The sequence below is a fragment of the Eucalyptus grandis genome, chromosome 4 (genome assembly GCF_016545825.1).
Source record: "Eucalyptus grandis isolate ANBG69807.140 chromosome 4, ASM1654582v1, whole genome shotgun sequence".
In the NCBI taxonomy this organism is placed as follows: Eukaryota; Viridiplantae; Streptophyta; class Magnoliopsida; order Myrtales; family Myrtaceae; genus Eucalyptus; species Eucalyptus grandis.
Window position 1 is genome coordinate 29,197,362 of NC_052615.1, and position 53,931 is coordinate 29,251,292.

The 53,931-nt window shown below is 39.3% G+C and overlaps 3 protein-coding genes, 2 long non-coding RNA genes and 1 pseudogene across 23 annotated transcripts; 3 read left to right on the forward strand and 3 right to left on the reverse strand.

Annotated features, from left to right (window-relative positions):
* The first annotated feature begins 2,163 nt into the window (after window positions 1-2,163).
* Window positions 2,164-2,718, forward strand: LOC104443113 (dirigent protein 5). The gene has a single exon (XM_010056466.2). The coding sequence runs from the start codon at window positions 2,164-2,166 to the stop codon at window positions 2,716-2,718; it is 555 nt and encodes a 184-aa protein (XP_010054768.2).
* A 2,349-nt stretch (window positions 2,719-5,067) lies between these two features.
* LOC120292792 (protein PAM71, chloroplastic-like) lies at window positions 5,068-10,068 on the forward strand. Its single transcript, XM_039311220.1, is given in 12 exon segments — window positions 5,068-5,342; window positions 6,083-6,382; window positions 6,864-6,917; window positions 7,595-7,656; window positions 8,172-8,240; window positions 8,368-8,419; window positions 8,554-8,628; window positions 8,751-8,880; window positions 9,185-9,255; window positions 9,638-9,659; window positions 9,662-9,684; window positions 9,815-10,068. Coding segments are annotated over 11 exon segments (873 nt in total). The 5' UTR covers window positions 5,068-5,342; window positions 6,083-6,139; the 3' UTR covers window positions 9,887-10,068.
* Window positions 10,069-15,122: 5,054 nt separating this feature from the next.
* On the forward strand, window positions 15,123-18,727 carry LOC120292604 (annotated as a pseudogene).
* A 358-nt stretch (window positions 18,728-19,085) lies between these two features.
* LOC108957399 lies at window positions 19,086-22,060 on the reverse strand. 2 transcript variants are annotated; one of them, XR_005550675.1, is made up of 5 exons: window positions 21,492-22,060; window positions 20,613-20,718; window positions 20,056-20,256; window positions 19,515-19,579; window positions 19,086-19,390 (listed from the first exon to the last, which is right to left on the reverse strand). It is a non-coding gene; the product is annotated as an uncharacterized LOC108957399 (long non-coding RNA). The 2 variants fall into 2 exon arrangements; XR_005550674.1 differs by having other exon boundaries at window positions 19,515-20,256.
* A 108-nt stretch (window positions 22,061-22,168) lies between these two features.
* LOC104424051 (putative disease resistance RPP13-like protein 1) lies at window positions 22,169-47,531 on the reverse strand. Of its 4 annotated transcripts, none has more exons than XM_039310590.1 (3): window positions 47,466-47,531; window positions 44,644-44,686; window positions 22,169-25,569 (listed from the first exon to the last, which is right to left on the reverse strand). In XM_039310590.1, exons 2-3 carry the CDS (start codon window positions 44,670-44,672, stop codon window positions 23,487-23,489), a joined length of 2,112 nt encoding a protein of 703 aa, XP_039166524.1. In that variant the 5' UTR covers window positions 44,673-44,686; window positions 47,466-47,531; the 3' UTR covers window positions 22,169-23,486. The 4 variants fall into 4 exon arrangements, with proteins under 4 accessions (XP_039166524.1, XP_039166526.1, XP_039166525.1 ...); XM_039310592.1 differs by lacking the exons at window positions 44,644-44,686; window positions 47,466-47,531 and adding exons at window positions 27,860-30,770; window positions 30,868-30,990 and having other exon boundaries at window positions 22,169-25,559; XM_039310589.1 differs by lacking the exon at window positions 22,169-25,569 and adding an exon at window positions 40,073-40,263 and having other exon boundaries at window positions 40,349-44,686.
* Window positions 32,716-39,515, reverse strand: LOC104422888. 15 transcript variants are annotated; one of them, XR_005550229.1, is made up of 9 exons: window positions 39,137-39,515; window positions 37,871-38,094; window positions 36,215-36,604; window positions 35,587-35,650; window positions 35,051-35,195; window positions 34,479-34,531; window positions 34,151-34,355; window positions 33,530-33,594; window positions 32,716-33,127 (listed from the first exon to the last, which is right to left on the reverse strand). It is a non-coding gene; the product is annotated as an uncharacterized LOC104422888 (long non-coding RNA). The 15 variants fall into 15 exon arrangements; XR_005550223.1 differs by having other exon boundaries at window positions 34,981-35,195; XR_721281.3 differs by lacking the exon at window positions 35,051-35,195.
* Window positions 47,532-53,931: the final 6,400 nt, after the last annotated feature.

Genomic DNA, 53,931 nt, shown 5'->3' on the forward strand with positions numbered 1-53,931 from the left:
GAGGTGCTAATGCTTGCCATCACCAAGACTTTAAGCTAAAGCAATATGAAGATATCCGTAGTGATTTTACCAAAAAAAAAAAAAGATATCCGTAGTGAAATACCCCATCTTCTTCCTTGTCCTAGTTATATTTTCACCTGTTTTGCTGCGAGAACACCATTCAAAAAGAGTGAACGCTGCAAGAGACTGTCCTCTACTACCATGACATCTACGTGGGCGACCAACGGGACCAGGCTAGGCCAATTCGTGCTAGGCATGTTGGTCGTGTTCGATGACCCAATCACGAAAGACCAGCACCTACTCGCGACCCAGGTGGCGTGGGCTCAGGGTTTCTATTTCTACAACATGAAGATTGATTATAATGTCTGGTTCGCATACAAATTGGTTTTCAATTCGACCGAGTATAAGGGCACGATAAATATTATTATGGGGGCAGACCTGATGATGGAAAAGACTTGAGATCTCTCCGACATCAGAGGGATGGGCGATTTTTTCATGGCTAGAGAAATCATGACATTTCATACCGATACAGTTGAAGGGTTCAAGTATTTTAATTTGAAGATGGATGTCAAGTTACAGGAACGTTACTAGAAGGAAAATAGTCCATCCTCATGCGTCTAGTTGTGCGAATCTTATTTCTACTTAGTACTTGCTTTTCTTGTCCCTTAGGCGTCTTTACCGGTGACACCGCAACTTTTGTCTTGGGTTAAGATCGTCAGAACTTCTGAAGTAGCACTTCTGTGATACTTGAACGCCCCCTCTTTTATCTCAACAGCTCTTTTATCACGATATGGTCCTCGAATTCGTAAAAAGGAATCGATTGGTCAGGCCACAACACCCTTTTTCTTATCACAACATTCCCCTTTTTTATACTGGCAGTAGATTTAAATTAATCCTTTGTATCTAGCAAAAAAAAAAGCCTTTGTAAAAGAGAGGATGCAAAGTGGCATGAGCTTTAAAAGTGACATGCTTTTAGAGTACTGTCGTAGAAAGCTTATATAGTTCAGAACATATACTAGTGTCCGCTAAAAAATCTGAAACAGGTCTCGAGGATGAGTTGTTAAGGGTATTTAACATTGTCGCTTTACCTTATCAGGTGCTAAATGCAAGTGGGATTTAATTCAGAGGGAGCATCCCGTTCCTCCCTAGGAATAGGGGTACTCCATGGATCCTTGGCTGTTCCAGGGTTTCTCACCACAGAACAGAGTCCGAAGACTTCGATTGAGGGCCGCCTCACCTTTCCAGTAAATATATCATTGATGGACCGACAAGACTGCGTTCCTTATTTTAATGTGTCGGTACGTACATGCTTCAGCCTCTTGTCTCCCTTCGTATCTTTGTCTTCCCTAGGGGAGGAAATACCCTCTATGTGTTTTACTTCCAGGGATGCCGAGGTCCGCGAGAGGCCTGAAATGAAGCAGTTTAAGTACTTACTTAGGTCCATCCTGAGTATTTATTATAACAAAGAAATATAAATTAAATTTGTGATATCATGCATTGTAAGTTCTATATAAATTAATCATTGATTAAAGTATTTCTTCTTGTAACAATTATTGTTACCTTCCTCACAAAATTACCTTTCTCATAAAAAAGAATAGAAAAAAGGGAGTTATGAAAGTGTAATTGAATTCTAAAACTTTCAAAAGTACAATCAAATCCTAAAATTTATTGCAAAAGTGCAATTGATTCATAAAATTATCAAAAAATGCAATTAAGTTCTAAAATTTGTCAAGTTAATACTATCGAGTCTCAAAACTTGTTAGCATTTTTCATTTATCAAGTTAGATAGAGTTAATGAAAGGACTTGACTGCATCAACTTTTCAAATTTTAGGATTTTGTTGTACTTTTTGAAAATTTGAGAATTCAATTACATTTTAATGACAAGTTTAGGACTTCCAGTATATTTAAAGAAAAAATTGACAGCCTCTAATAAAGCCAAAAGCGAAACAAGCCACAAGCGGGAATGGTTGTGGAAATTTAGAATATTTAGCTAATATGCTATAATAAAGTCCCTAGATATGTGCGATATTATTGGGTTGTAGCAAAATATGCAACCTGACATGATTCACGTGAGCTATATTTGCACGTTAAGTTCCTTATAAGCTGATCACTGAGCAATTGTATTCACCACGATCCTCATTACCTTGTAAAAGAAACGCAAGATGGTAGAGCTTCCGAAAAACCACGGTATCTACTTCTTCCTCATCTTTCTCTTGCTCTCACTTGCCTCACAACTTCCATTAGCTAGGCCTTCCAAAGAACTCAAACCATGCAAGCACATTGTGCTCCACATGCATCAAGTGATCTTCAATGGCAGTAACTCGGCCAACACGACCGGGGCTGCTGTAACGAGTCCAGTTGGGCTTGGGCATTTTGCCTTTGGCCAGGTATTCATCTTCGACAATCCCATGACCAAAGACCAGAACCTGCTATCTCCACCGGCAGCACGAGCTCAGGGATTCTATTTTTACCATATGAAAACTGTTCCAAGCGCCTGGATGGCCTTTACCTTGGTTTTCAATTCGACGGAGCATAAGGGCACCATAAACGTCATGGGGTCCAATTTTATCCCGGCAAAGACTAGGTATCTATCGGTTGTCGGTGGAACCGGGGATTTTTTCATGACGAGAGGGATTCTAGAGATTGAGGAAGATGGTGTCGTCCCATTTGTGTATTTTAGACTGAAGATGGATATTAAGTTGTACGAGTGCTATTAGGAGCTAAAAGAGTCCTCAGTCACATATGCTACGTGAATTTAGGACTTAGGAGGAAGTGCGCGGCTAGGGTTTCGGATTAGGGGGCGATGTCTCTTCATGTTGCAATGTTGGTCAGTAGCTTTCCAAATAATGCTTGTCAAATTGTGTATCTTCAGATATATGATGAGATAAAGATGCTTCAAATGGTCAGGCCTTTCAGTCGGTGTCAATGTTTCATCACCGTCCATTTTACATGCTGCTATAGATACGAAAATCCTTTACAAGGTTGATTAATTTACGAAGAGATGTGGCAGTGTATTGTCCGGTGTTTCAGTACTACGTATCGGTTTAAAATGCCGCCCAGCCTATTTCAAAATGTCTCTTCAAAAACTATTTGAGTTAGTCTGAACCTAAATCGATTAGAATGACAAAAATAATACATATGTTTTATATCTTTTGAGACAATCTAATATAAGTCCTAAAACTTGTCGTGATAATACACTCAAATCCTTAAACTTTCACTTTTGGCATTTAAATCCTAGAACTTACAACTTTCGATGTACTTGAATCTTTCCATTGACTTAATAAGTTCTAAGTAGACGCTAAGTGCCACGTGGCTTTCTATTATTCTTTTCAATCTTACACGGCCATTCCATTGGAAATGACATGTAGATGGGCCGTTTGTTAAAGTCTAACAGAGTTAACGGATGGATTAAAGTGGACGTCGTACGCAACAAGTTTCAAATTTAAGTGCACGAAATAAAAATGTTTTAACATGCATCATTAAGACAAGTTTAAGAATAAAATGCATCAATCAAGTCTGAAACATTCTTTATTATCAATTCCTCAATATGCTCAAATATCAGAAACGAAAGAGTTTCTTTTGAGTCCTCCGAGATTGACTCCACCTTACCAACATCTTCTTTCCCCGATAATGATTTTACTAATTTTAGTAAAGTTCCATCCTTACTCAGTTAGGAATAATCCACCAGAAATAGATACTTTATTACGCTGCATATGCCTCCATCTGATCCCCTCATTGGCTCATGGTTGCGATTGATTTAATCCCGTTCTTAGATCTTACAAACTAAATAAAAGTTAGGGAAAATACTAGATACCCTCCTCACGTTTGGCCTAAACATCACTTTATATCCTCTAGTTTTCAAAATACCCCTTCATGTCCTCCCACAATATTTCACATTGAAAAACTAAACTGTCCTTGTTTCACTCAACACAAACCTTTGTTCATCTTGATGTCTGTTACTATTCCGAAACACCAACAAGGCTTAGTTTCTTCCGCCCTCCACCACCCCTGCGGATGGACGCTACCCCACCACCTTCAATCGCCATATTTGGTATTGAGTCCTCGACATCACTTGCATGCTGCCTCAACAATGAACTCTCTCTCTCTCTGAGCTCGGCACTGGCGTTAAGCTCATTGCCAATGGTAGAGGCATTGCCTTCGAATCTAGAGGGTGGACCTCTAGCAATAGAATTGATGCGAATGGAGATAGAGACAAAGAGAGGTTGACAAAGAGGCCTTAGGGTATGGATGACAAATTCGAAGAAGAAGAAGAAGCAATGGTAGAGACATCGCCTTCGAACCTAGAGAGTGGACCTCTAGCAATAGAATTGATGCAAACAGAGATAGAGACAAAGAGAGGTTGACAAAGGGGCCTTAGGGTCTGGACGACAAATTCAAAGAAGAAAGAGAAGAAATAGAAGCGAGAAGAAAAAGAAGACAAAGAAGAAAGAGAAGAAGAAGAAGAAGGAGAAGAAGGAGAAAGAGGAGGAGGAGGAAGCAGCAAGAAGAAGGAGAAGGAGGAGGAAGGAGAAGAAGGAGGAGAAGAAGCAACAAGATGAAGGAGGAGGAGGAGGAGAAGAAGAGGAAGAAGGAGGAGACAGATGCAAAGGAGAAGAAAGAATGAATAATCAAATGAAAATTTGAGATGGTCAATCAAACATGACCAAGGACCGATCGACAATGATTGATAATTGATAGAAGGTAATTAATGATTGATTAACATTTTCAATAGTGATCACAACAACTTGAGAATCTAAACTTAATGTAGAAATTAGTCATAATGGGGACTAATGACTAGTCATTAAGGTCATTAAGTACACTTTTAACACATCCACGCAGAAAAATGAGGCGAAAAGTGTTTTGGCGAGAGATTTTAATCCTCGAAATATCTCCCAAAGAATAAGAGGCATTTTAAAATTTCCAGCTCTTTGCTTCCGAAATTTGAAACGAAAGAATCTTCAGGGGCCATTTTGATCTAAAGCCCAAAATATAAGGGCCACATTGTAATTTCCTCAAAGACAAAATCCCCCGACAGTTGAAACCGAAGCAGATAGGGGCAGAGCACGTATTGGCGCTACATTCGGATTACTTATCTCCTTCCTTTTAACTTCATCAACTAACTTCTCTCTGGCCACAGAGACCAGGCGGGCAGCAACAACGAACAAGAGCGAGAGAGAATGCGAAGCATCACGCTCTCCGAGAGCGTCCTCAAGTCGCACTCGCTGCCTCCATCTCCAAAACATCCGAAACTCGCGCCCTGTCACCTCCTCTCCCTCAGTTGTCGCTTCAAGAACCGAGCTTTCAACCGCCCTGCTTGGGACCCAGTACCCATTTTCTGCAGGTAATCTAAGAAACATGTGTTTTGTATGGTTTCGAATGACTCTCTTCAGGGTTGTGCTTCATTCGGCGTGGGTGGCATCTTGGAATTCTTGCTAAGTCATTGTGGTCTTTCTGCTTTATTGAGCTCCGAGGAAAAATGGATTAGCTTCTTTTTGTATCTTCAGAGTGACGGAGCGAAATCTGTTCAATTTGATGTTGGCTATGCTAAGTTGTAGGGATTTTGAGATGTTTGTTTGTTCTTTCGTAATTGTTGAGGTGGGGTTTGATTTTTACGCTGGCATTCCAATTTGATGAAGGAAATGCAAAGCTGGGAAGAGGTGTGGAAGCTTTTGAAATGGACTGATTGGCATGCCTTTTGTAGGTACAGGAGAGGGTGGAATGTGAAAATTGCGAAGACCGGTCTGGTCACTTTCGGCTTAGAACTTCTGAGAACTGTGATGACTTTGTAAGAATCTTTGAGACCTGAAGTGTGTGATCCTATTTTTTTTCTTTGCTGCATTTGATTGGATCAGTCATTGAGGGTAATATGCAGTAAATCATGCTAGCAAGTTCTTGCTTGCTCATTCATCTTGTGTCGGATTTCTCTGCATCGGAACAATGTGTTTCGTGCTATTGGCATAACTGCTTACTTTGGAGTCGAACTTTCAGCTGATTTTTCTCAGTGGACATACTTAACAAATGAAAATGTGTTTTCTTGTCTCTTACTTGAAATTTTAATCCAAATTTTTCTTGTCAATACAGACCACGGGGTACATCAGTGATGAGAATAGCAGTGCATCAGAAGAGTCATTGCATAACATGGACAATTCTGGTGTTGCGCCTATATTTTCGGGGATGAGTAACTTGAACAGACAAGATAATACAGCTGGAGAGATTCTGTTGAGTAGTGCATCATTTGGTAATTTGGGAAAGTTTGTGTTTCTCTTCGGATTGCTCACGCTTCAAGGCTCTCAACCAGCAATTGCCGGAGACATTGCCAGTGGTTTGCAGTCGCTTCCTTACTTTCAGGACCTTGGTGATATTAGCACAGGTTTTGCCTCAGTTAGGGAAATCTCCCTTTAACTTTTGAATTTCAATATAAAAAGGCTCAATCTTTATGCATAGTTATTAATAAGCAGATGCTTTGGTGGCTCCAAAAGGTTTAGAAAATAAATTGTATCTCGGGATCCCTAAGCATACAAACTGATTCAGAGCCTTATCAGATTTCAGATCAGTTATATAAGTGACATCACAACTGCTGCAACAAGAATGACTGTCACTTTTCAGGACATGTTCCTATTCGACAGTTTTGTTGGACATTGTACTACTAACTAAAAGATACACAGTAATCATGCCCTTTAGACACGCACAGATTTCCCTTTAATCTAGTGATCTGATTGGTTATTGGATCAATCATCTCAACCTACCATCCAATAAGCTCATATTTGGCATTACCTACTATGTTTTACTAGAGTTAATTCTTTGGATAAAATTATGTCATCTACATTAATGGAGAGCTCTTATACATTTTCCCTTCATGCAGGCATTCTTGCTCATCTTTTTCTCAGAGCTGGGAGATAAAACCTTCTTTATTGCGGTGAGACCAAAAATCTTATCTCTTGACTGGCTGAGTTAAACTTACGAATGGTATTAATTTGCTTGTCATAGTCTGATGCCAAATCTTATCATCAGTAAAGCACTTCTTTCTCGGGATTTAGGAAGAGAAGGGACCTGATTAAGGTGCTCGTTAAATAAGCGAATGAAAACATCTTATATGTCCAGCACTGTGGGAATTCCCACAAGGGGGCGTTCTTATATGTCTTTCTTCAGTCTGTGAACCTGAGAAAGAAGTTTGACTAAAACAAACCAGAGATTTCAAGGTTTCCCTGTTATGCCTGTTGAGGCCTTACATGTTTTTCTTGGATTAGAAATCAATTAAGTAGCTTTGTTAGGATGTAGTTTCAGCTGAAAAGAATTCTTTCCCAGACATGTGATACCTTTAATTAGAAATCAATTAAGTATGGCTTTGTTAAGAACAAAATGGATTGATATATTCCAGAACTGAAAAAATCTGCCAATTTCAGGTGTTGTCTAGGTTAGCTTCTCTCTCTCTCTCTCGCATGCATGCACATGCACATGCACACACAGCATCTCTTCCATCTCTCTTTCGGTTCATAATCTGTTCTTCTTCCACTCATCTCTTTGTAAGTGTTTAGTCCTGCATAGCTTTGATGAAGTGCAATAACTCTTAATTTGTCTTCTTCCTTTTTGTAGGCTCTTTTAGCAGCTAGGAACTCTGCAGGCATTGTCTTCACTGGGACATTCGGTGCACTTGCGTATGTTACTGTGCCTTTGCATGGTGATTTAGATGTCCTTTTGCATTTTCTTTTGCTCTTTGTGAATCTTATTTGAGATATGAAGAGTAAAATCAAGAAACAGCAAGTAAGAAAAGCAACTGCCTCTAACTAAATAGTTATTCTCTCATCTGCACAAGACCTAAATCAGCCAGTCTCTATCCAACCCATTTGGAGTTGGTGATATTCTCATTTTCCATCTCTTATTTGTCTTATAGGTATAGTACTTGTAGAAACTTAGCTTGTTCATGCCCTTAGTGTCATTGGCAAAGCAGAAGTGTAATTGTTGATCCATGTTGCTAATTGGCATTAAACAGACCAAGTATCTTGGGATAAATAGCCATGAATTACACTAGAAGGCGACAGCTATATCTTATTTATTTAAAATAGTTGATTGCCATCACTACTGAAGTCCATGTCAATTGTGCTTTATTTCAAGGAGACCATAGAAATTCTCTGCTGTTGGGATTAAAAGAAGTGCTTATTCTTCTGGACAGGATAATGACTGTTATATCTGTTGTTCTTGGAAGAACCTTTCACTATGTTGATGAAATCCTTCCATTCAGGTACTTTTGTTTCTGCTTCTCAATGCATTTCCACTGCACATGATCACTCATCTCTTATCCATTTAGCTATTGAGTGATGTTGACTATGTTGCTGGAGAAGTATAATAGTGTACTAATGACATCACAGGTTTGGTGAGAATGATTTGCCTGTTGATGACATTGCTGCAGTTTGTCTCTTGGTGAGTTTTGGATTGCTGCTGATACCACGAAGTATACACAATGTTCTTGCTAGTTTGAATGACTTCTGTCAATAACAAGGAACTGTTTTTGTTGAGATATGAGCAGCATTGTTTCCCTAATTTCTGCTTATCAGGTCTATTTTGGCATCTCCACACTTGTTGATGCCTCCTCCGATGATGGTCTTAAGGCAGACGATGAGCAGAAAGAGGTGAATTAAATGCTTGTTTCGCAGTTTGTCGAGCCTTTTTCCGATGCGGCACCTATAAATATGATATTTTTCTGGGTGTTATGTTCTCTGAAGGTAATATCACTTTGTTCTTTTTGAACCAGGCTGAATTAGCAGTTTCGAAATTTTCAGGAAATGGTGCTGGGATAGTAGCAGCTGCTAGTACCGTTGTTAGTACTTTTGTTTTAGTCTTTGTTGCTGAATGGGGCGATAAGTCGTTTTTCTCCACAATAGGTGAGTGCAAAGTTTGAATCGTACATCTTCGACCGGTCAGTCTCGTCGACCCAACACACGTATGCATGCTTCGAGGCTTTATAGCTCCCAATGAATAACATGTATTAGGCCAGTCCAGTTCATCTTTTTCTTGTCTCTCTTACTATTCATTTGTAGCTTCCCATGTTCTGATACTTACATAACATTGGGAAGTTTTCTGCACGCAACCTCTGGCCTTTCCAACTCATTCTATTGTCTAATGCTCAAAATCTAGTTTAAATCTTGACTTTCTCTTTAGTGATTGGACATTTTTCTTGCAATACAGCCCTTGCTGCAGCTTCTTCGCCTCTTGGAGTCATTGGGGGAGCTTTGGCTGGACACGGTGTGGCAACTTTGGTAATTTGCTTCCTGATGAAATTATTTCTTCTACTTGCTAGCTTCAGGGTCGACGCGATTTCTTGTGTAAGAAATGGGAAGAAATATCCTTCTCCAATGTGACTATAAAGAATTTTGAGCAGTGAAAATTCTAGTAGTTCACTAGTAAGAAGTTGGCGAAACTTGTCAACGGGTTGTTCATTCTGATAGATCTCAATACAATTCTTGCAAATCAAAGGCACAATGCATGTTTGTGGTCAGATGTAACTTCGAAGCCCAGTTGGATGAACGTATGGAGACAATTTCGATTCTCGTATGTTTGCGAAATGTCTTCAACTGTGTGCAAGATTATCGTGAATCTAAGGATGCTAATCGGTGAATTGTTACTCGAAACTTTGTGCAGATTGCCGTGCTCGGAGGTTCATTGCTGGAACATTCTTGTCTGAGAAGGTATGATAATCAAAATCACTTCTCACTCAATTTACTCGTTCACCATGCTGCTATAGCAATATTTTCTTAACGAAGGTTCGTCGAGCATATATTCTTTTAGTTGATTTGCCGTCCTCTCTTTACTGTACAGGCCATCGCCTACATCGGAGGTACTCTTTTCCTGGTCTTCGCTGCCGTGACATTGTTCGAGATCGTGACTTAGAGAGATTTCCACGTGTTCTGCACAAGCAAATCGGCGAGCAGTCATCGGCTCGAGAATTCGTCACGAAACATCCATGCCTTGCAATTAGTAGGGCAAATTGCTTAGTGAAAGGATCAACCGCCATTTCTTTGTTAGACACCACTTTCTGTTGGGACAAGGATTTTCATCATTCTTTTGTTAGTATAGCTTGACATGATTTCCTGCCGCGCCATATTCACGTCGAAATTCAAGTACTTCAAACAAACATACGGCAGAAGGAAAAGTTTTGGGTTCCTGTTCATCTTAGTGTTGATAGGAATGTGCATAATAATTGAGAACCGTCCGAACTACCCAGATCAGTCCAAAATTAGTGATTACCAAGGAAACCGATCAAGTTCCCGTTTTCAATTGATTTTGGTACTTGATTCTTGGTATGGAACCGCCCATCTAGATCGGACCGGTATATATATATTTTAAAATTTTTAAGTTTTAACTTTTCAAGTACACAATCCTAGTTTCCTCATCTTGTACCCTCATCTCCCTTCCTCACTCTTTCCTCTCTCACTCCCACTCTCGGTCGCCTCTGGCCTCCAACCTCGTTGCTCGCTCTCAAGTCTCACGTTTTTTCTAATGTGAGGACATTTTGACCGTTTCATGAATTCACCCAAGAACTGAATCAACGAATATTTTTTAGTTTTTATTTTTAGAAATCAGTCTTTAGTGAGCAATTCTAATTACAAGATTTCTATGTTAGAACTAGTTGTCCCACTGTCGATAAAGTGCATAAACATTCGCATCACACTCAATCTCATCTTTCTTACTAAGGAATGAAAACCAAAGGAATAATCCAAGACGCGGAACAAAAAAATCTGGGAGGCTGGCAAAGATCGAATCGACGTGGGGCAACTCCCCCACCATCGACACCGGTCTTTGGCACATCGGAAGGAATAACAAAGAATGGACTCGATGAGAAAGGAAAAATTCAAAGGGAGAATATAATTAGAGATCGGAATTTTTTGGACCGCCTCACATTGTTATTCTCCCTTTCGTCTTTCGAGGGGGTCTTCTTCTCCCCACCGCCATCCAATTTGGGTCCGTACATTCCTCATCGGTCCCCCAATAAAAGAGAGAAAAATGCTCCATTTTAGGTCTCTTCTCCCCACCTCTCTCTTGCCCCCAATCATGCCAAAATCGCATCATGTGTTAGCAAAAAGTCAATTGGCTTTCGGCATCGACCCCAAATCAATCATAACTATAGCCAATGGAAAGAAATGCCACCCAAATCTCGCGATGAAGCTACGTGGGTTTGAGTTGATTTTCTATTTTCAGAAAGAGACTCGAAGCGGGATAGAAACCGGTCTTTTTATCTCAGTTGTCATTTTTGGCATCTTGATGGCAATGCCGACCTGGAAATCGATAGTATGTGATTGTACCAGGATTTAGAAATCTACACCTCAAAAGATTATGCCTGGAGATCTAGAGTTGAGTCCATGTGCTCCCACGAAGAAAAGCCAAAAACGTTAGTTCGATTTGATCATTGAATCGAAATCAATTAGTTTGACGTTGTACGGTATATAGCATAATTTAAAGTTTGTCGGCTCTCTTCATATTCGATTGAGGAGGACATGTGCCCCCTGAAAAATAGTACACTCGCCAGACGAGGCTGTCTCGCGTTGACCCACGTGGTTCAAGTCTAAAGCTCATTAATGCTGCTAATAAGCCAGTGCTAAGCCAGCTAATTAGATTAAATAATTAGTATTTAGTGGGCAGCCTCGAGTTCATGCATTTAGACACGATTGAGCCGACACTCTACTGTTCTAGATGCGGCTCGGAGTCGAACATTCTAATATCTCTACACTTTAACTCGAGCCTGATTTTAAAAATCCAACTTAGTAAGCGTCTCATAGAATTAAACCGATCAACTCTACTCGATTCAATTCAACCCGAGAGTTGAAAATACGGGAAAATAGGATTACTAGGCAACGACCAAGTTCGCGAGCTGCTTGATTTCCATACTCAAGCTAGCCGGACTCAAGTCAGACTCTAAAAAGGCTCGATCAAGAGCTTTCTTCACGAAAAAGCTTGATTTAGGTACAATTTCATATGTGGGGGCATGCTGTGATTAATAATAACTAATTCAGGGGCTCACCTAACCCAAGACAAAACGAGATGACACGGGCAAAATCGCTCCAGGACGACGCATCGCACGTGCGATCCGAAGGGGAGGTGAATATTACAAGGCATATTCCTTCTCAGGAAGTACAAGGAAAGCACACGGTCCTTGTCCCCGCCCCGCTTTTCGACAGCCCCAAAAGTCGACCTTACGTTAATGGGACAGCGATGCGATAATGGCAAAATATTGTTAGAAAGCGAATGGGCAGAGGGGGAAAAATAACACAAAATATGGCGCCGAGAATACCGAAGTTAGGCAGCACGAAGCCTTGTCCGATCCCGCATGAAATCGACACATCTTTGTGGCCACGCCCGCCTAAGTCTATGCCTATACAAATCTCCCCTTTCGACGCCGTCGACCACGTCGATCGAAATCGAGCTCCCGACAGAACGAATCGAGTCGAGAAAATAACCGCCGTGTGGCCGCGTCCGTCCTCCTCTGCCACGAGCGAATCGACGTGCTGAGCCCCGAGATTACTCCGAGCGAAAGATGTTTTATTCTTTTTTGATCTGGTCAATAATTCTCGTACTAAAATTGTCCGAGGGCATCGAAATTCAGTGGTAGGAGACCAAACGATAAGAGGGTACTTATTCTTTAATCCTTCTTTTCTTTCTTTTTTTTTCATTTTTTTCCTGTGATTTGGAAATGTGCAAGAAAGTCCAAGTTCAGGTTCGGCTTTGGGTTATGCACCACTCTTTTTCTGTCAAGTGGATGACCCCTGAAATCATTTTCTTTTTCCTTTTTCTGGGGGGTAAAAGGACGCCGCGTTGAATTTCGGAAAATTCGTGTATCTTATCTTCCAAGGCCATATTCCTCACTTTATAATATATCTGCTTCAAACAAGGCGGAGAACCTCCTCCGATTGCCAAACTCAAAAACCTTGAACTAATAAATCAAAAGAGAACGAATTTATGTTTAATATTATAAAAATTCCAAATCAGTAATGACAAATTTATCTTGAACTAGTATACCCATGACAAATTTTTTATATATTAATTTTTATTTAATTTTACCATCAAATCATGTTGAATAATACATACCTAGGTTAAAGTGTATCGATTTTTTATTTAAGAATTGTAAAGAAAATATTGACATGGCCAAGGACAAGGAAAGCGGGCTATTTCGATAAAATTGACAATTATGCGTGCGTTTTTCCCTGAAAAAAGAAGAAGCCGCTGTCATGTCACGTCCAGAGATTATACGAAGCGTTGCATGCGGGGTTTAGCTAAATATACGCGCACGGCATAGATTTCGGCATCGAAAATTCTCGAACGAACGACAGCGGATCCGATCGGCCGGTCCTAGAAATCCACGAAACCTTATCATGTCGTCTTCAGTCTGACGAGGAATTTCCAACGTGGGGACGGCGTCGGGGTTGGTTGGGGAGGGGCCCCACGTAAGGGGTGTGGGGTGGGGACAGCGCAGCACCACGGACGGTGGCGAGCCGCGCTGCCTGCCCGCAGAGCCGAACCTAAAGAAAAGTCGGCGTTGACGATGACGAAGACGATGACGTGTCGGGGGAGGGAGGGAGGGAGGGAGGGAGGGGCCGTTTTGGGGCTTCTCGCCATCGTTTCGCCACGCCACCGAACTTGGCCTCCCGATGCCGACGAAGCTGCCTACTCGAATATCTCTTCCTTTTATTTTATTTTATTTTTTTTCTTTTCCCCCTTCTTTTTGTTTAGTTTAATTTAATTTAATTTGGGCTTTCTGCTTTGTTAGGTAAATTGTTCTTTCTTTTTTTTTCTCTCTTGGCTCTCGGACCACTTCTTCGTGCTCCCGGGCATCTTGTCATGTGCACGATGCGAGATCACGCGTACTTCTCCCAAAATGACATTCGATTCCCCCGGCTTCGGACATAGTTGTTAATCACAGATAATTCACATCACAAGAACCAGGAAAAAAAAAAACAGATAGCCGGGATCACCAAACACGACTTGCTCGGGTGAAAGGCACAATGATTGTCGTGCTTCTCTTGGTAATGGAAGGAGTGAATCGGATCGAAGTAGTTTAGGTTTAGAGTCAGCGTAATTTTTTATATGAACAAACTCAACGATGATGTCTCATTGCGTGTCTAGTACATAATAAGTTACTTGTGATGTTAAGATTTTAATATCTACTATTTTAGTACTATTCTATAGAGAACAAAAAAGTACCATGTGTCACTAAATGAGAAAAGAAGAAGCAAATGCCTATTTTACTTACCCATATTTTAATGTAGTCACCATCGCATCAAGTGCTAAATGTACATTATTTTTTTTTTTCTTGAATGAACAGTTGACTTGGCATTATACCTAAATATCCATAAGGACCACATTCCCAATTTACTTAATCATCCACCTTTGGGGCTTTATTTTTTGTCTCGCACTAACACGTCCAAAGAATATAGCATCGACACAATCTTAAGTTTATTTTACATTTTTGGTTATAATAAACACCGATTTATATTGTGGCGAAAATAAAAGATCGCTCTAATATTTGTATTCTTGTAGTGTGATTTAGCTCTTAATAATTTTTTCATTTAGACCAAAAAAACTCTCAATATATATATTTTTTCATTTAGACCAAAAGAACCTTTGATATTTTTACACAAGAAATATATAATTTATTGATGAATTACTGAGATAAATCGAGTCAATTTTGAGTAAAAGCTAAGTAGGGAAGATCTCTGTCCTTATCACATGTCATGCGAATCCTCGTTTCCTGCTCATCGCAAGAACGCCCGCCGTTCTGCCTCTCTCTCTCTCTCTCTCTCTATATCCGCCTTTGGTGCCGGCGCGCCATAAAAATCGCAGCGACCTGATTTTTCTTGGGCTACGCGAAGCATATCTCGGTCATCAATTCGGTCTGCCCTGTTTTCTGCGGGAGGGGGCCGGCTTCAATCCGCGGCAAAATCCGTTCTTGCGAGGTCCTTCTCAAGCTGAAACTCTCTGTCGTCTCTTAGTTTTGATGCATCGCATCGCGACCCAGTATTGTTCTGAATTCGCTAGCTATCAATCCGTTTTGCTTTTCCGTTTCTTTTGAATTTTCGGGTGGAATTCTGGGTTCTCTTTGGGGAAAGGAGGGAATTCAGAATTCCCAACTCCGATGGAGCTTGTGGAACGGCTTGGTTTTCAGCTTATAGCCGCGAGTCTCGACGAAAGTTCCTGCTTTAGCATTTCTTCGTGGGTTGGTCGAGTTGTGGGTTGGTAGCTGATCATTTTGTCTGTGTAGTTTTGGGTATGTGTTTGTTCTTGAGATACTTCTGTTAGAGCCTTTTTTATGTACGTGTGTGCTTGGGCAATCCAATGATCATTGCTTTTGCTTCTCTTCTCTTTCCCTGTTTTCTGAGGATTCTGAAGAAAGATAATTGTTTTGCTCACTCGTGGGTTACGACCAAGAAAGATTTATGTCTCTAAGAGAAGTTTGATAAATTTAATGCTGAATTGTTGGCTATTGGTTGCTTGATAAATTTGACTCTATTGCACTCTTCATCTTGAATTGCTCTGTATTGGTGCATTACCTGAACAAAGAGATCTCAATCTAGCGGTCATGTTTCCATCTGATTTGTTTCTGTTTTTGTTGTGCCAGTCAGCTCATGTGGTAGAAAAGATCTCTTTTTCTCCTCTTTATTGCTTGCTTTATCGTGCTTTCTGGTGGTCATCACAAAAGCGTTCCTGTCCATGACTGGTGGCAATTCGCATGTTTGTAGACATAATCGTAGAAATCAGTTTGGAACTTTATGAGAGATCTCTGAGTTTATATGATTTACTAGTAAGGTCATCTTTTTCCATCTTTGAAGATCTTTGGATCACTACCTTTTTCTGTTATTAGTTGGCCATGTGGATTTGAGATCTTAAACTGGAAGACTATAGAAAGGCTGTCACAATTTATTATTTCCATCTCAAGCTATGTAAGAGAGTTCTTTTAGTTGAGGCAGTGAACTATTCACTCCAATGTGGGTTATGGATTTCATGGCTTGAGATAAATGTTTAATTTGTAAGATGCCCTTCCTTTCCTTATTCTAAAAGGCTTTGGTTCTTATTTTTAATTTTAGATTGATTGAATTAGCTCTGCTGTATTGCAATCTCTCATCCTGATGCTTTCTTTAATTGGCTAGGGAAAATCATTAGAGAGTTTGTGGCTTGATCTTGTTATAATGACTCCAGAATTAGATGGCGGATCGGTTGGTTTGATCTTTGTTTGAAACTCCTTGCATTTCCTTGCCTTGCCTTGCCTTGTTTCCTTGCGTGTATTCTGTGCCATGATGCAGTTGAAGTTCCTTAGGCTGTACCATGGATGCTCGTGGTTGGTAGTATATTTGAGATTTTAAAAGGGATTCCATTTCATCTGGCAACATAATCATATTTCTTCTTTTGCTTTTATGAGTCAATCCCTTATCGTTGAAACATGGCTTCTCTTTTTTTTTCTTTGATATACTGAATGCTCGACAGCGGCCTGCCCATTTTCTTCGGCACATGGAGTTTCTTCAAATCCACTGGTGGGATTTGGATACTGTATAAGATTTGCTGAGGAGTTGGGGTCTGCTTTTTAATCCATAACACGTTACCTTGGTTCTCATTAATGCTTTTAGTTCCTCTAGAGTGATTCCAAACGCTGAACTTCTTAAATTTGCTAGTTGGTGTGAGCAAGAAAGCCTTCCAATATTCTGCCTATCAATGTGTCAAGAACTCAAGAAGTTGAACAACATTGTGCTTGGTTCTTTGTTACTTAATGTCTCAATTTGGTAACCATCCTAATGTCACCTTACCAATCTTGCTCTATCTCTCAACTTTTTGCTTATAGGATGATCTACGGATTCGGTTTCATCTCGCAACCTCAGCTCGTCCTTTGAAGGGTCCTAGCTGGTCTGAAGTGCTCATCAATAGTGTAGATTATTATCTGAGGAAATGGATCGCTGTGATACTTCAGGTTTTGTTAGCGGAGGAGCAATACACTGTTTGATGGACATGTAATGTAGATATATTTTGTTTTTTTGCTAATTTAGACACATCAGAAATCAGGCAGGCTGCCACACACTGCTGTTTAGATCAGACACATCAATAGTCATCTCATGGACCCTAGATTTCAGAACTTGGGTTTCGCTGCCAATTCTTCTTCAAAGGCCTCCAAGACATTGGGCAATTCTTCTTCAAAGGCCTTCAAGACATTGGGCAGTTTACCTCCTGCCAAGGAACGGGTGTTAAATATATTGCTGACCCCATTTTACAACTTGATTCCCCTGCTTCACTTCGTCTCTTGTCTGCCTCGAAGGGAGTCAAACGCAAGAGGAAAATGATGGACTCCATCAACTGGCAAGTTGGCTCTTCCCTGTATCTTGGGCTAGGTCGGCCTTCAAGCTCCTCAGACAGCAAGGGAAGTTCAGGAACTGCCTGCACCACAACATCTTCAGCTAAGGAAACTGACGAGGAGTCATCAATGGATCTTGATCTGGATTTCACTCTGAGTATTGGCAATGACAAAGCACCTTCCAGGAAGAAAGTTGCTAGTCCTGATCCGCAACCTAAGGTTGACCTGGAGTTAAGTCTCTACTGGGCCTTCTGAGTCTGGTTTAACCTGCATTCATCCAAATTCCTCTCAAATATGTTCTGGCCTGGAGATTCCCTTATGCATTGGTAGGTACACAAATGTGGACGAAAGATCAACATCGAGTTGCTGGAAATCAGGGATATACTTGGATCCTTTCCACAAGGTGAACAAAGAAAATAGCTTCTTTCAGAACCAGGTTTCTGAAAAGACAGATTTGGTTGCTGCTGTTCCAGACCTGTCTTCAAGCGTACTATCTACTCCAAGGAGCTCAATCACCTGTACCTCTAGCCAGCGGAGTAGTGCTTCAAAACTGTGCCAGGTTGAGGGATGTGGGAAGGGGGCAAGAGGTGCCTCCGGGCGTTGTATATCCCATGGAGGTGGCAGAAGGTGTCAAAAACCTGGCTGTCACAAGGGGGCTGAGGGCCGAACTGTGTATTGCAAGGCCCATGGAGGTGGTCGGCGTTGTGAGTTTCTGGGATGCAGAGTGCAGAAGGGCACAGATTTGTGCATTGCCCACGGCGGTGCGATTACTGCGATGGTTGCACTCGAGCTGCGAGGAAGTCAGGCTTGTGTATCCGGCATGGTGGAGGCAAAAGATGCCAGAAAGAGAACTGCACAAAGAGTGCCGAAGGCCTGTCAGGTCTCTGCATCTGCATGGAGGCGGCCGCCGCTGCCATTATACAGGGTGCACGAAAGGGGCACAAGGGAGCACTATGTTTTGTAAGGCTCATGGTGGGGGTAAGCGGTGCACGTTCGTGGGTTGCAACAAGGGTGCTGAAGGGAGCACCCCCTTTTGCAAAGGTCATGGTGGGGGCAAGAGGTGCGCCTTCCAGGCGGGGATTTGTTCCAAGAGTGTGCATGGTGGCACCAATTTCTGCGTGGCCCATGGGGGTGGAAAACGTTGCGCTATGCCTGAGTGCACAAGAAGTGCGAGGGTAGGACCAATTTTTGTGTACGTCATGGTGGGGGCAAAAGATGTAAATCTCATGGGTGCAGCAAGAGTGCTCAAGGCACGGATTATTGCAAGGCCCATGGTGGTGGGAAGAGGTGCTCTTGGGACAGCCAGGGTCAGTTCGGGGATCAAAATACTGGTTCATGCAACTCTTTGCTAGGGAAAGACGGGTCTCTGTGCACTCCACATTTCCTTCAGATGTTTTTCTTAGAGCGGTTTATTGGTAAGAGGCATTTAGGTATTCTCGAAACATGCATGTTCAAGTCAATTATTGCATGTAAAAATGAAACTGTTTTGATGATTTTGCTAATCCTAAATAGACTTCATGATTTTGTTAACGCAGAACTATAGGGGACCACTGAACACCAGCGACGGTGGCCTGACGGTACGAACTGATATTCCACAAACGCGAGGTCACGATGTCAATCCATCAGTGCCTATATCTTGCCTTCCCGTGATGGGAGCTCTGGCAGCTTGGTGTTGGATGAAGAGACTTGGCTACCCGAGATAACTAGGTTGCGAGTGGTATTGGACGATGACCTTCTCGCGATCTGAAATATTTCAAGGCAGACGTGAAACTTTTACAATTACTCAAAATGGTAACAGAGCATAGTCTCCTTGATTGCTCCTCTCGGTCTTTCCTTTGCGACAAAGAAAAAGAAAATGTTCTCTGAGATGGCGTGGGAAGTTAAATAGAATAAAGATGAACTGTTAACTTCAACAAGGAAATCAGATTGAAATGGATTGTAATCTGCCAACTCGAAAACCCCAATTTCTGCATCTCTTCAGTCGCTGCTGTTGTTGGAGGTACGAAAGCTGCTTCGTTTGACTTTGAATGTAGACCTCGATAATTGACATCGTGATACAGATAAATCTTTTAGAGCATGTCACCAAAAAAAAAAGTATAGAGCATATTAGTACAACTACCAAAATTAGTAGCTTTTTGTTTTTCTTTTGTCAAGTTGCAAAAGATGAACGTAAGCACATCAGTTGCCTACCTCAACAATGTTTGCATTTGATCACCGGGAGAGATTTTGCCAAATGCAGAAGACGGTGGGATATTCTACAAAGCAAGCATAGTTGAGAGACATCAGGTCAATGAGCTAGGGCCTAAGAAAAAGATATTTGGAAGAGAAAATACAACAAACGCCAATATTGCAGAAAAATATCAATACAAGAGCAACAATTCATGATTCTCACGCAAAGCATAGTGCATTTCCATAAGTGGAAAGATAAGCAATTTTTGGGCATGAAACAAAGTTCAAGATATATCATCAATAAAGATAGGCACATCCATGCATCACAATTCCTGCACTGAAAGCAAGTCCATGTACGTATTATTTGTTTTGAGAACAAAGATTAGACATTGGAGAGACATCTTCTTATTGAATCCGAACTCAATCAATTACGATGAGTGGGATTTCTTGGATGAGGTGCCAACAGTCGCCGCAGAGTTTTGAGCACCGATCTTTCAGAATCTCTCATTGAATTATGCGGAATACATGGAGGGAGGGATGGAAGCTGTCCTCTGTCAAGTACCTCAACATCCAGCAACTATAAAATATATGACCGTTTGAGGGAGGAGAGATGCCTGCGAAGCCCACTTGATAGTCTCTTCACGTTCCTCATATTTTTCATCCAAGGAGAGGTTAGAGAGGAAGGAAATAGGAGGCTCCACGCATCTTATGTCCTCCGCTATTGATGGTTCTTCCACATTTTTCATATTTCTTATCCAAAATCCTAGAAGAGGACAATTAATTAGTCCTGAATAAAAATTACTTCCATGCATAATGAACAACTTTGAGAGTGATCAGACAAAAAGAATTATATGCATATCCACCCGACAGCAACAAAAAATGAACAGACAAGATAAGAACCAGGATCCTTCGCTTTCCTTTTCTCAGCAATTAGTGACCCTTTGGATGATTTTTTTTTTCGCTGAATAATTCTTACAATTATGTTAGCACACACGTATGGGAGACACTAATCACCAGTGATGGTGACTTATCAGTTCAGGCATGATATTCTACGAATGTGAGGTCATGAGATCAAATGATTAGTGCAGGTTGATAACTCTTAAGAATGATTGCCGTCACCTGGCGTAACTAGAAAGCTCCGAATGCAGCAACTTTTAACCATAAATCACCAGATCCTGAGACCATCAGTAATACAGATAAGAAAAACAATTTTGCAGTGTGTTGCCTGCAAGAATATAAGAGAGCTATGTCATCGGTGGATGAAAGGCAAGGCGTGTAGTAAAACCTAAGCTAGGTTACGTGAATATCAACTGCGATGGGTCTGACATTAAAGAAACGAAACATGCTGTTGCTGGGATTGTTGGGAAGATGGAATTGGAATTTGAGGCATGAATACACTGTCTTTAAGAAACAAACTATTTACTAAAGCACTTTTTCTATGTTTTATGAACAAACTAACAACAGGCATTGTGGCCACAAATTAGGCAGGGGACATGGTTACCCGCAGGGATGTGGTGGTGCTAGTTAGATTTGCAGAGGAGGCTGAATTACTTTTTGTTGGAAAGAGCATTGCAGTGGCAAAAGAGAAGCTGGCCCAAGGTTGTAGTGGAGATAGATGCAGCTGTGGTATCCAAGGATATTATCAACTTTCGCAAGCAGTACAACTAAAGACTAAAGGAAGCTCCTGCTGGAATTCAAGCAGCTAAAGATCAATTTTCAGCTCTAAATTGTAGTCGTATTTCGTGAAAAGCAAATGTTTATGCCCATTGGGTAGCTTTGCATACTAGGAAGAGGACGTGTTATCAAAATTGGAAGTAATGGATGAGTACCGAGTTTGTTTGCTAGACAAAAAAACCCAACGAATTGTCATTCGTTGACCTTAGAGGGTTGTTTTTGGAAATTCATGGGAATTATCTTTATGACAAAATATCAATTTGTATTACGCATCGAATAGAGGAGGCAGAATCAAAATTTATGCCTTCAAAACCAAAAACTTACCCTTAATCCGAGAAAACTGGCGGTGCATGGAAGAATCAATTCATTGGATCCACACCCAATCTATCTCGATGAGAGGGATTTCTTGGATGAGGGGCCAATAGTCACCAGTGAGTTTTGAGCATCTATCTTTCAGAATCTCACATTTCTCTATGTACAATTCTTGGAGGGAGGGAGGGAGGCCATCCTCTAGCAAGTACCTCAGCTTTGGGCAAGAGTCGATCCATAAATGTTTGAGAGAGGATAGATGGTTGAGAAGACTGCTTGATAGTCTTTCAACATTCCACATATTGCAAATGTGAAGATACAATAGAGAGGAAGGAAAGAGAAGACTCCATGCATCCCTGTCCTCCGAAGGAAACCATACCTTCTCTCCCTCCCCTCCCATGCAAAAGTCAATTAACATACACCAGAGGGATGTGAGTAGGTGTAAGCCCCATTCTCTCATTGGCTGCTTTAGATTCTCGCACCCTCTTATTAAAAGGCGATGCAAATTGGGAGGCAAACCTCCTTTGGGGAAGCATTTGATATTTTGGCAATCCTCGATAAATAGCGTCTCGAGGGATGTAAGATGATGCCACGATTTGGTAGAGACTTTATCTTCGACAATTACTAATTATAAGACACACGGGGTGACGGGAAGAGAAGGAATTCCTCTATCTCCAATGCTGGACAATTACTTATATCCAAATGAGCGAGATGGGAGAGCGTGTGAAGGCACTGTGGTAGGCTTCCTAGATTTGGATAGCCATCAATTGTCATTTCTTTGAGTGATTCTATGGTGATCATTGCCACCGACTCCACTCCCTCGCACTCACAAATACAAAGTTTCTTCAAAGCAGTAAGTCTATCATTGGCAAACAAAAAAGATATTAGAGAATCACAATTTACAATCCGCAGATACTCAAGTTGAGATATCAGGTTATTGTTGTTAGGGTCATCTAGAGGAATGGTTGGTCCCAAGATTTTTGGACACCTCCTAATGATCAAATGTTTGAATGTGTGCATCTTGCTTGGAAGCTTTTCTAAACTTATGCAATTACTCAATTCCATCCTTTCAAAGTCACATGGCAGATCTACTTCTCCTTCTCCTGCCACAAAAGATGTGAATCGAGGGCATCTTTCAATGGCTAATTCTTGAAGGCAAGTAAGATTAAGCATTATACTTTCATCTTGCCACAAGTATGTAAGCTTGTCACACCGTCCTATATGAAGCTGCTTTAGCTTGACCAAGCACCTCATAAACACATGATCAAAGCAAACAAGCTTGGCAAGATTTTCAATTTTGAGAATGGTCAAAGAAGTTAGGTTGACCAAACTCTTTAAGATTTCCTTGTTACAATCCTCAAGGTATAACTCACGGAGAGATGGAAAACAAACCTCATTCGTTGAATTATTCAAATGCGGACATGAATGGATTTCAAGTTTTATGAGACAATCAAGTTGACGAGGTAATGTCCTAATCAATGAAGGACAACTCCGGACAACAAGATGTTGAAGACAGGAGAATGAGACTTCTTCTTTTGGGCCCCCAACATAAGGAGACCAATTCTTCCATGACAACATCTCTTTCAACTTCAAAGTTGTTAAGGATGAGAAAGGCCTTTTATCTCCTTAAAATTTAGAGCCTATCATTCTTATTGTGTGTAGACCTTCGAGAGATAATTCCTTTAGTGAAGGTAGTTGTCCAAGCGGGGGAAGTGATATAACATTAGGACAGCCCCGCAAGCACAAAGACACTATCTTAGAATAGGATGGACCACCTAACCATGACGGGAATTTTGCACCACCATAGTTCAAAATATTGAGATTTTCAAGATCAATGTGAGGTCGTAGGAAGTCAAGCACTTGTGCTTCCTGCTCATGATTCTAGAGATTTTCCAAATTTTCATCCCAATGCAAGGATAAGTTGGTAAGGCCTTGCTTTTGATGCAAATTAGCATCAATTGCATCTCTAACTTTTTCCACCTTTTGCAATTCTGATATGAATAATTCTCCTTAAAGATGTGGCAAATTCTTTAACTCCTCTAACCGTGATCCTTTCTCTGGTCGTACCACAAACTTGGACAAGATAATAAGATCTTTTAAATTACCGATACCCAACGGCATCTCTTTAAGACTCCTCATATCTCTAACATCAAGAAACTGTAAATTGACCAATTTTGTGATGCCTTGAGGCAACTTTGAAAGTTTTTGACAACCTCTTAAAATCAAAACTTGTAATTTGCACGAGTTGACAATTGATTCAGGTAGCCTTTTGATATCAGTGTACGAGAAATTGAGATATTGAAGATGTTTTAAATCACCAACACAATTCGGTACCTCTACAATGTCACAACGACTTAATGGGAATACTCTCAAGTACTTCAAGTTTGTTAGCAAGTCATGTAGCACCTTATTGGAAATAGAGAAAGAGCCCCCACTAGATCCATCACGGACTAGAATTAAACTTCTTAGTGTCTTCATTCCTTGATATTGTTTCAGGCATTTTGATGTAACATATTGCGATGGGATGAATGATGCATAACAAGTTTTTTCAAGAGATGATACATCATGTTCATTACTTGCCATCTGAGACCCCCACGAGCTAAAGCAAGTCCCACCCAAAATTGACTTTGCCAGATCATTCAAAAGATCATGCATTGAAAACTTAGATGCGTCGATACTTGATTGTTGAAGAAATGACATGGATACTAACTCATCAAAGTGCTTTCGTCCCAATTTCAAGATATTCTCATTTCCTTTTTGCCCATCTAAAAGTCCCTCTGCTATCCATAAGAGTACCAACTCATCCCTCTCAATTTCGTAATCCTTGGGAAATACCGCACAATAAGCAAAACATCTCTTCAAATAGGAAGGAAGATGGACATAACTCAATTTTAAAACTGGGAGAACCTCATCATTCTGTGCAGTCAGAAGATCCCATATTTTGTTATTTAAGGTATCTTCCCATTCATTAAGATTACTTTTAGTACGTAGGACACCGCCCAACATCTTTGCCGCCAAAGGTAAACCTTTACATCTTTCAGCTATTTTCTTCCCTATTATTTTAAAAGCCCGGTGGCTCTCAAAATTTGTTGCTCCAAGAGCATGAAAGGCTAATAAGCTTACACAATTATCAAAGGACAATTCCCTCAAAGGATAAGGCGAAGCTCTTGTTATGGAAGCAACATTAAGGTTGCGAGTCGTGATGATGATCTTGCTTCCCTTAGTCCCCACTTCAAATGGCTTTAAGAGAGCAGTCCATTTTTCGTATTTCTCATTCCAAATATCGTCTAAAACCACAAGAAACTTCTTCCCAGATAGACTATCCTTCAACTTAACTTGAAGCTCATTAAGATTACCCTCGCTGGACAATCCGGTGATCAACCGCAAAATAGTCTTTGTTATGTCAAAGACATCAAAAACATCTGAGACACAAACCCATACTCTCTTCTCGAAATAGCTATTCACTTTGGCATTATTATATAGCCACTGAGTCAAGGCCGTCTTTCCAATACCACCCATCCCAACTATGGGGACTATGCTTAGTGTGGCATCATAATTTTTGACCTCACGGATCAATAGTTCGAGTATCTCCATTTCTTCCTTCTCCCTACCGAAAAACCGAGGCTCCGGTAGAGAACTAGTGGGATCCCTTCTGCTGATGTAGTTGGATCTGTCCACAACATTGTCTCTCAAGCTTAGATAATCCCTCCTTTTGACAATCACTTCGAACCTACCATTGATATCTTGGACCTTAGTGTCAGACACAAGTGAGCCTGGTTGTGTAAAAGAAAAGAACTTCCTTTTCCATTGCCCTCTACTTGTTCTGGATTCCACCTCCGACTTAACTTGATTGGCTTTGATGTCAAACTCATCGAGCAAGTCTTCTATGTCAAAAGCCAAGTCCCTAACATCATCGAGCCATAGCTTCGCTAGACAATTACCGCTAAGTTGCTTTTCCTCTGCATCATCCACCACTGCATTGATTGTGACTAGCATCCTCTTACAGTCATCAAGGATGGTGGTGTCAGTTCCTTCCCGTTGTGCATAGTCGGATGCCAAAGAACTCAACTTGTCAAACAAGACCTGAAAGAAGAAACCCAAAATGATCTCTCCAATGGCCATGGGTAAATCAATCACTGTAGAGAACAACAAGGTGTTATGGTAAAGCAAAGTAAAAATGAATGAATGGAAAGAAAAAGCTATGAATTCCAGGAAGACCAAGACGTCCACTTACCAGAAAGAATAAAAAAAAAGGACCAAGACTTTCAAAAGATGCACACTAAAGTTTAGACAAATCAAACTAAAATAGTTTTTTGTCCAAGAGTGCCTGTTTTGTCAATTGTTCTCCCTTTTCTTCGGATCTAGACTTTTCTTGTGGGCATCCAAAACAAAGGATAAATGTGATTTTTCTTCATATAACCAACTTAGAGCTCACACGTATTTTCGTCAAAAACTTCATTACTTACGAGTGTTGTGTTGGCTTTTCACGCATTCATATATTATTAAAATCTCTATGATTTCATGGTCCTTGTTTTCTGCTTTATTGTTGAATATGCGATCAATGTAGGCTTTTACGTGGTGGTTACAGTGCTGAAAATTTGCATATGTTTAAGATATGAGAAGATTATCGGTTCCTCCTTCAATGTGAATGACCATGTAAAGACATCAAAGGTGGCTAATTTTATCCGTTCAATAAGAAAAACAAAGTACATGCTTTGGGCTAAACAAGAAAAAAGGTCAGGTGCACCAACTAATCCATTAACTAAGTTGCTTTAGTTTACTTTGCAAATAGTGAAGGAGTCAATAATCATTAACTGACATTACATAATCTAATGAAAATTATACTTTATGCATCAAATCATCGTTCTCTTATCAAGCGATTCCGATTATCAACTATTACCTTAGCACCCTTCGGTAGATCGTAGTCGTCATCTTGCTGCGAAGTTTTAACATTGTAACTGCCACTTAAAGCCTATATTGATCACATATCCACAATAAGCGATCAATGAGCGGAATCGTTCGGAGAGCACGTGCTTTCCATCCAGCCTTTCGTCTGTTTATCTAAATCTTTTTGTGCAGCAAGAAGGCATCCCATCTAGAAGCGTTCTTTAAACATTTTGTATTCTGAATCGTGTGAAGTTCACCCAGACATTACGTGCTCTCCATCAACAATGTATTTCCTATTTACCTTGAATTAAAGCAAATGTCCCTCTTTTCTTTTTGTCTTCTATTGGTCTACGATTAAGGAAAAAAAATGAAGAGTTTTTCATAATTTGGTAACATCATAATAAAAATTCCACAAGGAGATTAGAATCATATTAATCTGTTTAACAATATGATTTTTCTTTTTTGGTACGAGCATTTCACTTCTTTCAGGTGGTGACTTTGTATTTTTTTCCCTCTCCCTTTTCTCTATCATATCTTTTATTTTCTGGTAGCGGGAATGCACGATTATAAACATTTGCTTTTCATTTACACTTTTTTTCAACGAATTATATCTAAAACATGTACTAAACCCTTAATTACCCGGTTACATGCATTATCGGTGCCCTCTCTCTCTCCCTCTCTCCTGGGCTCATAGGGAAAAGTATCATTGGTTTTCACACGATGAAAACAAATCGTCCACATGCAACACCCTTGGGGCTTCAGTAGAAACTACTTCATGTGAAGTTTAATTTGCGAATTGACTTAACTCGATTAATTATAGTGGCACACCTTAAAAGAATACTAAATCACAAGCACCTTATTAATTCACCTTATCCCTTTCGGTTGATGGTAAATCTACTATATCTATATAACAAGGACTTCTTACTATAACAGTAAATAAGTGAAAAGACACAACAAAAGTTATTTATTTTGTTTGGCGCCGTGAAATTATAGTAAACGTGAATTTCCTGTGAATCTGTTCTAAGAGGAATGAAGCTATCCTATACGATATTTATTGTTGTTTACCCAATTTAATGAACTAAAATTCCAAACAGATATGTGATTGTTCCATGTAAAATCCCAAACTTGTACTTAGTAAAATCATTCCATGTCAGTGCATGTTTAGTAAAGAGATCAATGATAGAGAGATTAAAAATTAATCTTGATGTCCTAATATTACTATCTAAAAAAATTGAAGAAACAATTCTTTGTTATTAAAATTGGCATCAAGTATTTGAGATCAACTTTAATCAAGATCATATATAAGCATCAAATCGGTTTAAGAACCAAAGTTCTGTTGCTGTTGTAGCCTCTTCTTTGCCTCCATTAATAGAAAGATTTCGTAAAGAACAGGTGGTTGCTCTTGGGAAATAAATGCCCACCAGATGCTTTAGATAGCACAGCTGCGGTTGCATCAGTTTGAGGAGAAAATAGAGCAAGAAGATAAATGTAACTACCTTTTCCGAGCAAACTTCCTAGAGCAGACCGGTGAATGGGATGAGATCAATGACAGGACTCCAACAAGCACGACCGCTAAGTTCATACGAGCAGGAGGAGAACACCATTGATCAGGGGGACGGGCATGGGTGTGGTGAATCTAAGTGATAAAGAGATAAGGGAGAGAGAAAACTATAAAAGCTAGGAAGACCAAGACTTTCACCTACCAAAAAAATAAAAATAAACAAAGACCAAGACTTTCAAGAATACACATCAGTGGTCAGAGGAATCATTAGAAAATACTTTGTGTCCACAAGTGCTTGTCTTGTAATGGTTGGACAATATCCTCAGATATTTGTAGTTTCCACAATCATATATTTGTTCATGTACATAAACCATAAACTTAAGAAGACCAAGACATTTCGTAGACAACTACAAGTCATCAGAGATGGCTAACTTTCTCTATTCAAAAAGGAAAACAAAAGCACGTGCTTTGAGCTAAAAAGGAAAAAGGGTCGGGCACAACAACCACACCAAACAATCCATTAAGCAAGTTGCTTTGTTTCACTCTGGCAATGGTAAAGGAGTCACAAATAACCATCTAACAGTATGATCTACTGGAAATTATGGTCTATGCATAAAACTCATGAACAGGAAAATCGTGTTCAAAAGGACTAGCATTCTCCTATCAAGTGGCTCCCTATCATTGACTACTACCTCAGCACCCTTCAGCAGATCATTGCCACCCATCTTGCTGCGAATTTTTAGCACTGTCATTGCTGCATATAACAAAAACTCAAGAAGTCCAAGACTTTCCAGGACGCAAATTGGCTCTGTTACTTCACTTTTCAAATGGTTTTTTTTTTTTCCCTCGTTTGAATAAAATATTATTTAATAATCGGCATTGACTGTTGTTCTCTTGCTCAAAATCAACAATAATGTTTGTGTAACTTTTTTCATGTTTAATCATATTTTAATTATTTATTTATTTATCTCTATGGTACTTGTCCATTAGAATTATGTCTAGATTTTTATGTATCTTATCAAATATAAGCTTAATAAAAGAAAAAAAAAGGAATGGGGCAAGGGAGAGCACCGCCATTCCCACAGCCACTGCCATGCCATTGGCATCAGCACCACTGCCAAGGTGACTCATTCCAATGCTGTTGCCACCATTGCAGCCGGCGAAACTAGCCAGATCAACCATCACATCCAATTACCTTTAATTACCTAATGACTGGTGTAACTTGATCTAGAGGGGAATTCACAACATAAAGAATGAATTCTAGGATTCACAATTTCTCACTTGCGTCGTCAAAAGTTGGGTTCCATGTGAAGTCCACCTCATCCAACAATGAATAAACCTATTCTTAAAGGTTTGACTACCTAACTGAAACTAGTAAGTTCTTAGCATTTCTTTTTTATTTTTTAATCTTTAAAGGATGAACAACCAACTACTCCACCAATAAAACGAGGGCTGATATTTTACAATCTCAAAGCATGATGGGCAAGCTGAGAAGAAGTCAACATATTGCAGTGAAGATTTAGCTCAATAGACGCAACTTCTTTACCTCAAAGAAAGCAACTTTCATCCATGCACTATTGTCCTATATGAGAAAAAATTGACAGCGGCACCCCCATTGGCCCAACAGATAGCGCCAATAACCACTTCAACCGAACGAAGACCCCACCAGCCACAAATGCAAGTTTATCATTCACTGCACAAATACATACGGACAGCAAGCTACTAGGACAACTTAAGCACGCTTCAAGCATAACAATGTGACAATCCAATATGAAATCATAATGAATCCAAAGCGTCACTTTCTTACATGGATATACATACCGAGGAGGTCCAATTATGCACAAGTAACACCAGACAACTAATGGCTTTACTTGACTCAAATCAGGGCAACATGTAATACCATCATTTTTTATATGTTTCAAGCCTTGAATTGCCCCAATTTGATGGAAAACAAATGTAACATCAATGCGGCATCTCTCGATATGTTCACACAACTAGAACACTACCGAAATGATATTGAAATCCTCACATTCCCCATGTGAACAAAAGCGGCCAGAAAACACCCACACATGCCCATCTCACCATGCATATTTATGCACCTCAAGGACTATGTATATAACGTCATACGTAGGTCATCCGTACCAGAACTTCTCACATCCAGTAGCTTAGAGGAGTAATACCATGTACATCTGCAACGTCAGTTAACACAGCAAATGCACGCATGAACAGCGAACATCAAACGCACATGACCCGCACTTGACATACTAAAAGCACACACAATCGCATTTCTATCAACTTTATACGGAAAATGCAGTAAGAGACGAGCAGTGCAACTTCAATGGGACATCAAAACGTTGGTAAGCAGAATGTAATAGGAATTAACTATCTATGACTGAGTCATGCATTCTGTCGAACAGGTAAAACGCCTCGCTGTTAAAGAACTAATATACGCCAGCTTCAAGCAGCGATTCACTTTAGTCATTACTAACAGCAACAACCAAGGTCCAGAACATCAACGGAAATTGAGAAGGGGGAAAGTCGATGAAGAAGCCTCTCCTCTGAAAATTCAAGAAAAAACAGAGAGCTCAGCTCGATTCATTGAACCGAAAGCCGAAAACTATAGAAAGAGAGAGCGAGAGGACTAAGCTTTAGCGATCGAACGGCGAGGAGCCGAGTAGAAGGAGCCGTCGTCGTCGGAGCAAAGGCCGAGAGACGTCAGAAACTGAGCTGGAGCTCTGCCGAACTCAGTGCTCTCCCTCGCAAAAAATTCTTCTTCCACCATCTTCTGGCGGCTTTTGTTTTGCACTGAATCCTTTGACAGAAGTTGTCCTTTGGTCGACTCACCGTATGGTCCCATAAATTGTTGTTAGGTGATGATGAATTGATGATGACTCGTCTTTATCACGCTAGAATATGGAAGGAGAGGGAATTATAAAGATTACAAAGTCCGTCATTAACTAAATCTAAAAGAGAGCCATTGTAATAACTCATTGTTCTCCATACCTGATTGTGTGTTTTCGCGCATAATTAGGCCATAAGTTTCGAGCTCGTGTGGGTCCACGTTGATATCAAGTATATTGTCTATCATTTTTTTTCTCAATATGAAACCAAATATTTCGAATAGCCCGCATTGTATTCGAATGCAAAACATACTCGTTCATTTGAGTAGGCTCGAGAGCAGAAAAAGAATCGCCCATCGAGCTTAGCTCAACCTAGCCCAAATAAGGGAAAACAATTGGGCAAGCCTAGGGCCACGACTCTTCTCTTAGAGCTCGGAGCTACCAAGACTCGCCTAACATGGTTTTTTTGTTTGCTGAATGCACGACTTGAGCGAGTTTGGGCAAGCAACTTTCTTCATGGGCACTAGCTCGCCTCGATGCTGTTATTTATAAAAAAAGTATAATAATTTCCAAAATCTTAGGGCGGTGGGTAAGAATTTTGATGGTCAATGTCCGACTTGGTCCATCTAGTTCTACAATTAGTGAGCGTTGTCCCAGCCGAACAACCTTCTTTACCTTATTACCCGAATTATACGTCAAGTCCCAATAAAATCGGATCCATTTTTGGATCAAGGCCCAAGAGTTGGGGCTATCTATCTATCTAGGCCCAACATGCCAACGACAGCCCATTCAATGCCTTTGCAGCATGGTGTTAGGGCTTAATACTATTGCAATTGTTAAATTCAAGTTGAATCCGCATTTAGCATTTGAGCACCTGAAACATTTCGAAAATATATGTATAAAATCTTCCTTTTTTCTATTAAATTTTAACTTTTATTTCACACTACAGAATTTGAAGAAGGGGCTTGTTTCGGGGAACTAACTAGGAATTCTTTTTATTTTTATTTTTATTTATTTTTATTTTTTGCTTCTCTTTGGTATTAAACTCGGCATTCTATTAAGGGAAATATATAAACTCTGAGGTGTCAATATCACGCTTTACGTGCGAAATGTCATATTACTGGCTTTTTCTTATTTGGAGTCTACTTTAAATATTAAGAACAATCAACAAGGATGGATCCCTCTTATGCTATATCAATATTTTTGGCGAAGAGAAAAGAAGAACAATGTCATATTATCGATAATGAAAAGTTTTTGTTTTTTTTGTTTTTTGGTCTAATGATAATGAAAAGTTGACTTGACATTATTTTTTGGGATCCACAACAATGTCATACTATGGATAATGAAAAGTTGACTTGACATTATCTTTTGGCATCCACAAATTTTGAAGTTTCGGTAAAGCCTTGTATTTTATTTTCTTTTTTTGACAAGGGGAAATTTTTCAAAAGTTATTTTAACCTTAACAAATGATATCCCCGACTTATACACATGCTTATATCATTGATTTACATCTACAAATTTAGTATATCACACAGTGTTGTTCGAAAAATCAATAAATCTAATTCATCAGCGACAAATATTTAGGTATTCTTGAAACATTCCTTATTCAAGTCAATCATGTGAAGTATTAACATATATTATAAACAAAAAAACAAGAAGATTCATAACACTTCGTATAAAGGCATCTAACTCGGGTTGACCAGATGAAGATAAGTGTTTTGAAGACGTCTTAAATTCTTATAAATTGTTGAGAAAAAATTACTTTTTAATTGCATAAAAAGTGAAACGGATAAAAAAAACAAAAGGAACATTTTTGTTTTCATTAATCGGAGTTCACCTCATTAAGGCCTTGGACATTTCTTTAATGCCCCAACTTTCGTCGATCGCAATCGTCAATATAATTATCTCGATCGAATCACAATCACTGTATCGTACTGTTCAAATTCAACTAAAAGATTAATATATGGCGTGTGAGATGAAAATGGGAACAAAAAAAAAAAAAAACATGGGATGAGAAAATCAAGTAGCCCACAGTAAAAATTACTTTGTCATGTGAAATAAACAATTACAAGAGTAATCAGACATACACAGTATACACATACTCACCCAACTTCAACCAAAAATCTACAAGACATACCAGGGTACTTCCCATTGCAAGCCTACAAAATGTGATTGTTTTGATGATTTTGTTTTTCCTGAATGACCCTAATGATGACGCTAATGCAAAACTATGGGGGATCGCTGATCACCAGTGATTGTGGCCTATTGGCACAAGCCGATATTTCACGAACGCATTGGCACAAGGATAACCCCCTAGCGATGATGGCGCATGAATCTTGTCTTATCCATGACGGGAGCTCTGGCAGCTTGGTGGGGTCAGAGTGGCAAAGCATAGTCTCCCTGATTGCTCCTCTTTGCCTTTCCTTGAAAACGAAGAAAAAAGAAAATGTGCTCTGAGCTGGTGTGGGAATTTGAATAGTAGAAAGATGAACTTTAAACTTTGACAAGGAAGTCAGATTTAATGGATTATAATCTGCAGGATTCATTCAAATTTAATTGTCATATTCACTAAATCGAAAACACCTGTTTTAAATCCTATTTTTTGCATCTTTACAATTGCTGCTGCTGTTGGAAGTAAGAAAGCTGCTTCATTTGACTTTGAATGTAGACCTCGATAATTGACATCATGATACAGATTAATCTTTTTGAGCATATCACCGAAAAAACAGTTTAAAGCATATTATTACACCTACCAAAATAAATGGCCTTTTTATTTTTCTTTTGTCAAGTTGCAAAAGATGAACATAAGCACATCATTTGCCTACCTCAACAGTGTTTGCATTTGATCCTTCTGAGAGAGTTTGCCAAATAAAGAAGACAGCGAGATATTCTGCAAAACAAGCACAGTTGAGAGGATTCAGGTCACTGAGTTAGGGCATAAAAAAAAAAAAGAAGATATTTTGAAGAGAATACAACAAATGCTGAAATGGCAGAAAAATATTGGTATAGTAGGAGCAACAATTCTTCATGATTCTCACACGAAGCATAGTGCATTTCCATAAGTGGAAAGATGAGCCATATTTGAGCACCAAACAAAGTTCAAGATATATCATCAATCCAGACAGGCACATCCACGCATGAATTCCAGCACTGTGAGCAAGTCCATATGAGTATTATTTGTTTTGAGGAATAGTCACTCGTATGAAAAAATGGTGGACTAGTTGTACCCCATTAGCATTATAACCATTTCATTATGTGCTTCCTTAGCAAACAAAACAGAGCAACCCAAATGTCTAGCTGCTTTGTGGCAAATTATGTGAAGCTTGTGCATGGAAAACCGTGAACTTTTTAGTATCAAGTTGAGGATTTGTAATAGAAATGGATCCTAGAGCAGAAGCAGTAATTAAATGACAAGTGCGGAAGAAGAAAGAAGTTTGAAGCATTACCTGAAGAATAAAAATTAGACATTGCAGAGAAATCTTCTTATTGAATCTTAACTCAATCAACCACAACGAGTGGGATTTCTTGGATGGGGTGCCAACAGTCACCACTATTGAGTTTTGAGCATAGATCTTTCAGAATTTCACAACGCACTATGCTGAATACTCGGAGTAGGGAGCAAAGCCATCCTCTAGCAAGTACCAATAAAACCTACAAAAGATAGCTATTTGAGAGAGGAGAGGTAGACCACTTGATAATCTTTCCATGTTCCTCATGTTTCTCATCCAAGGAGAAATTAGAGATAATGGAAACAGAATAGTCCATGCTTCTTACATCCTCCACCATTGACAGTCTTTCCACAGTCCTCACATTTCTCATCCAAAAGTCTGAAACAGGACGAGCAAGCAATTAGTGCTGAATAAAAATTGTCTTTCATGCACAGTGAAAAACTACAAGAGTGATCAGAACAAAATTATATACACACCTAATTGACTGCAACAAAAAGTGAACCGGGATACCTTGCTGATATATATATATATATATAAATTGCTGGAAAAATATTATGATTATGTTAACAAACAAGTATGGGAGACCACTAATCACTGGTGATAGAGACTTTTTCATACGGGCTGATATTTTACAAATGTGAGGTCAGGAGATCGAATAACTTGGTACGAGCTGATAACTCTTAAGAATGATAGCCTATGCCTGTTGGTATATCTGGAACGCTCGAAATGCAGTAACCATTAAAAACATAAATCACTTGATCCTGGAACTGTCACTACATAAATTACTGTCATGATTGGTGGACGAAAGGCAGGGTCTGTAGAGTAACCTGAACTAGGTTTTGTGAAGATTAACTGGAGCTCTGGCAGCTCAGTAGGATAATGATAAGACTTGCCTACCCAAGATAACTGGGTTGTGAGTGGTATCGGATGAAAACCTTCTTGCAATTTTAAATCACAATACTTCGTGGCAGAAGTGGGAATTTTAGGATTACTCAACAGAGCAACAAAGTATAGTCTCCCTGATTACTCCTCCCCGCCTTTCCTTTACAACAAAGAAAATGAAAAGTTCTTTGAGATGGTGTAAGATTTAAATAGAACAAAGATGAATTGTGAAGTTTAATGAGAAAGTCAGATTTAAATAGATTATAATATGCAGGTTCATTGAAATTTAGTTATTGTATTTGCCAAGTTGAGAACCCGTTATAGATCCCATTTTTGCATCTTTAATAGCTCTTATTCAAAGTAATAAAGCTTCTTAATTTGACTTTGATTATAGACCTTGATAATAAACATCATGATAAAGATTAATCTTATTTAGACCATGTCACAAAAAAAAAAAAAAATTAAAGCATATCGATGCACCTACCAAAATTAATAGCTTTTTATCTTTTGTCAGGTTGCAAAAGATGAACATAAGTACATCAGTTGCCTACCTCAACAGTATTTGCATTTGATCAGCCCAAGAGATTTTGCCAGACACAGATGACAGTGGGATTTCTGCAAGACAAGCACAGTCTGAGAGAATTCGGGTCAGTGAGCTAGGGCATAAGAAACAGATATTTGGAAGAGAAAATACAGCAAATGCTGAAATTGCAGAACAATTTCGATATGAGAGTGACAATTTTTCATAATTCTCACGCAATGCATGGTGCATTTCCATTTGCAAATTCTTTATGTGTCATCCAAGTGCAGAGATAAGCAATTTTTGGTCATCACACAAAATTCTAGATATATAATCGATATAGACAGGCACATTTGACGCATCATAATTCCAGCACCATGAGCAAGTCCATGGAGGTATTATTTGTTTGAGGAATTGTCATTGGCCGTACCACATTAGCACTATAACCATTTCATTGTGTACTTCCTCGGTAAACAAAACAGGGCAACCCAAATGTCAACGTTGGACATTCAGCAGCTGGTTTGTGGACATTTATGTGAAGCACGTCCATGGAAAAAAATTAACATTTTAGCATTGAGTTGAGAAAGCATAATGAAAATGGATCCTGAAGCAGCAGTAGCTAAATGACAAGTGTGAAAGAAAGAAGTCCGAATCATTACCTGAAGAGCAAAACTTAAGACAGTGGAGAGAAATCTTCCTGTTGGATCCAAACTAGATTAATCACAATGAGTGGGATTTCTTGGATGAGGTGCCGGTAGTTGCCCACAAAAGAGGATCCATCCTTCAAAATCTCACATTGAATTATGTGGAATACGTTGAGGGAGGGAGGGAAGCCATCCTCTGGCAAGTACCCAGACTTCGAGCAACATAGAATTTATAACTGTTTGAGGGAGGAGAGATGACCGTGAACACCACTTGATGGTCTTTCCACTCCTCATATTTCTCATCCAAAGAGAGGTTAGAGAGGAAGGAAACAGAAGACTCCATGCATCATACATCCTCCACGGTTGATGGTCTTTCCACATTCCTCATATTTCTCATCCAAAAACCTGGAACGGGATGATCAATTAGTCCTGAATAACAGTTGCCTTTCATGCTTAATGAACAACTATAAGAGTGATCCGACAAACTAAATCATATGCATACCCACCCAAAAGCAACCAAAAATGAGCAAACAAGACAAGAACCGGGATACTTTGCTTTATTATTGTCAAGAATCAGTGACCCTTTTGAATGGTTTTTCCTTTTGCTAAAAAACCCTTATGGCTATGTTAACTAACAAGTATGGGAGACTGCTAATCACTAGCGATGGTGACTTATTGGTATGGGTTGATATTCTACAAATGTGAGGCTAGGAGATTCAAATGACTTGGTACAGGCTGATAACGCTTAAGAATGATTGCCTACACCAGTTGGTATATCCGGAATGCTAGAAATGCAGTAATCTTTGACCATAAATCACTTGATCCTGAAACTGTCACTCCTACAGATTAAAAAAGCACTTTCAAACTGCGTTTCTTGTAAAAATGTAGGAGAGCTGGGTCATGATTGGGTGGACGAAAGGCAAGGTGTGTAGAGTAAACCTGAGCTAGGTTTTGTGAAGATTAACTGTGATGGCTCTTACGTTGGAGGAACTAAACATGCTGTCATTGGGATTATGGCCAGAAATGAAACAGGGAAGATGATTGCCTGCAGAGGTGTGGTAGTGCAAGCTAGATCTGCAAAGGAGGCTGAATTACTTGCTGTTCGAAAGAGCATTGCAGTAGCTAAAGAAAAAGCTGAATCAAGGTTGTAGTGGAGCTGAATGCAGCTGTGGTATACAAGGATATTATCAATTTTCCCAAACAGTGCAATTAAAGACTAAAGGACGTGCCTGATGGGATTCAAGAAGCTAAAGATCATTTTGCAGCTCCAAATTTTAGTTGTATTTCACGAAAACCAAATGCTTGTGCCCATTAGGTAGCTTTGCCAAAACTGGGACCTACATCTATATCCCCCATCCTTCTTATCACATTTGGCTTATTTCAACCGTGAGTTGCTGGCCTAAAAAGAAAAGACCCCATCAAGGACACAAACGACACACCCAAATGTCAGTCTCTGACCTTCAGTGGCTGGTTTTTGGAAATTCTATGAGAAACATCTCCACGGGAAAAAATCAATCCGTATTAAGCATCAAACTGAAGAACATAATAGAAATTGATACCTTCAAACCCAAAATATTGACCCCAACCCCAGAAAGCTGACTTTAGGTGGAACAACAAATTGTGGCAGACAGCAAATGGAAGCAAAAGAATGAAAGAAGTTATAAGAATTACTTGAAGAAGGAAAAGTAGTCAATGGGGATAAATCATTTGTCATGGCTCGGGTGTGATCAATTTCAATTCATCGGATTTGAACACCATCAATGTAGAAGGGAGGGATCTCTTGGATGAGGGGCCAATAGTTGCCAGTGAGTTTTGAGCATTGATCTTTCAGAATCTTGCGTAGAAATATCCCAGAATTTGGACAAATCATAGTCTTCCTTATTGCTCCTTTCCACCTTTTCCCAACAACAAAGAAAAAGAAAATGTGCTCTGAGATGGTGTGGGAAGGTTAATAGGAGAAAGATGAATGATGAACTTTAACAAGGAACTCAGATTTAAATGGCTTATACTGCAGGGCTCAATCAAATTTTGTTGTCATATTCACCAACTTGAAAACACCTGTTTTAAATCCTATTTTTTGCATCTTTACAGTAGCTACTGTTGTTATAAGTAAAAAAGCTTCTCCATTTGACCATGAATATAGAACTCGAAAATTGACATCATGATATGGATTAATCTTTTGGAGCATGTCACTAAAAAGAAACAGTTTAGAGCATATCAGTATGCCTACCAAAATAAATAGCCTTTTGTTTTTCTTTTTCTTTTTTTTTTGTAAAGTTGCAAAAGATAAACGTAAGCACATTAGTTGCCTAACTTGACAGTGTTTGCATTTGATCCTACCGAGAGATTTTGCCAAGAAAAGATGACAGTGGGATGTTTTGCCCAACAAGCACAGTTGAGATAATTCAGGTCACTGAGCTGGAGCATAAAAAGAAGATATTTGGAAGAGAAAATACAACAAACGCTGAAATTGCAGAAAAATATCAATATAAAAGCAACAATTCTTCATGATTCTCACGCAAAGCATAGTGCATTTGCATGAGTGGAAAGATAAACAGGTTTTGGGGATGAAAAAAGTTCAAAATATAACATCAAACAGGCACATCCACGCATCATAATTCCAGCACTGTGAGCAAATCCATGCAAGTATTATTTGTTTTGAGGAATAGTCACTTGTATAAAAAAATGGTTGACTCGCTGTACGATGCAAGCATTTTAACCATTTCATTGTGTACTTCCTTGTTAAACAAAACAGAGCAACCTAAATGTCAATGTTGGACATTCGGTATCTGGTTTGTGGAAATTTAGGTGAAGCTCGTCCATTGAATAACATGAACTTTTTAGTATTGAGTTGACGATTTCAAGATAGACATGGATCCTGCAGCAGCAACAGTAGCTACATCGTGTGCAAGAAAGAAAGGAAGTCTGAATCATTACCTGAAGGACAAAAATTAGACATTGGAGAGATATCTTCTTATATTACCCGAACTCAATCAACTACGATGAGCTGGATATCTTGGATGAGGTGCAAATAGTCACCACTGAGTTTTGAGCATCAATCTTTCAGAATTTGAAATTGCATTGTGCCGAATACTTGGAGCAGGGAAAGAAGCCATCCTCTGGCAAGTTCCAGTACCCATAAAATGTAGCCATTCGAGAATGGAGAGATAGCTGTGAAGATCACTTGATAATCTTTCCACATTCCTCATAGTTCTCATCCAAAGAGATGTAGAGACGAAGGAAACAGAATAATCCACGCTCGTTACATCGCCCACAGTTGATAGTCTTTCCACATCCCTCATATTTCTCAGCCAAAAATCTGAAACAAGACAAAGCAATTAGTCCTGAATAAAAATTACCTTTCATGCGTAGAGTGCTCAGAGCAAAATTATATGCATACCCAATTCACAACAATGAAAAATGAACTGGGATACCCTCTTGATGATTTTCTATTTGTTTTTTTTCATTGAAAAATTCTTGTGATTTGTTAACTCACAAATATGGGAGACCACCAACCACTAGTGATGGTGACTCATTTGTATGCTTAATAACTCCTAGGAATGATTGCCCAGACCTGTTGGTATATTTGGAATGCTCGAAATGTAGTGACTTTTACCCATAAATCACCAGATGCTAAAAACTATCACTTGCACAGGTCAGAAAAGCTCTTTTGGAGTGTGTTGCCAGTAAAAATGGAAAAAACGGGTGGATGAAAGGCGGTGCCTTTGTTGAAGTCATGATCGGGTGGATGAAAGGCACGGTGCATGCACTGCGGAGTAAACCTGAGCTAGGTTTTGTGAAGATCAACTAAGATGGGTCTTACATAACATGCCATCCGACACCTTGCCATGGGAAAGAATTAATTCGCATAAAGCATCGAATTGAAGAACAGAAGCGAAATTGATGCATTCAAGACCGTAAGAAAACTGACTGCACATGGAAGGATGAATCGCGGCATCTGGCAAATGAAAGCGAAAGCGGATCGATCTCACTTCATTGGATCCGAACCCAATCAATGCGTATGTTAGGGATTTCTCGGACTTCCAGAAAGTTACGTGAAACATCTACATGGGAAAGTATCGATTTGTATGGAGCATCAAGTTGAGGAAGCAAAACGGGAAATCGATGCCTTCGAAACCATAAGCTTACCCGAACCCTAGAAAACCTGACCGGAGCAGGACGAATCAATTTATCAGATCCAAGAGCCATCAATGGAGACGTAAGGGATCTCTTGGATGAGGGGCCAATAGTTGCCGGTGTGTTTTGAGCATCGACCTTTCAGAATCTCGCAATTCCATATCCACAATTCTCGGAGGGAGGGAGGGAGGCCATCCTCTGGCAAGTCCCTCAACTTCGGGCAATCTACAATCCATAAATGTTGGAGAGAGGAGAGATGGTTCCGAAGACCGCGTGATAATCTTTCCACGTTCCTCATATTTCTTATATGAAGTTCTGTTAGAGAGGAAGGATAGAGAAGACGCCACGCATCCTCCTCGTCCTCGTCCCCTGAAGGAAACCGCGCCTTCTCTCCCTCCCCTTCCATGATTCTTCCGTCAATATTTAGAAACGTTAGGGACGTGAGCCGGTGAAAGCCCCATTCTCTCACTGGCTCTGGCTCCAGATTCTCGCACCCATAAATAACGAGGGTGTCTAAATTGGGAGGCAAACCTCCTTTGGGCAAGCATTTGATATTTTGGCAATGTATAATACGTATGCGCAAGAGGGATGTAAGATGACGCCAGCGATTTGGCAGTGACTTTATCTTCGAACAATCGTAAAGTATAAGAGAAGACAAGGTGATGGGAAGGGGAGGGAAATTCTCTATCTCCAATGCTGGACACTCACTTATTTTCAATTTAGTGAGATTACTAAGGCTGGCAATAGATTTTATCTTTGGACATCTCTCAAGCATGAGAATTGATAGGGTGAGGGGAAGGGCAGGGGGGTCCTCTATCTCTAGTGCTGGACAGTCAAATATATACAAGTAAGTGAGATGGGAAAACGTGTGAAGGCATTGCGGTAGGCTTCTTAGATTCTCACAACCGCCAATTGTCATAGATTCGAGCGATTCTACAATGATCTCTTCCAACGACTCCACTCCCTTGCACACTTGAATAGAAACTTCCTTTAGAGTAGCAAGTCTACCTTTGGCTAAGGGAAAAGATGTTAGAGAATCACATTTACTTGTGCATGAAGATTGAAGTTGAGGCATCGGGTTGTTGCTGTTGGGGTCATATGAAGAAATGGTTGGTCTTATGAGTTTTGGACACTCTCTAATAGATAAATAACTAAGTGTGTACATCTTGCTTGGAAGCTTTTCTAAATTGGCGCAATTAATCAATTCCATATTTTCAAGGTTGCACGGCAGCTCTATTTCTCTTTCTCTCGGCACAATTGATGTGAACTGAGGACAACTTACGATGGTTAATTCCTGGAGACAAGTGAGATTTAGCATTTCATTTCCATCTTGCCACAAGTATTTTAACTGGTCACACCCTTCTATATGAAGCTCCTTTAGCTTGATCAAGTGGCTCATAAACCCATGATCAAAGCAAACAAGCTCTGCAAGATTCTCAATTGTAAGAATGGTCAAAGAAGTTAGGTTGACCAAACTCTTCAAGATCTCCTTGTTACAATCCTCAAGGACCAACTCACGGAGAGATGGAAGGCAAACATCATTGGTTGAGTTTTTCAAAATCGGACATGAATAAATTTCAAGCTTTATGAGATGATCAAGTCGATCAGGTAATGTCCCGACCAACAGAGGACAGCCCCGGACAACAAGATGCAGAAGACGGGAGAATGAAACTTCTTCTTCTGGGCCCTCGACATAAGGAGACCAATCCCTCCATGTCGACATCTCTTCGAACTTCAAAGTTGTTAATGATGAAAAAGGCATCTTGTCTCCATAGAATTCAGAGCCTAACCTTTCTATTGCATATAAACCTTTAAGAGATAATTCCTTAAGTGAAGGTAGTTGTCCAATCATAGGCAGCGACACAACATTAGGACAGTCCCGCAAGCATAAAGACATTATTTTAGAATACGTACAATCTAACCATGATGGAAATCTTGCACCGCCATAGTTCAAAATAGTGAGATTTTTAAGATTAGTGTGAGGTTGTAGAAAGTCAAGCACTTGTGCTTCAAGCTCATGATTATGGAGATTTTGCACATGTTTATCCCAGTGCAAAGATAAGTTGGCAAGGTCTAGCTTTTGAAGCAAATTAGCATCGGCTGCATCTATAACTTTTTCCACCTTTTGCAATTCTGATATGAATAATTCTCCTTCAAGATGTGGCAAGTTCTTTAACTCTTTCAATTGCGACCCTTTCTCTTGTCCTACCACAAATTTGGACAAGATAATAAGATTCTTTAAATTACCGATACCCAACGGCATCTCTTTTAGACTCACTGTATCTCTAATATCAAGAAACTGTAAGTTGACTAACTCTGTGATACCTTGAGACAACTTTGAAAGCTTATAACAACCTCTTAAAATTAGAGCTTGTAATTTGCACAAAGCACTAATTGACTCAGGTAGCCTCTCGATATGAGTGTATGAGAAATTGAGATATCGAAGATGTTTTAGATCACCAACACAATTCGGTACCTCTACGATATTACAATGACATAACGAGAATACTCTCAAGTACTCCAAGTTTGTTAGCAAGTCATGCAGCACCTTGTTGGAAATAGAGAAAGAGCCCCCACTAGATCCATCACGCACTAGAATTAAACTTCTTAGTGCCTTCATTCCTTGATATGGTTTTAGGCATTCTGATGCAACATGCCACAATGGGATGAATGATGCATAACGAGTTTTTTCATGAGATGGTACATCATGTTCATTACTTGCCACCTGAGAGCTCCCCGAGCTAAAGCAAGTCCTTCTTGCAATTGACTTTGCTAGATCATTCAAAAGATCATGCATTGAAAACTTAGATGCGTCGATACTTGATTGTTGAAGAATTGACCTGGATACTAACTCATCAAAGTGATTTCGTCCCAATTTCAAGATATTCTCATTTGTTTTTTGTCCATGTAACAATCCCTCTGCTATCCATAAGAGTACCAACTCGTCCCTCTCAATTTCGTAATCCTTAGGAAATACCGCACAATAAGCAAAACACCTCTTCAAATGGGAAGGAAGATGGACATAGCTCAATTTTAAAATTGGAAGAACCTCATCATTCTTTGCCATCACAAGATTCCATATTTTGTTATTTAAGGTATCTTGCCATTCCTCGGGAGTTTTTTTAGTACGTAGAACACCGCCGAACAACTTCGCTGCCAAAGGTAAACCTTTACATCTTTTAGCTATTTTCTTGCCTATCATTTCAAAGGCCGGGTGGCTCTCAAAATTTGTTGCTCCAAGAGCATGAAAGGCCAATAAACTTATACAATTCTCAAAGGACAATTCCTTCAAATGATATGGCAAAGCTCCTGTTATGGCAACAACTTCAAGGATGCGAGTCGTGATGATGATCTTGCTTCCCTTAGCCCCCACTTCAAATGGCTTTAAAAAAGTAGTCCATTTTTCATACTCCTCATTCCAGATATCGTCTAAAACCACTAGAAATTTCTTCCCAAATATAATATCCTTCAACTTAACTTGAAGCATGTCAAGATCTTCACCCACATTGGACAATCCAGTGATCGACTGCAAAATAGTCTTTGTTATGTCAAGGACATCAAAAACATCTGAGACACAAACCCATGCTCTCTTCTCGAAATAGCTATTCACTTCGGCATTATGATATAGCTGCTGAGCAAAGGCCGTCTTTCCAACACCGCCCATCCCAACTATGGGGACTATGCTTAGTGTGTCATTTTTTACCTCACGGATCAATAATTCGAGTATCTCTCTTTCTTCCTCCTCCCTGCCAAAAAACTGACGCTCCGGCAGAGAACTAGTGGGAACCCTTTTATTGATGCAGTTGGATCTGTTCACAACATTCGCTTCCAAGCCTAAACAAACCTTCCTGTCGACGATCACTTCCAAGCCTAAACGAGCCTTCCTGTCGATGATCGCTTCCAACCTACCATTGATCTCTTGGACCATGGTTTTAGACACGAGCGAGGATGGGTTCGGATTCCGTTTGGAGGGTTTATTTCGGCCAAAGCAAGAGAACTTCCATTTCATTCGACCTTTGCTTGTGCTAGATTCTACCTCCATCTTAACTTGAGCAGTTTTGATGGCGAACTTATCGAGCAAGTCTTCCATGTCATAGGCCAAGTCCCCAACATCATCCAACCATAGCTTCACTTGATGATCACCTTTGAGTTGCTTGTCCTCTGCATCAACCAGCATTGCATTGATCATTGTCAGCTCTTCCTCCCAACCCTTGAGCTGGGCAATGCTAATTCCTTCTTGTTGTGTAGAGCCCAAAGGGAGAGAAGCCAACTTTTCAAACAAGACTTGAAAGAGGGAAGCCAAGAAGGAACCCAAAACGATCTCTCCAATGGCCATGGGTGAATCGGTCACTATAGAGAACAACAAAGGTGTTATGATGAAGCAAAGTTAAAATGGGCTAGTGGAGAGCGAAAACTATGAATTATAGGAAGACCAAGACGTTCACTCACCAAAGAGAATAAAAAAACAGACCAAGACTTTTAAGAGACGCATACGAAAGGTTAGACAAATCAAAATCAATAGTTTTTTGCCCAAGAGTGCTTGTTTCGTCAATTGTTCTCCTTTTCTTCAGATTGAGACTTTTCTTGTGGTTATCCAAACAGAGGATAAAATGTGATTTTTCTACACACGACCAACTTAGAGCGCACACGTATTTTCATCAAAAACTTCATTGCTTACGACTGATGTGTTGGATTTTCTAGCATTCATATATTGTTAGAATCTTTATGATTCATTGTCCTTTTTTTTCTGCTTTATTGGTGAATATGCAATCAATGTAGGCTTTTACGTGACAGTTACAATGCTGAAAATTTGCATTTGTTTAGGATATGATAAGATTACTGATTCCTCCTTCAACGTGAATGACCATGTAAAGAGATCAAAGGCAGCTAATTTTGTCTGTTCAATAAGGAAAATAAAGCACATGCCTAAACAAGAAAAAAGGGTCAGGCACATCACTAATCCATTAACCAAGTTGGTTTAGTTCGCTTTGTAAATATTGAAGGAGTCAAAAATCACCAACTAACATTATATAATTTACTGAAAATTATACTTTATGCATCAGACTAATGAACGGGAAAATTGTGTTCAGAGGACCATGATTTTCTTATCAGGCGATTCTGATTATCAACTATTACCTCAGCACCCTTATGCAGATCATCGTTGCCCATCTTGCTACAAGGATTTAACACTGTAGCTGCCACTTAAAGCCTACATTGATCGCATATCCAGAATATGCAATCAATGAGCAGAATCGTTCGTGGAGCATGTGCTCTCCATCCAGCCTTTCGTCTGTTTTTCTACATCTTTTTGTGCAGCAAGAAGGCATTCTCTCTAGAAGCGTTCTTTAAACATTATGTATTCTGAATCGTTCATAAAGGCGTGAAGTTCACTCAGACATAACGTGCTCTCCATCACAAGCAATGGTGATCTGATGATTCCGACAAGTATGAAAAGATCGAACAAACAAGAAGGTTGCTTTCAACAATGTATTTCCTATTTACCTTGGATAAAAGCAATCCCTCTTTTATTTTTGTCTTCTATTGGTCTACAATTAAGAAAAAAATGACGAGTTTTATATAATTTGATAACATCATAATGTAAAATTCACAAGGAGATTAGAGCCATAATAATCTTTTTAACAATATGACTCTTTTTTTTGGTCTGAGTGTTTCACTTCTTTCAGGTGGTGACTTTGTATTTCTTCCCCCTCCCTTCTCGCTATCATATCTTTTACTTTCTAGTAGACGGAATGGGAATGCACGATCATAAACATTTACTTTTCATTCACACTTTTTTTTTTAATGAATTATTTCTAAAACATGTACTAAACCCTTAATTCGCCGATTACATGCATTATTGGTCCCCAATCTCTTGGGCTCAAAGGGAAATATATATATATATATATAGAGAGAGAGAGAGAGAGAGAGAGAGAGAGAGAGATTAAATCCATGGAGTGATGTGTTCTTGGCTTCACAGCCCCACCAATTGATTATATATCATAATTTTTTTGACACCTTCAAAAATTAAAATTAAAAATGACCGACTAAAGATTCTTTAGTATACATTAGAACTTAAAAGGGGAGTCGACAAATATAAGAAAGTTACACACTTTTAAGAGTGTAAAATATAAAATGACAAGTTGAGGCTTTTAGGGTTGAATAATATGCGAAGTCTGTTTAATACCAGATTAATGTGCATTATAAAAGATGAATAACCTCAAAAAAATTTCCGATGTACAAATATCTTTTTTTTTTCAAACAAAACACAAGTCTATGCGTGTTCTTTTTCTAAAAAAATTGATTTTTGTAATTCAAAATTTAATTCTTTGTTGCGAATAGCTACACATTTTTCTGTCTTGAATGAAAATATATGGATTAGTTTTTCTGCGCTGAACTATCATCAGTTTTCGCACAACGAAAACAGGCCATCCACACGCAACACCCTTGGGGCTTCGGAAGGAACTACTTCACACGAAGTTTGGGTTGCGACCGTATTGACTTGACTTGATTGATTACATTGGTACACCTTAAAAGATTACTAAATTTCAAACACCTTATCAAATCATCTGCCCTGCTTTGGTTGATGGTAAATCCACTATATCTATATGACAAGGACTTTTTATTATAAAAGTGGATATGTGAAAAGACACGACAAAAGTTATTTGTTTTGTTTGGCAAGGCAAAATTATGGTAAACGTCCCGTGAATTTTTGCTTAAGAGGATTGAAGCTATCTTCGTATACAATATCCATTGTTGCAAAACCCAATTTCATAGATTGAAATTCCCATGCGTTGACGGTGTAAAATAATCACTCAGCGAGCAGGATAAAATTACCGATTCCATTATGAATACTTCGATCTTGGGAGCACTGATCGTGTAAATCATTTCACGTCAGTTGTGTTTAGTAAAAGGAACAATGGAAGAGAGATTAAAACTTAATCATGATGTCCCAATATTACTATCTAACAAAATCTAAAATAACAATTTTTTGTTATTAAACTTTTTATTAAACTTGACATCAACTTTAGTCCGATTATAGATAAGCATGAAATCGATTTAAGAACCAAAAGATTGTTGCTGTTGCATCAGTTTGAGGGAAAAAGAGAGCAAGTAGATAGATGTCTCTTACCTATTCCGTGCAGACTTCCTGGAGCAGACCAGGTGAATGGGGTTCAGATCAACGACAGCAATCCCGCGCTAGGTTTGGATGAGGAGGAAGAGAACACTGTTCGACGGTTCACGGCGACAGCGTGTGAATTCAGCTACGGCAATGCGTGGCCAGCGCTTGCAATGACGAATGACAATATCGGTGGAGCTCCGACTAGAAGAGGTTTGTAGGGATTGAACGGATCGGAGATGGTGGTGATTGGCGACAATCAACACGACTGCAAGAAGTGACCTGGATGAAAATGGAGACTGCGGGCGTGAGTTTGATGCTGATGATGATGGTGGTTGAAGAAAAAGTGGGGCGGTGTGGCTTTAAGGAAACGAGAAGGAGAACCAAGACGGATTCTGCCGTGTGTGTTTTTTTTTCTTAGAGGTTCCCATTTTTATTTTCCTTTTCTTTTACTCTTTTTTCTTTGAAAAATAAATTCGAAGGAACCTAACGCCGTTTGTCAAAATTCCGGTATATGCTTATAAAATGCTTTAGCCTTAATTGCAATAAAAAAAAAAATTTCTTGGAGGAAAACCGATTCCATTTTTTCCAAAATATATGAAAATGACCTTAGAGCAAAATTTAGGTATCGACAAGTTTTAACTATCAAATGGTTATTTCTGAGCTATTTATACTTACTTTGGTAACTTGAGGTTCCTTAATTTTAGGAGGTGTGGGATGGTTGGATGATCCTTCCTGGACGTGGCTGTAATCGCTTGCTTATTGCCCGCATTTCACCTCTCTTAGCATAGGAATGGCAGTGCAGGCCTGGATATTAAGATCTGTGTCTGACTTCTAATCCTATATGGATTTTCCATTACATTCCTCTTGTTCTATCAAAGTAGTTAAATTATTTAAAGCATTTATGTACTTGCATTTTACATAGTAAAGAGTAGAAACCCATATCGGCTGGACTTAAGAATGACGGAGAGAAATTTTTAGAGTCCAACCAAATTTCACGATTGGATAGATTGGATAATTTTTGTCATTAGTGCTCGGCGTAACCTTAGTTTACCCAAGTATCTGAGGTATTATGGAGGCTATGTATATACTAAAACAATTATTGGATCATGTTCACCGATAGGGACCAAAGATCGGTCCCACATATGTTTAAACACAATGATGGATCTGGGAAGACCTTGCGTTGGTCTTTTTTGTCATCATGTCCAATCAAGCATAGGATTAAGGACTTGACCCTCCGAGGACCAAGCCCCCCACTATTGCACTAATTTGCATTTCATCCGCCAATTTTTAAAGGCTGAGAAGCTACACACGGTTAATACAATCATATCCTCTTACTTGATTCGAATGAATATGTTCACCGTTTTTTATTCGAAATGAAGAGCACTTAAGACCTATATGGTACTACTAACTGTTATTATAAAATTAACCCATATTATTTTGAATACTTATACCAACCATGTTTTAGATATCAACAAGAGTTGAGAATCTAAATATGCACATGCAGACCACACGGTGCGTGTGGACATGGGACATCTCGAGGGGTTTACGAACTTGTGGGCGTGAGAGAGAGAGAGAGAGAGAGGTTGCCCCTTGAACCGAACTTTGTGTGAGAGAGAGAGAGAGAGAGCCATCATATCACGTTAAGTTGGAGTCTTGCACGATCTTGCTTTCTTAAAGCAAAATTCGTTGCTCTTTTTTGAGTGGGTTTGTCTTTCATGATCTTGCTTTCTTAAAGCAAGATAAGATTCTCTTTTTTGAGTGGGAAGACTAAACCAATTTAATGTTGACATTTTTCTTCACAAGGGATCAAGATTAACTACCATTTTAGAATTTTGAAAACAATTCAACCTACTTATTTTGAGTGAGTGCACGAATTAGTATTATACCTTTCATCTATTATTACTTTATATGAATTTGTACCGTACCTCATTAATATGCGAAGTATTTATGCTAATTATAGTGATTATGGAGAATTCACAATTTTGCACTATCAAAAGCCAGTACACAAATAATTGGAGACTTGAATTTAGACGGTATAATGAATTTGAATATGGACATCTATGTCCGAAGGCTTGAAATTATGTCAAACTCCACCATGACATGGTACATGTCACGGAGGATTTTGTAGCTAGCCATCTCATGCCGATTTATGCCTCCCAAGCAGCTCCTTAAGCATCAGGGGGCCAAAATTGCATCAAAGGATTGCCATTATGTTTGTTTTTTAAAAGCAAATTACCGAGGATACAACCAACAATGGCATCTTATTTTCAGTCATACATCTACTACTCATCAATAATAGGCTAAGTTTGTCTATTCGATAAGGAAAACAAAATCAAGTGCTTTGGCGAAAAGAATAGGCCTCTGTTTCAAACTACGTCCAAAGTCTTTTTTCTTTTTTCTTTTTTTCCTTTCGGAGTAAGAATGTGAATATCGTTAATAAGATGAGGTACATAAGCTTAGGGGAGGAATGTGAATATCATTAATAAGATAAGATACAAAAGGTTAGGGGAATCCCTTTAGCATTTCAAAGAGAGTAATTATACGAGACGATGGAGGAAGGAAGAGTAGCCATAAGACATTTGTTTGGGAAGGCCTACATTGTCGGTAGAGTGACACCCTTCCTTGTACAACCTTTCGAATCCTACCCAATAGAAGATGAGACTCAATTGACTTGTTTTGAAACCATCTACAGCTGTGTTCCATCCACATACAATAGATAGTCACTAAGAAAGACAGCTTGAGGAGTCTCATCCCCAAATTTTTGTCCATGGTGGCCCCAATCATCTATTGAAGTTCCAAATTCCAACCTCCTACACAACCCCAAATGTCATTTTGTGCCAAAATACTACGTCATACAAAAGTTACACTTAGTATCTTCTAAAGACAACCACTATGATACTACTATTGGTAGCCTATCTCTACAAACAAGCCGGCCAATAAAATTATGCTTGCTAATATTGCTAGTCCAAGTTAATTGTCCATAGCCAATACCTCCTATCTAAATTATATCTCTTTGCAACAACATGTTTGGCTAAAGATTATAGATATTAGAATAAGTCTTAGCTTGAGAATACATTGCCAAAACATAGGGATGATGACAGATGATTGATGAGGTCCCATAACATGTGGCCCATGAATATTTTATTCCAGAGTTTCAGATTGAGTAGACCTAGTCCTTCATCCTTTTTGTGATGAGCATACTACTTTCCATGCAATTTTGTGGGATCTATGAGTTTCAACATTTCTTGACATAAGAATTGCCTAATCTAACTCGAGGACAATCTATAGTCTTTGGTCTAACTCAAGGACATAATGAGCATTAAACATACGCTCTTCGATCCAACTCACACTTCTTGGCGTATTAGGAAGACCAAGACTTTACTGGAACTCATCCACTTTCACATCCAGGAAGATTAAGATTTTGCAGGACTCAAAATGGTTTCATTGTTTCACTTTTCACATCACTCTTCTTCCATCCCTATGTCTTTTTTTCATTACTAGTAGATTTTCCACATGTTACATGTCTTGCTTAAAATTAACAATACTAGAAATTAGTATAAGAAGGAAGTAAGGAACCCGAAAAGATCTCTCCAATGGTCACGAGTGAATTAGTAACTGAAGAGAACAACAAAGGTTGTGGTGAAGCTAAATGATGATGTGCTAATGGAGAGAGAAGACTATAAACTCCAAGAAGACCAAGACTTTCACCTACCAACAAGATTAAACAAAGACCAAGACTTTCAAAGATGCATACAAGAGGTTAGAGAAATCAAGATAAAATGCTTTTTGTCCTAAACTGCTTGTTTTGTAATATTTAGAGAACATCCCCAAAGACTTTGCTGGATATCATGTCCTTTTTTATCTGAAAAGGGAAGCAAAAGTAGAGAATTTCCAAGCATTAGATATGAAAAAAAAAAGTGAAGCACTTTTAAGAAAAAGTGATAAAGGGAGAGAAAATTTACTTAATTCCAAGAAGACCAAGACTTTGCAAAATAAAGTGATAAAGGGCGGGAAACTTTAATCAATTTCAGGAAGACGAAGACTTTGCAAAATAAAGTGATAATGGGAGAGAAACTTTAATCAATTCCAAGAAGACCAAGACTTTACAAAATAAAGTGATAATGGGAGAGAAACTTTAATCAATTCCAGAAGACCAAGACTTTGCAGGATACAAATTGACTTTGTTCCTTCACTTTTTACGTCCTCTGTCCATCCCTATGTGAATGTCTCCTTTCCTAATGTTGTAGAGTTTCCACGCCTTACATGTAAAATTGAGAATACTGTAACTTTCATCCAACCCTTTTCACTATAAATCATATTGGGTTTTTCATTCATTAATCTCTATTGTACTTGTCCATTAGAATTATGTGTAGGTTTTCATTTACAAGTTTAAGTTAGATAAAAGAAAAAAGGCAAAAAGAAAAGCAAATAAGAAAAAATAGTAAAAAACTGAAAAGGGAAAAAAAATCAGGAATGGGGTGAGATGGAGAGCGCTGCCCATCCCACGGCCACCACCACGCCATTGTCATCAGCATCGCCGCAGGATGACTCATTCCAACCCTTTGGCTGCCATCATAGTTGGCGCAACTAGCCAGACTAACCATCACAACCAATTATATTTAATTACCTAATGACTGAACTTACTTAATTTATATGTTTACTCACAATGGAAAGAATGATTTCTAGGGTTTACAATTTCTCAGGTGCCTCGTAAAAAATTTAGTTCAATGTGGAAATCATATCATTCGATAGTGGATGTGAGATAGGCTCACATGCTTTGAGTTCATTCAAAAATTTTCTTACATCCTGTGTCGAAGATTTCATGTGGGTTGGCTCACACTGGGCCCATGGCCATTACTAATTATGACACTTATTAAAAAAAGACTTTACTTTTATATTATTTTGATTTAGGTTTATATCACCAAAAACTCTAAATTAATACATCGATGACAAAATTTATCACAAATTAATTTTTTGGCCACAAAAATTCTAAACTATTACATTTGTAACAAATTTATCCCCCGTTAATATACATTAAATTTGATTAATACTATCAAATTGGTGCATCTATGATAAAGAAGGTAAAATCATAAACTATTACAAATTAGTTATTTAACTTAACAATTTAATAATAAAATTTAATATAAAAATGAATGATAAATATTAAAATTCATTTGTAACAAATTTATCTCCTGTTAATATACATTAAATTAGATTAATACTACCAAATTGGTGCATCTATGATAAAGAAGGTAAAATCATAAATTATTTAATGGTCAACTATTATGCTTCATTTAACTTAACAATTTAATAATAAAAATTAATAGAAATTAATGAATGATAAATTTATCATAAATTTATCGGTTTAAATTTTTAATGATTGTTGACGCCTAAAATTTTGATTAGTTTTTAATTAGGCATTTTTAGATAATAATAACAATAAAAAAAAAAAAAAAAAAGCAGCCCCTCTTCTCCTTTCTTTCCTCTCGCGCGGGCCCCCACGGCCCGGCCCGCGCGACCCGGCCCAGCCGCCTCTCTCTTTCTTCTTCCTTCTTCCTTCTTCCTCCCCTGCGCCTTCTGCAACTCGCGCGGAGGATGCCGACGCGCGAAGGACGAGCTACGGAGCTAGGGCAGAGAGAGGAGCCTAGGCCGGTGGCTGAGAGGACGCGGCATTGAAGGCGAGCACGCCTCCGTGGATGCGGAAGAACTGACGCCGATTCGAGCGGCGGAGGAAGGCCGGCCGGCGCACCAGGGACCGCCGGTCTAGCCACCGCCGACCGGCCCCTCCGCGCCTATAAATAGGGCACCGGAGGGGAAGGCAAAGGCACCAACGACGCGAGTAAAGATCGTAAGCAGGCGAGCTTCGAAACCCTCTCCCGAGAGACTTCAGGGGAGGCCCAAACGCTCGCAAGCCTATATCCAAAAGCTCGCGGTCGGAGGAAGGGCGGCCGGAGGAGAAGACGCCGAACGAGCCGACCAGAGGAGGTCTCGAAGGCCGGGTCGTTATCCGGGTCGGATCCGCGTAGGGTTTTCAGGATTCGGGTCGTGGCTACTGAGTTGGGTCGGACCCGGGTCGTCGTTCGGGTAGGGTTCTGCCTAGGCCGGGTAGCCGTTGGGCTGGAATATTTTGTGAAAACGGGCCAAAAATTGGTTTGGGCTTTTACGTTTAAAAGGAAAAAATCCCAGGCTTGGGTCGACGATCCGGGTCGGTCCCAACCTGGGAACCCGACCTGGGTCTTTTTTTTTTAATATTTTAATATTATAGTTAATTGAAAAATAATATTTTAATAAAAAATAAAAAATAATTTATTTTCGAAAAAATAAAAAAAAATAAAAAATGTCTCATATTTTCCAAAAAAGCCAAAAAGTCAGAAAAAGCCAAAAATAATATTTATATTTTCAAAAAAAGAACAAAAAATAAAAAGAACCCTTTATGTCAAAAATGCAAAAAAAGTCTAAAAAATATGTTGTCTTC

Bases quoted from the DNA above. Each gene is read 5' to 3' on its own strand.
- LOC104443113 (XM_010056466.2), top strand. From the start codon at position 2,164: ATGGTAGAGCTTCCGAAAAACCACGGTATCTACTTCTTCCTCATCTTT.
- LOC104424051 (XM_039310589.1), bottom strand. From the start codon at position 44,672: ATGGCCATTGGAGAGATCGTTTTGGGTTCCTTCTTGGCTTCCCTCTTT.